Source organism: Oncorhynchus clarkii, chromosome 13, assembly GCF_045791955.1.
Source record: "Oncorhynchus clarkii lewisi isolate Uvic-CL-2024 chromosome 13, UVic_Ocla_1.0, whole genome shotgun sequence".
Lineage (NCBI taxonomy): Eukaryota > Metazoa > Chordata > Actinopteri > Salmoniformes > Salmonidae > Oncorhynchus > Oncorhynchus clarkii.
The window spans coordinates 31028208-31100296 of record NC_092159.1 but is presented as its reverse complement, the minus strand read 5'-3'; the positions used below and the strand labels follow the sequence as shown (position 1 = coordinate 31100296).

The following is a 72089-nucleotide window of genomic DNA, read 5'->3' as shown; positions in this document are numbered from 1 at the left end:
AATGAATAAGGTAATCACCATGTCATTTCCACATTTGCAGTGCTTATCTTTTCCATTCATTTGGGGTTGAGCTGGATCTACAAACCAATGGTGCTTGACATCAACAGGGGCTTTTGGTGTACTCTCTTAGAAAAAAAGGTGCTATCTAGAACCTAAAAGGGTTCTTTGGCTGTACCCATAGTAGAACCCTTTCAATAACCATTTTTGGTTCCAGGTAGAACCCTTTTGGGTTCTATGTCCCCTACATACAGCTGAAGAACCATTATGAAACCGTTTTTTAACATGCTGACCACACCGCTCTTATCACGTGACCGAGCGCTGCAAAATAAATGTACACAAACATGTTATTCAATCACTGCACCCACATTGCTTGCACGCATCAACGAGCGTCTGCGTGTCCAGGCGCTAAAATATCACTTGGTTTGCCTCTCCCATCTGCTCATTGGTTTTTAGGAGCATATACCTATGTGGGTGATTGAAAGATGAACTGAGGTCCACACTCCAGTCCAGTTGATGGTGGTAATGCACCTTAAAGTTGGTTGCCAACTGCTATATAAAGTCCAAAGAAGAAGAAGAAGCCTGTAGGAGCAGCGAATACTAGAAACAAACATTTTTCGTTTTATCTGTGGATTAATTGTCGAAGCAGAGGACCTTGTGCATTTCAGGTAAAATAACAACCCAATGTTTATATCCCAGGACAAATTAGCTAGCAACAGCGAGCTAGCTAGCTAGCTAAATTGCCATAAATGTTTAATGCTTTTCAACTTGTCCCCAAAGGAATATAGTTGGTTCAGAGTTTGTTTTGATATTTCAACCTGCATGTCCTGATTGCGTCTGGTGTTGGGGAACAAAATCAACATGCGCGCAATGGCGCACATGCTCGTGCGGTCTGGTCAGCATGTAAGAGTGTATTCTACTGACAACCATAGCGAGCATGTCAGTAAGCTCTCACAGCATACCCATTAGGCTTCACTGCTCTTGTTGGAATGGCTTGAGATTTTGACTGAGGGATGCAAGATTGCTCATTTGAAACCATCCCTTCCTATGCCTACAAGACAGTACAATGACAATGTATGATTCCATCATATTGGTCAGACAGCATAACAAGATATCTTGGCATGGTATCATTTTGCAATATGACGATAGTAATAAAACCAATTTGGAGGCTTTTCCTCCCTGTATGACTTGATAATGAACTTACAGTGCATTCTGATATTCTATGTGTATAATTTTCATAGATGCTAGACTGCAAAACTTTATGCCTCAAAAAGGTTGAGGAAAATTGAAAGTGTCACATTCTGTATGACATTTATATGACTTGTGACTTTGCAATGCTAAAGGCTTGTAGGGGACAGGCGATGTCAAGCATGCACACACACACACACACACACACACACTTTCTGTCATGTCATTGGTCTATTGGGACCTTGCGTGAGAGCAAGAAGGTTTGAATCTTAAATACATTTAACCTCCAGTCTGGAATGGCTGTTAATTTCACTGGGTTAATTTGGTTAATGATGCATGAACAGGCAATACCCACCCACCCACACATGCAAGCACGTACGATTGCAAAGTGGCTGCCCACTGGGCACGGACGTCAGTTCAATGTCCATTTATGATTTACATTTGGTTGAGTTGTCAACTAATGTGAATTCAACAAAAAATGTCACCATGACATTGGATTTAGGTTAAAAGTTGGGTGGAAAAAAACACAAAATTCCCTTGTTGATAATGTTTTGCAAATACAATCATTTTCCCACATAGATTCAACGTCATCACTTTTTTTTTCAAACGACGTGGAAACAACGCTGATTCAACCAGTTTTTACCCAGTGGGTGGCTGCCAAAGAGCCATAGTCACTGGCTTCCCCCTGGCAGTGGTGGAATTTCAACACTGATCTCCTTCCGCGCAATAAGCTGCTGTCACCTCCGTGAACGGTCACAAGTCTCAGCTCCTCCAACGCCAGCCATGCTATACACACACACACACCCCTACACACAAACGTGTGCTCGCACACACACACACACGCACACTAATACACACACACCCCGACACACATACACACACAAACACACACAGATACCCCCGTTCTACACACACCGCCCACGTACGCACGCGCACACACACACACACACACACATACACGGCAACCCCAGAAATGTCAAGTGGAAAGAAAGGCGCCTTGTCACAAAGGCCAAGCCAACTACATTAAAGGTCAGTCCCAGAATCCACCTCTATAAAGAAACATAGGGTTGTGTCCCAAATGGCACCCTATTCCCTATGTTGTACACTTCTTTTGACCAGGGCCCATGTAGCCAGAAGTAGTGCACTATTTAGGAAATGGGACACATGCAGACTTCCTGGAAATTGTCATCATTAACTGACAAACTGAGAAGAAGGTCTTCATGTACCATTTTACTATGTACTTTTTTTTATTAATACCTGCTGTAAGTGAACTACTGTAACCACTTATTCCTGTGCCGTAAAGTAAAGTGTTACCCATGAAAAGATATTGTAGTTATAAACATTCTTCTTGTCCTTTGGGTTTCAAAGGCAATGGAGGGAGGGGCTTAAGTTGAGAAGTGCCGTCTTTCTTTTCCTTCTTTTGATACAGTTTTTTACAAGTGAACCATTAATCGAATGAGAAAAGCAGCCACAATTCTAACCGACAGATAATGACATCAGGTTGTACACAATGCAATTCTATCTGAGCATTGCATTCTGTAATGGGGCCCTTCGCAAAAGACTCCTGATTAAAGTTGGATGGGATTCTGGGTATCCTAGATGCCATGTACCGTTGTGCCCTTAATAAAGGTGATAGACAAAGGATTCCCGGTCTGTAAAAATAATAAAATAATGTTTAGACAAGAGCGATACTTTCCGTGTGTGAGCACGCATGTGCTTTCTCTCTATCAGCACAATGGGAATGGAAAGCAAGAGCATGCTCGCACATGGAAAAGTGTCACTTGAGTCCAACATAATGGAATATAACGTTGAGGAGTTGACACATTTTGGTGTGTACAACATCTAAAGACCTGCATCACTATACTGAGAGCTTTGCAGTTAGAAAATAAAGTGACCTATTTGGGTGTTTTTGGAGCCTTTGTACATGTTTTATCATCGCCTGATACTGCAGAATGAGCCTGAGGAAGTCTATCCTCAGTGTGGCTCAGTTGGTAGAGCTAAGCTGTTGCAACGCCAGGGTTGTGGGTTTGATTCCCATGGGTGACCAGTACAAAAATGTATGCATTCTGGATAAGAGTGTGTCTGCTAAATGCCTTAAAAAATATGGCTGGTGCGGTAAGTGAAATCACTTAAATCATGTGCTGTTTACATAAAAAAATATAAGGTTGGTTCAAAAAGCGAATTTGTCCTTTAACTGCCAGGACACCCATTATATCTGATAATGGTTTCAAACTCCTCAGAGTATTTAAGAGTGTGTTCTTGAATGGGTTGGCTTTAAAGCAAAAAAACTTCACATTTCGGTGATCTCAAAGCCCTCTCACAAAAACGTGTTCAACCAACATCCCAACCTATAACTTTGAACGGAACTTGACATTTACGCTGTTGCAGAATCGAGTCACTCAACTGTTTATTTTTCCTTCAAATGTGACAAATAAGCTGGCCTACTTTCCAGCTGAGAAGATACCCTGCCAAGCATTTACGACATCCTCAAAATATTTCTATGCTCTCCCAAGACATGGAGGAAGAAATGCTTGCAGTAGAAACAGCAGCAGTAGCAGTGCTACCTCAATGACTCACGTCAGTTGTCCCTGGACATTGATCTTGGGTCTCCCCAATAATGGTTAAGGTTAGGATTTGGGGAGGAGAAGCTAATCCTAGATCTGTACCTAGAGGAAACTTCACCCTGGAGCACCTCGTTGACTCACGTTCCAGAACAGGAAGAATGGTCCCAGACGGCACTGTGCGATGATGTCCTTGGTCCCTGGTGCGGCTCCTAAAAGCAAAAGGCAGACAGGTATACATTAGCCCCTTAAATCAGACTGAGTGAGCACAGCGGTCAATCTGGTTGAGTTCAGCCATCAGTAATGTTGACCAGGCTTGCATAGCTACATATTCCAAAATATTTAAAAAAGTGTAGAATTCAGGCTTGGGATCTTAATGTTTATGCCAGTGTCTTCATTTATAAGCACACGCACGCACAAACACACACAAACACACCCCTCATAGTACACAGTAGGCCTCTTTTACAGCTTCACTCATAACTGGGGCAAGAAGCCACAGGGAGAAAATAACGTTTGGGAAAAAATATAATTATGAAGCCGTCTGTGAAGGAGACAGGAATTAAAAATTCACAAAATATCATGGGAAATCTCTGAAAGCATGTGCTACTTGAGTAATGGTGTGAAAAGTAGAACTTGCTACAAATAACCCTCACACGAGCAAGGCAAATGTAATCATTTGGGACTTGAATCAGCCGAGTGCCTAAAGATTCATTACTTAAGAAACAGGTTGCTGTGCTGGCACTCCAAAACACTGTGACATGCAGACTGGTAGTAGCTAGAAAACAAACTGAATAAATAAAAATAAGGAAATTACAATTAAGTCTTGGCAGTGATGGCTTGACTACTGTAAACTCACAGGCAGCAAACTCACAGGCAGCCAATGCAGAGACCTAAAAACCGGTGTAATGTTTACTCTCCATCTGGTCGTGGTCAGTACCCGTGCTGCTGCATTCTGTATGTTTTACAATGCAGAGACCTAAGAACCGGTGTAATGTTTACTCTCTGTCTGGTCGTGGTCAGTACCCGTGCTGCAGCATTCTGCAAGTTTTGTAGTTGACCAATGGCTTTCTTGGGTCTACCCAAGAACGCCATTAGCAAAACATACAGAATGCTGCAGCACGGGTACTGACCACGACCAGACGGAGAGTAAACATTACACCGGTTCTTAGGTCTCTGCATTGTAAAACATACAGAATGCTGCAGCACGGGTACTGACCACGACCAGACGGAGAGTAAACATTACACCGTTTCTTAGGTCCTTTGCTGTTGTTCTGGGAATGATTTGCACTTTTCTCACCAAAATACGTTGATCTCTAGGAGACCGAATACGTCTCCTTCCTGAGCGGTATGACGGCTGCGTGGTCCCATGGTGTTTATACTTGCGTTCTATTGTTTGTACAGACGAACGTTCTACCTTCAGGCGTTTGGAAATTGCCCCCAAGGATGAACCAGACTTATTGAGGTCTACAATTTTTTTTCTGAGGTCTTGGCTGATTTCTTTTGATTTTCCCATGATGTCAAGCAAAGAGGCACTGAGTTTGAAGGTAGGCCTTGAAATACATCCACAGGTACACCTCCAATTGACTCAAATGATGTGAATTAGCCAATCAGAAGCTTCTAAAGCCATGACATCATTTTCTGGAAGTTTACAAGCTGTTTAAAGACTCAGTCAACTTAGTGTATGTAAACTTCTGTCCCACTGGAATTGTGATACAGTGAAATATGTCTGTAAAACATTGTTGGAAAAATAACTTGTGTCATGCACAAAGTAGATGTCCTAACCAACTTGCCAAAACTATAGTTTGTTAACAAGAAATTTGTGGAGTGGTTGAAAAACGAGTTTTAGTGACTCCAACCTAAGTGTATGTAATCTTCCGACTTCAACTGTAGGCTTCCAATTTAATAAATGAAACAGTAGTTACTTTAATAATGTTTACATATCCTGCATTACTAATCTCATATGTATATACTGTATTCTATACTATTCTACTGTATCTTAGTCTATGCCGCTCTGACATCGCTCGTCCATATATTTATATATTCTTAATTACATTCCTTGATTTAGATTTGTGTGTATTGGGTATATGTTGTGAAATTGTTAGATGTTAGATAGATAGATAGATATTACTGTACTGTCGGAGCTAGAAACACAAGCATTTCGCTACACCCGCAATAACATCTGCTAAACACTTGTATGTGATCCCCAAAAATTGGATTGGATTTGATAACCTTAACCATAGCTGTAACCTTAACCATAACCTTAGCCAGAACTTTAAGTATAACCATAACCATGTAACTTGCTCCATTTTTGACATACTGTGCATGCATTTTCAACATAAGCATAACCATATGGCTTCCTGCATTTTCACCATACTGTAGCCTACATGCATTGATTATAGCTTTTGAAATCCAGCCGACTGGAAACTATGACCACTAGATGAATCAAGTGTACAGAATGTTTTAATCGAGGTCATGAACCTTCAATTCACACGCTAACACACACGCAGAGAGATACTTTTGCCTGCAGATAAGCGTAGTAACTCTAGTCTTCGTCTTGTTTCACCCATGGCCAAACTTACTGTAGCCAGAAAAGAGAGAGAGACCAGGTGAGACAGAGAACAGAGAGAGAGAGAACAGAGAAAAAGGAGAGAAGAGAGAGGGAAAAGGTCACACCAACTAAGCAAAACAGAGGTGGGGGAGAGTTCTCCAAATCGTATCGTGGGGAGGCCAAGCATGAGGGCCCTGACAGAGGCAACGCTCAACCCACTGACTCATCAAAAACAGGAGGGATGAGATCAAATAAACAACCAAAAAAAGAAAAAACACATTTCTATTTTTACTGTGGTTCCGGGCAACTGCTGTCCCTTGACTCTCAGCTCTCACATATATTTGACTTCGCAACGGGGGTGATTTCTATTTACACATTTCACGTGCGCCAAAGTGACGCAACTAGGCCACACTGGCAGATGGGAGAGGCTGGTTTGTGTAAATCATGAAAGAGGACAAGACCCCCCCCCCCACACACACACTCCCTTAACAACTACTAGTGGCCCAGTGAAGCGCAGATTGTTGACCAGACAGATGCCTTGTTGACCTGTTGTAAAAGGCATTCATCCACCAGGCGTGAGTGTAACTACTCAAAATTGGAGCACTGATGAGGCCAAGTTTGGGTCGTGTTCATTAGGACATGCAACAGAAAATGTTTTAAAAGGTTTTACAATAAAAAAGTAAAACAAGTAGTTCTTATTGGACAAGTACAGATAGTACCTCCCCATTTCACTCCATTTAGGTGCGTTTCCCTCCGTTTCATGCCTACTGAACACAACTATGGTCTAGTGGTAGTGCTGAGGCAAACCTGCCCATCCAACTGGGACAAACATCCAACTGGGGCAAACATCCAACATATGTCTGAATGCCTGTGACTGTAACAACTGAATACTGGTCTGAGTTAGAGTAAGCATGGATGAAACTTGTGGAATTTCATTCATAGACAGATGAACCTCTACAACACTATAGAAATAGCGACTTCAGTCGATTGATGTTGTTCTTTTTCAAACAGTTTTGTAGTGGCATTTTATTTTCATATACTGTATCTGTAGAATGTAAGACTGAAGTTGCTGAGGACCAGTTGCCTGTATTACAGAGACCTCTACTGGAAGCATGTTTGTATGGTTTCGTGACAGCTCTTTTGAATTGATGGCATGACAGATATTTTTTGTCATGATGATAATAACATAATTGATTTGACATTTGACGCCAAGATATGTTGTGCTGTGACACTGAATATTTATAGTAAATAGTGAAGGGAAAATAAATACTATGCGATATCCTTACATTTGTATATTTTCACCAGTAGATGTGTTTTTCTCTTATTTTCACTTCTTTTCTCTTATATTGTGCACTTTAGTTATGATGATTAGCACCCAACCACAGAATAATAGATGGTACAATATCATCTCAAAATAATCTCCATATAGTACATTTGCGGAACTGTGACACTGAGGGAAAAAACAAGGAAAAGATTGTAGACTATACATGAACTGTAAATCATCAAGCATATACAGTGGGGCAAAAAAGTATTTAGTCAGCCACCAATTGTGCAAGTTCTCCCACTTAAAAAAATGAGAGAGGCCTGTAATTTTCAGCATAGGTACACTTCAACTATGACAGACAAAATGAGGAAAAAAAATCCAGAAAATCACATTGTAGGATTTTCAATGAATTTATTTGCAAATTATGGTGGAAAATAAGTATTTGGTCACCTACAAACAAGCAAGATTTCTGGCTCTCACAGACCTGTAACTTCTTCTTTAAGAGGCTCCTCTGTCCACCACTCGTTACCTGTATTAATGGCACCGGTTTGAACTTGTTATCAGTATAAAAGACACCTATCCACAACCTCAAACAGTCACACTCCAAACTCCACTATGGCCAAGACCAAAGAGCTGTCAAAGGACACCAGAAACAAAATTGTAGACCTGCACCAGGCTGGGAAGACTGAATCTGCGATAGGTAAGCAGCTTGGTTTGAAGAAAAGTAGCTGAGCCACAAAATCAACACAGTTTAAATAGTATTTCATCAACTAGATGGGACTCTCAATGGCAACCTTGAATACAAATGAGGTTATATGAGGTCTTGAGCTGCCCATCAGTAAAAAATAGTTACAGGCCCAATAGCCACAGGAAGGAGGGTTTGGCACTTGGATCTATTTTTACTACGGCAATTAACATCAAAGAATGTGATATCTCTCCATTCTTTGGCCACAGTCTGACACGTAGCTTCGGTAGAATGTTGGATGGCTCCTTTCAAACGCTGCTGCTATCCCTTGGATTGCCTCCATCTGTTGCAAGAGCATACCTCCACGATACAGATAGAAGGGAGATTGTGGAGTGAGAGAGGAAGGGAGAGCGAGCTATAAAGAGAGAGAGATAACCACGCACCATTCAAAAAATTTAGAACCAGGAACAAAATTAGCCCTTGGTTCACTCCAGACCTGACTGCCCTTGACCAGCACAAAAACATCCGGTGGCGTACTGCATTAGCATCGAATAGCCCCCGCGATATTCAACTCTTCAAGGAAGTTAGGAACCAATATCCACAGGCAGTTAGGAAAGCAAAGGCAAGCTTTTTCATACAGAAATGTGCATCCTGTAGCACAAACTCAAAAAAGTTCTGGGACACTGTAAAGTCCATGGAAAATAAGAGCACCTCCTCCCAGCTGCCCACTGCACTGAGGCTAGGTAACAATGTCAGCACTGATAAATCAGTGATAATTGGGAATTTCAATAAGTATTTTTCTACGACTGGCCATGCTTTCTACCTGGCTACCACTACCCCGGTCAACAGCCCTGCACCCCCCACAGCAACTTGCCCAAGCCTCCCCATTTCTTCACCCAAATCCAGATAGATGATGTTCTGAAAGAGCTGCAAAATCTGGACCCCTACAAATCAGCCGGGCTAGACAATCTGGACCCTCTCTTTCTAAAATTATCCACCACAATTGTTGAAACCCCTATTACTAGCCTGTTCAACCTCTCTTTCGTATCGCCTGAGATCCCCAAAGATTAGAAAACTGCCATGGTCATCCCCCTCTTCAAAGGGGGAGACACTCTAGACCGAAACTGTTACAGACCTATATCTATCCTACCCTGCCTTTCTAAAGTCTTCGAAATCCAAGTTAACAAACAGATCACCGACCATTTCGATTCCCACCGTACCTTCTCCGCTATGCAATCTGGTTTCCCGAGCTGGTCATGGGTGCACCTCAGCCACGTCAAGGTCCAAAACGATATCATAAACACAATCGATAAGACACAATACTGTGCAGCTGTATTTATAGACCTGGCCAAGGCTTTCGAATCTGTCAATCACCACATTCTTATCGCTAGACTCAACAGCCTTGGTTTCTCAAAATGACTGCCTCGCCTGGTTTACCAACTACTTCTCAGACAGAGCTCAGTGTGTCAAATCGGAGGGCCTGTTGTCCGGACCTCTGACAGTTTCTATGGGGGTGCCACAGGGTTCAATTCTCGGGCCGACTCTTTTCTCTGTATACATCAATGATGTCGCTCTTGCTGCTGGTGATTCTCTGATCCACCTCTACGCAGACACTATTCTGTATACATCTGGCACTTCTTTGGACACTGTGTTAACTAACATCCAGATGAGCTTCAATGACATACAACTCTCCTTCCGTGGCCTCCAACTGCTCTTAAATGCAAGTAAAACGAAATGCATGCTCTTCATCCGATCACTGCCCGCACCTGCCCGCCCGTCTAGTATAACTACTCTGGGTGGTTCTGACAACTAGGTGTGGACAACCTATGTGTCTGGTTAGACTGTAAACTCTCCTTCCAGACTCACATTAAGCATCTCCAATACAAAATTAAATCTAGACTCGGCTTCCAATTTCGCAACAAAGCATCCTTCACGCTGCCAAACATACCCTCGTAAAACTGACTATCCTACCGGTCCTTGACTTCGGTGATGTCATTTACAAAATAGCCTCCAACACTCTACTCAGCAAATTGGATGCAGTCTATCACAGTGCCATCCGTTTTGTCACCAAAGCCCCATATACTACCCACCACTGCAACCTGTATGCTCTCGCTGGCTGGCCCTCGCTTCATATTCGTAGACAAACCCACTGGTTCCAGGTCATCTATACGTCTTTGCTAGGTAAAGCCCCGCCTTATTTCAGCCCACTGGTCACCATAGTAGCACGCGCTCCAGCAGGTATGTTTCACTGGTCACCCCCAAAGTCAATTCCTCCTATGGCCGCCTCTCCTTCCAGTTCTCTGCTGCCAATGACTGGAACGAATTGCAAACATCACTGAAGCTGGAGACTCATTTCTCCCTCTCTAACTTTAAGCACTAGCTGTCAGAGCATCTCACAGATCACTGCACGTGTACATAACCCATCTGTAAATAGCCCATACAACTACCTCATCCCCATACTGTTATTGATTGATTTTTTTGCTCCTTTGCACCCCAGTATCTCTACTTGCACATTCATCTTCTGCTCATTTGCACACACTGTATATAGACTTTTCTATTGTGTTATTGACTGTATGTTTGTTTATTCCATGTGTAACTCTGTGTTGTTGTTTATGTCACACTGCTTTACTTTATCTTGTCCAGGTCACAATTGTAAATGAGAACTTGTTCTCAACTGGCCTACCTGCCAGTCACAGGCATCAGAGAAATGGAAGGAAAGGCGGCCAAATGAGGTGTTGGCTTTAGGGATGATCAGTGAGATACACCTGCTGGAGCGCGTGCTACGGGTGGTTGTTGCCATCGTGACCAGTGAACTGAGATAAGGCGGAGCTTTACCTAGCATGGACTTGTAGATGACCTGGAGCCAGTGGGTCTGGCGACGAATATGTAGTGAGGGCCAGCCGACTAGAGCATACAGGTCGCAGTGGTGGGTGGTATAAGGTGATTTAGTAACAAAACGGATGACACTGTGATAAACTGCATCCAGTTTGCTGAGTAGAGTATTGGAAGCTATTTTGTAGATGACATCGCCGAAGTCGAGGATCGGTAGGATAGTCAGTTTTACTAGGGTAAGTTAGGCGGCGTGAGTGAAGGAGGCTTTGTTTGCGAAATAGAATGCCGACTCTAGATTTGATTTTAGATTGGAGATGTTTGATATTAGTTTGGAAGGAGAGTTTACAGACACCTAGGTACTTATAGATGTCCACATATTCTAGGTCGGAACCATCCAGGGTGGTGATGCTAGTCGGGCGTGCGGGTGCAGGCAGCGAACGGTTGAAAAGCATGCATTTGGTTTTACTAGCGTTTAAGAGCTGTTGGAGGCCACGGAAGGAGTGTTGTACGGCATTGAAGCTCGTTTGGAGGCTAGATAGCATAGTGTCCAAGGAAGGGCCAGAAGTATACAGAATGGTGTCGTCTGCGTAGAGGTGGATCAGGGAATCGCCCGCAGCAAGAGCAACATCATTGATATATACAGAGAAAAGAGTCGGCCCGAGAATTGAACCCTGTGGCACCCCCATAGAGACTGCCAGAGGACCGGACAACAGGCCCTCCGATTTGAAACACTGAACTCTGTCTGCAAAGTAGTTGGTGAACCAGGCAAGGCAGTCATTAGAAAAACCAAGGTTACTGAGTCTGCCGATAAGAATATGGTGATTGACAGAGTCGAAAGCCTTGGCCAGGTCGATGAAGACGGCTGCACAGTTCTGTCTTTTATCAAGGGCGGTTATGATATCGTTTAGTACCTTGAGCGTGGCTGAGGTGCACCCGTGACCGGCTCGGAAACCAGATTGCACAGCGGAGAAGGTACGGTGGGATTCGAGATGGTCAGTGATCTGTTTGTTGACTTGGCTTTCGAAGACCTTAGATAGGCAGGGCAGGATGGATATAGGTCTGTAACAGTTTGGGTCTGCGGCAGCTTTTCAATCCTTGGGGATCTCAGATGATATGAAAGAGAGGTTGAACAGGCTGGTAATAAGGGTTGCGACAATGGTGGCGGATAGTTTCAGAAATTGAGGGTCCAGATTGTCAAGCCCAGCTGATTTGTACGGGTCCAGGTTTTGCAGCTCTTTCAGAACATCTGCCATCTGTATTTGGGTAAAGGAGATGCTGGGGAGGCTTGGGCGAGTAGCTGCGGGGGGGGGGGGGGGCTGTTGGCCGAGGTTGGAGTAGCCAGGAGGAAGGCATGGCCAGCCGTTGAGAAATGCTTGTTGAAGTTTTCGATTATCATAGATTTATCGGTTGTGACCGTGTTACCTAGCCTCAGTGCAGTCGGCAGCTGGGAGGAGGTGCTCTTGTTCTCCATAGACTTTACAGTGTCCCAGAACTTTTTGGAGTTAGAGCTACAGGATGCAAATTTCTGCTTGAAAAAGCTGACTTCCCTGAACAGTTGCATATCGTGGGGACTATTCGATGCTATTGCAGTCCGCCAGAGGATGTTTTTGTGCTGATCGAGGGCAGTCAGGTCTGGAGTGAACCAAGGGCTATATCTGTCTTAGTTCTGCATTTTTTGAACTGAGCATGCTTGTCTAAGATGGTGAGGAAGTTACTTTTAAAGAATGACCAGGCATCCTCAACTGGCGGGATGAGGTCAATATCCTTCCAGGATACCCGGGCCAGGTCGATTAGAAAGGCCTGCTCACAGAAGTGTTTTAGGGAGTGTTTGACAGTGATGAGGGGTGGTCGTTTGACTGCGGACACGTAGCGGTACAGGCAATGAGGCAGTGATCGCTGAGATCCTGATTGAAGACAGCGGAGGTGTATTTGGAGGGCCAGTTGGTCAGGATAACGTCTATGAGGGTGCCCTTGTTTACAGATTTAGGGTTGTACCTGGTGGGTTCCTTGATGATTTGTGTGAGATTGAGAGCGTCTAGCTTAGATTGTAGGACTGCCGGGGTGTTAAGCATATCCCATTTTAGGTCACCTAACAGAACAAACTCTGAAACTAGATGGGGGGCGATCAATTCACAAATGGTGTCCAGGGCACAGCTGGGAGCTGAGGTGGGTCGGTAGCAGGCGGCCACAGTGAGAGACTTATTTTTGGAGAGACTAATTTAAAAAATTAGAAGTTCGAACTGTTTGGGTATGGACCTGGAAAGTATGACATTACTTTGCAGGCTATCTCTGCAGTAGACTGAAACTCCTCCCCCTTTGGCAGTTCTATCTTGATGGAAAATGTTATAGTTGGGTATGGAAATCTCAGAATTTTTGGTGGCCTTCCTAAGCCAGGATTCAGACACGACAAGGACATCAGGGTTGGCAGAGTGTGCTAAAGCAGTGAGTAAAACAAACTTAGGGAGGAGGCTTCTGATGTTGACATGCATGAAACCAAGGCTTTTTCGATCACAGAAGTCAACAAATGAGGGTGCCTGGGGACATGCAGGGCCTGGGTTTACCTCCACATCACCCGCGGAACAGAGGAGGAGTGGGATGAGGATGCGGCTAAAGGCTATCGCCTAGAGCGTTGGGGACAAAGAATAAAAGGAGCAGATTTCTGGGCGTGGTAGAATATATTCAGGGCATAATGCGCAGACAGGGGTATGGTGGGGTGCGGGTACAGCGGAGGTAAGCCCAGGGACTGGGTGATGATAAGAGAGGTTGTATCTCTGGACATGCTGGTTGTAATGGGTGAGGTTACCACATGTGTGGGAGGTGGGACAAAGGAGGTATCAGAGGTATGAAGAGTTGAACTAGGGGCTCCATTGTAAACTAAAACAATGATAACTAACCTGAACAACAGTATACAAGGCATATTGATATTTGAGAGAGACATACAGCGAGGCATAAAGTAATTGAAGGTGTTGATTGGGAGAGCTAGCTAAAACAACAGGTGAGACAACAACAGCTAATCAGCTAACACAACAACAACAGGTAAAATGGCGATGACTAGGCAGAGAGGGTCGGATTAACTACACACAGAGCCTGAGTTCGCAGCTGGGGCCGACAGATTAGTTGGTTAGCTTCTGGAGGTTCTTGAATGTGTTCTAAAATTGAAAATAATAGTGATTCCGTATCACATTGGGTGAGGCAGGTTACCGGAAGGTATAATCGAATTAAAAATCGAAAAGAGATTGAAAATAAATGTAAATATATATACAAAAAATACGAAAAATACAAAAGTACACGAGAGGACAAACAAACACATCTTCACTGCTACGCCGTCTTGGTGTCCCTTGTGTCAGAGAGGTGCCTGGCTGTGCCCACAGTTGGATGATTTGTGGAGTTTCCAACATTCCTTCCCTTGGCACTTGGGCAGTAATGTGCCATTAAGCAATCAAGGTGACTATTAGGTGACTCGTGGAGTATTGGATCAGTGGATTGGCAAGAGACGAGGCTTAAACTTTTCCCACCTTTCCCTAACATGGGTTGAGTCATTAATTCGCAAAAGGTGGGACAGTAATTCCCAAACCCATGAGAAAATCCATCGTGCAATGCTTAAAAAAGGATTGTTATCATTTCAATTAGGGCCATTATAAAACATGTTTAATACGTTAAAGTAAACTATATATACAAAGTAACTCAAAGGTTACTTACATGAAACACAAAATTCCTTTTCAATTCAACATTCAGCAATGTTTCAGGCCACACTTTCCCCCTACGCTGATGATCTGAAATAATACAGGGACAGTCTGGTTTATTTAAGGTGATGAGGAGAAAAGGAAGAGAAGGAGAAGGAGAGAAAGAGAAAAAAAGACAGCACACCTGACTTTCTCCACAATAAACAGTTGGGATCCATCCCAAATGGCACCCTATTTCCCAGAGGTGGGGCCAAGTCATTGTTTTACAAGTCACAATTAAGTCTCAAGTCTTAGCACTCAAGTCCCAAGTCAAGTCCAAAGTCAAGACAGGCAAGTCTGAGTCAAGTCTCAAGTCAAGACCGTCAAATTATCAAGTCAAGTCACAAGTCCTAAACTTTGAGTTTCGAGTCCTAAACAAGTCATAATGTGCTCTTCACCAAATGTTATACCATTTCATATTTTTAACAAGAGTAAGACAGTATATTACATTTACGCAAATCATGAATGCTTTTAAAAATATCTATATATTTATTACTTTCCAAATAAACGTTATATTTCCGTGGAAAAACATGGGTAGCCATGAGAAAGACACCCCCCCCCCCCCCCCCCCCCCCGATAGGGATCGACTATCGAGGATCACTACGGGACGCAATCGGGCGATGCAGGCTTGTACACAATCGCCCAACCTTAACACACACACACACACACACACACACACACACACACACACACACACACACACACACACACACACACTCTGTGTGGTTGCAGTAGGCTAACTAATGTCAATGGTTTTAGGAACAGCAGTAACATCAGGCAGGATTTAGGCTACCAACTGCGTAGCCAGTTGTAGGTCAATCTTGGGTGCAATGTTCACGTTCCCGCACTGAATGACTGTGTGGAGGGTCATTGATTTAACGTTATGTTAGCCTACACTAGTAAAGTAATTAAATATATAGCTGTCGGCTATATTAGCCACGTCGTTCTTTGTGCAGCTTCAAATGTCTAAAAAAGTTGGACATTTTTGCATCTCCGTCTGTAATTTTCTTCCTGCATGTTTTGCAAGTTGCAATCGTTTTTTTTTGTTGATACAGCGTAGTCTTTATATCCGAAAATACATTTTGGGTATCATCTTTCCAAGGGCTCCATCTGAATTCACCTGCCGACGTTACTCTGCATTGCCACGCATAACTTTCTCTCAGCTGGCACAATTTGATTGGCTGCTGTCTGATTCCAACTGTGATCCGTTAAATGAAGAGTTGATACACTGCACACTTTTTTAAATAGCATAATTTATTATATTTGGAATTGGGTAGAGTATCAAGTCAGTTCGAGTTAAAAGGCTCAAGTCCAAGTCAAGTCACGAGCCATTGGTGTTAAAGTCAAAGTAGAGTTGCAAGTCATCATATTTGTGACTTGAGTCCAAGTCATGTGACTCGAGTCCACACCTCTGCTATTTCCTGTGTAGTGCATAGGGCTCTGGACCATAGGGCTCTGGTCAAAGGTGCACTAGATAGGAAGAATATAGGGTAAGACTTCAGATGCAACCTTGAAAATGAGCTGGCGTGGAAGGCATCCAAGAATATCAAAAGGTCTGCCCACATCGACAAAACCAGGTCCCTTGTTTTCCATGGGAGCGGTGAACCGCGTAAGTGACATAAAAATGAGGGCAAAACACAGACGGTTAAATAGTATACCTCCATCTTTTGCAACACCTTCTAAAGGGGGTTGGTATATTGTGACACCCTCTAAAGGAGGTGGTAATATCGCAGCCATGTAGATAGGGGCAGGAATTTATATTTGGTATGCATCTGTTAAGAAACCCAGTGCGCTTATCACTTTGGGTCAACTAGGCCTTTCTTAGTGAGACAATACATATCACAGACTGAGCGATGTGGGAGTTTATGTGGGTCGTGAATGCACAGTTGCTTGAGTCCTCTCTCCACGTTCTCTTTAAATGCTTACAGCCTTCTTCTGTGAAGGTATGGCTTTTTCAAAGCCCCCATGTGAGAATAATGGATAAATTGCAACGAGTTAAGGTTAGCTTAGACTATTTATCCATAAATTGCTGTGTTCATTCTATCCAATCATTGATTATGATTTTGACTCTGCTTCCATAACGAACTGGTGTTTCATCCATAATGTTTCATCCATAACACTGCAAAAGGTCACTTTACACACAGCTGTTTTGCATACACGTGCATCGGAGAGGCACACTCAGCTGCAAGCCAAGACTGGCAATGCCAATACTGTGATGCTTCCAACACCACGGGTGGGTTCAGGTCTACCCGCAGGTGCCAACATCAGCACCACGTACCATCATGGCAGGGCCTAACAAAGCCTTCCTTGTTGGGGCGTGCAAAGTCACTGCCGCCGTCAGATGGAGCAGAAAGGAGAAGGTGAGTTATTGCCAAACATACCCTGTGCCCCAGTGCCAATGTTGTTGAGTCATTTTATATGTGGCAGCAAAGTGGGCCTAATAAGCAACTGAGGAGATGACAGTCAGGCTGGCCATGAAGTGAATATAATAGGCCTACCTACTATCCAAACATACAGTACCGGTCAAAGGTTTGGACACACCTACTAATTCAAGGGTTTTTCTTTATTTGTACTATTTTCTGCATTGTGGAGTAAGAGTGAAAACATCAAAACTATTAAATAACACATATGGAATCATGTAGTACACAAAAAAGTGGACACCCATTGTCTTGATGACAGCTTTGCACACTCTTGGTCTTCTCTCAACCAGCTTCACCTGGAATGCTTTTCCAACTCTCTTGAAGGAGTTCCCCCACATATGCGGAGCACTTGTTGGCCACTTTTCCTTCACTCTGCGGTCCAACTCATCCCAAACCATCTCAATTGGGTTTAGTTTTGGTGATAGTGGAGGCCAGGTCATCTGATGCAGCACTCCATCACTCTCCTTCTTGGTAAAATAGCCCTCACACAGCCTGGAGGTGCATTTTAGGTCATTATCCAAATGATAGTCCCACTAAGCGCAAACCAGATGGGATGGTATATCGCTGCAGAATGCTGTGGTAGCCATGCTGGTTAAGTGTGCCTTGAATTCTAAATAAATCACTGACAGTGTCACCAGCAAAGCACCCCCACACCATCACACCTCCTCCTCCATGTTTCACGGTGGGAACCACAAATCATTCGTTCACCTACTCTGTGTCTCACAAAGACACGGCGGTTGGAACCAAAAATCTCAAATTTGGACTCGTCAGACCAAAGGACAGATTTCCATCAATCTAATGTCCATTGCTCGTATTACTTGGCCCAATCAGGTCTCTTCTTCTTATTGGTGTCCTTTAGTAGTGGCTTCTTTGCAGTAATTCGACCATGAAGGCCTGATTCACACAGTCTCCTCTGAACAGTTGATGTTGAGATGTGTCTGTTACTTGAATTCTGTGAGGCATTTATTTGGGCTGCAATCTGAGGTGCAGTTATTCTAATGAACTTAACCTGTGCAGCAGAGGTAACTCTGGGTCGTCCTTTCCTGAGGTGGTCCTCTTGAGAGCCAGTTTCATCATAGCGCTTGGTGTTTTTTTCGACTGCACTTGAAGAAACTTTCAAAGTTCTTGACATTTTCCAGATTGACTGCCCTTCATGTCTTAAAGTAGTGATGGACTGTCATTTCTCTTTGCTTATTTGAGCTGTTTTTCCCATAATATGGACTTGGTCTTTTACCAAATAAGGCTATCTTCTGTATACCACCCCTACCTTGTCACAACACAACTGATTGGCTCAAACACATTAAGAAGGAAATAAATCCCACAAATTAACAAGGCGCACCTTGAAATGCATTACAGGTGACTACCTCATGAAGCTGGTTGAGAGAATGCCAAGAGTGTGCAAAGCTGTCATCAATGCAAAGGATGGCTTCTTTGAAGAATCTCAAATATAAAATATATTTTCATTTGTGTTTTTCATAGTTTTGATGTCTTCACTATTATTCTACAAAGTAGAAAATAGTTTTTTTTTAAACTTGAATGAGTAGGTGTGTCCAAACCTTTGACTGGTACTGTACAAAGGGGTATTTCAGAATTCAGAGAGTGTATTATAAGGATGTTATATCTACTTATGAGTTCTTATGACAGTTCACAGCCAGTGTTATAACACACTACAAGGGTAGGCCTATCATAAGGCACTATAAATGCATGTGCCTCATAGAAAGTTACCAAAAGTTGTTGTGAAAATAGCCTCCCTTCTTAGCGTATCTAAGATAGTATTAGCAGAAAAAGTTCCAGCAAGCCAACTGTTACTCAGACAGACCTTATCAAAGCACTTTTCATATCAGGGATACTTACGCCCCAGATGTAGCCACTGAGAGATGTTAATGGTTACTGTGCAAACAACAACCACTCTAAAGACTAGCCCTCTGTGAGAACATCTTAACCTTAAGGTTTTACATTGTATAATTCAAGTTACAACTCTACAGTGTTCAAAAGTAGTCAACTGTATTAGTGTTCATTTTCAACTCTTTGCGGTTACTGAAACTCCCCGAAAGCGAACACTTATAGGATTAAATATAACACAAAAAAGTGTCTATATTGTTCCACACTACACAGAGGTAGCTAACACCGTGTGGTGTAGGACAATATAGACACTTCTGATTTAACACTTGCTGTTTTGCTGTGAGATAACCACCACAATGTTGGGCTGTCGATCAATTTTGGAATGTTGATTAAAAACTATATTTGTTTTTAAGAAATCTTGAATTGTTGGGAAAGGGCCCGTGGTCAAGTCAGCATGGATGAAAAAGCAATTCATCTAGGACTCTACTCTAAAATTATCTTCAAGCTTTAAGATAACTACAGAAAAAAACAGTTAGAAAAAGCCCCTAATGTTCCCTTCAAAAACTTGGCAGACAAAATGTCTGCCTCAGTCCAATTCTCTACCTCTCCCTAAGATAGCAATGAGAAATAATAATCTTTGGGTCATTTTATGTCTTATCCAAGGGCGGCATGTCATAATCAGTGCCTTGACACACTTCATGTAATGGCTGAGTTGGCCCTAGTGCCTAGAAGAAACTTGGTAACACTTTCTAGTGTTATAACACAATTTGAAAGTTTGCCACTTTCTAGTGGCATAACACAATTTGAAAGTTTTGGTGCCTCATAGAAAGTGTCACCAAACGTTTCTACTTGGTGATTTGTGTTGTTGTTTTTTAAAATTACATTTGTGTCCCTCTGTTTATACAGCAAAAATGGGTATTATCACAATCAAAATCTTTTTGTTGTTGTTGATATTTGAACTATATTTTCTTTAAAGTGCATGCTCAACTTTTTAAATGCACCAACACCCTTTTATTCCAAAGTTGAGCAGTATAATTTTGATGATACACTTCCAACTCATGGTTTATTATAACCCTGCTAGGAGACAGTAAGGTTGCAGGTTGGTCTATTCCTTGTTTTTACAATGAAACACATTCATGCCTTCTTCTTCGGGAGAGGTAAAGGTCGAGTGCTATATGAGGTCCTCCTCTCTAAAAAGACTGAAGACGACTGTGTATGTGCAGCCAGACTCAGTTCCTACAGTTCCTGTAAGAGTGCCAGTATTTACCAAGCAGGTGTTCAACTCGGTTTGATATTAATCCTCATTTATTTTATGCTGCTGGTGCAGAGGAATTTCTAGGTAAAGGAACATGACCTTTTGCCAGTATCTATTTTCAGTGAATGAGTCAAACATCAATGGGTGGTGAATTGTTGTCAACAGTTTTGATAAGGTGTTGCTGTTTCTTCTTATTACAGTCCAGGTATTTCTGGTTTATGATGTAGGAGACATATTTCTGGTTTATGAGTATTATGATATTATATTTATAATGTAGTATCATATATTTTTAAAATCAACTCTGAATATGCCGTTTTTTATGTTAGGCTAATAAGTTCACTCTTTATCCTAGTATAAAAAGTAAATTTGATGAAAGACATATTGCAAATTAACAAAGCTTCATTGCAGGTCGAAACACTTTCTATTTAATGTTGAGAAGAATATTGGGAACATCAAATCATGAAATGTACCTAAGGACTTCATAACATACATATACATATAACTTAGAAACACATTCATAAGCAGTAAACATAACATGCATATGTAAACAACCACTTTAACTTTAACTGAAAATATAAAATAATGAGTGGTTATAGTTAATAATGATTTGAATGACAAAAACAACAACTAATTTGAAAAAATACTGCACTCTTTGTTTCAACCTTATGAATGGGCCTTGGCCCTTAACTGTTGGCCATGCCCTCGTTATGCTGACGCCAGGGGTTGGGTTACTTTGGGCTACGTGTGGAGTGAGTTGGGGGGGTTGGGGGGTGTACCGTGCGTCGTCGCCATGCGACTCGACCAGAACGTCACACTGCAAACAAGAGTCAGACAATTTGTTATGTCGCGTTCAAACAGTATTTTATCTACTACGAAACCCAAAAGGAGAGCAAGTCACCGCGTGATTCAATGATTTACCTGGGAGCCCCCTCTCTCCGGTTTCGTTTGTATTGTTTCAGGAGCCTTCTAAACTTGCACGGTAGAAGCGCGTGAAAAGACCTCGGTTTAAAGTGGCATTCGCTCTTGTATAAGCATGGAGAGAGAGAGCGTAAAGGAAAGGGCCGCCGGGACCGATTTGGACATGGACCAGCAGTATTGTGAGCTTTGTGGAAAGATGGAAAACCTGCTTAAATGTGGACGGTGTCGGAACTCTTTCTACTGTAGTAAAGAACACCAGAAAGCGGACTGGAAGAAGCACAAGCAGTTTTGTAGAGAGGCCGAGAAACCACAGTGTCAGCCACAGCCCGAATCAACACAACAGCCCGCACGGACTGCGAAAGGAGGGCAAGACAAGCAGCTAAAAAAGAAAAGCACAGAACAACAGAGTAAAAAAGCTTCTCAGAGCACCACAAACACTGGGCTTTCAAATCCGCCTGCAGGTGGCGAAAGAATGAAAGATTTGATCACTTCAGCAACTCGCTCGGGTATTGTGTCTGACAGCAAGCAGACTGGGGAAGGAATTAAACTCAGCTCTAAGACCAACGGACAAACGATGTCCCCCCCGCAAAAACTGGCTATGGACTATATTGTTCCATGTATGAATAAGCATGGCATTTGTGTTGTTGACAATTTCCTTGGAGAAGAGACTGGACTGAGCATTTTGGAGGATGTGAGAGCCCTCCACAAGACTGGTAAATTTACTGATGGGCAGTTGGTTAGTCAAAGAAGCGACTCCACTAAAGATATACGAGGAGACAAAATAACCTGGACTGAAGGAAGAGAACCTGGTTGTGAGAAGGTAGCCTTTCTCATGAGTCGCATGGACGACATGGTCCGACACTGTAATGGTAAACTGGGAAACTACAGAATAAATGGAAGGACGAAAGTAAGTAAACACTGAAAGTGAGTTACACATTATTATTAGATTTTAACTTATTGAAATAGTTATTTATCTTCTCCATGTAGGCATATTTAAAAGTTATGAAAGTCTTAAGCATTTATTTTTGCAGCAACATAATAATCATAATATTGAAAACAATAATACAATATTTTTAAATGTGTAATAATAATAATATGAATATGGTATCATATTAATTCTACTATAAGAATATATAATACATATAATATTATAATAACAGATAGGCCTATTCTTAAAATAATATGGAATAAGCATAGGCCTTAAACAGTGCATTCGGAAAGTATTCAAAGCACTTGACTTTTTCCACATTTTGTTACTTTACAGACGTTCTAAAATGGATTAAATGGTTTTTTCCCTCATCAATCTACAATCTGCAAATGTATCAAAAAAATGGAAGTATAACATTTACATGAGTATTAAGACCATTTACTCAGTACTTTGTTGACGCACCTTTGGCAGCGATTACAGCCTCGAGTCTTCTTGGGTATGACGCAACAAGCTTGACACACCAGTAGTTGGGGAGTTTCTCCCATTCTTCTCTGCAGATCCTCTCAAGCTCTGTCAGGTTGGATGGGGAGCTTCGCTGCAAAGCTATTTTCAGGTCTCTCCAGACATGTTAGATCGGGTTCAAGTCCAGGTTCTGGCTGGGTCACTCAAGGACATTCAGAGACTTGGCTGTGTGCTTAGGGTTGTTGTCCTGTTGGAAAGTGAACCTTTACCCCAGTCTGATGTCCTAAGTGCTCTGGAACAGGTTTTTATCAAGGATCTCTCTGTACTTTGCTCTGGTCATCATTCCCTTGATCCTGCATTTTGGAAAACTCCAACAAGGCCTGATTGGTGGAGTGCTGCAGAGATGGTTGTCCTTCCGAAAGGTTCTCCCATCTCCACAGAAGAACTCTGGAGGTCTGTCAGAGTGACCATCGGGTTCTTGGTCTCCTCCCCGATCAAGGCCCTTCTCCCTCGATTGCTCAGTTTGGCTGGGCGGCCAGCTCTAGGAAGATTGTTGGTGGTTCCAAACTTCAATTTAAGAATGATGGAGGCCACTGTTCTTGGGGACCTTCAATGCTGCAGACATTTTTGTTCCGACATGAACTGGTCAACTGTGGGACCTTATATAGACAGGTCTGTGCCTTTCCAAATCATGTCCAATCAATTGAATTTAAAACAGGGGGACTACAAGTTGTTGAAACATCTCAAGGATGATCAATGTTAACAGGATGCACAGGATGAGTTCAATTTCAAGTCTCATAGCAAAGGGTCTGAATACGTATGTAATTAAAGTATTTCTGTTTTTTATTTGTAATAAATTAGCATACATTTCTTAAAATTTGTTTTCACTTTGTGATTATGCGGTATTGTGGTGTAGATTGAGGAAGAAAAACATTAATTTAATACATTTTAGAATAAGGCTGTAACGTAATAAAATGTGGAAAAAGGCAAGGGGTCTGAAAAATTTCTGAATGCAATGTATGAACGAAAATTTGGAAAGTAGCCCTGATATGGACAGGAAACCGTGTCCCTGAGTCTGTCAGTCCAACACCTCACACCTTACACCAAGAGTTCTGAACGTACTAAGGAGCCTACACACACTACCCCCATCCTGCAGAGAGCTCACAAGCCCCCCCCTTTCTCCAGCTGAGTCCCTGCGTCTGTCAGTCAAATAACAGTCATTTAATGGGGGGAAATAGTAATTGAATAGTGCACATTGCATGCCAGTGGTGGAAAAAGTAATCAATTGTCATACTTGACTAAAAGAAAGGTACCTTAATAGAAAATGACAAAAGTAAAAGTGAAAGTCACCCAGTAAATTACAAAGTTTTAAATATACTTAAGTATCAAAAGTAAATGTAATTGCTAAAATATACTTAATTATCAAAAGTAAAAGTGTAAATTATTTAAAATTCCTTATATTGAGCAATCCAGACAGCACAATTGTCAAATGTTTTATTTATTTTATTTAGGGATAGCAAGGGGCACACTCCCAACACTCAGACATTCTTTACAAACAAAGCATCTGTGTTTCGTGAGTCCGCCAGATCAGAGGCAGTAGGGATGACCAGGGATGTTCTCTTGATAAGTGCATACATTGGACCATTTTCCTGTCAAAATGTAACTTTTGGGTGTCAGGGAAAATGTATGGAGTAAAAAGTACATTATTTTCTTTAGGAATGTACTGAAGTAAAAGTTGTCAAAAATATTTACTGACCAAAAGATATAAATGCAACATGCAACAATTTCAAAGATTTTACTGAGTTACAGTTCATATAAGGAAGTCAGTCAATTTAAATAAATTCATTAGGCCCTAATCTATGGATTTCACATGACTGGGCAGGGGTACAGCCATGGGTGGGCCTGGGAGGGCATATGATTATTTTGGCAAAGGAGAAATGCTCACTAACAGGGATGTGAACTAAATTTGTGCACAACATTTGAGAGAAATACACTTTTTGCACGTATGGAACATCTCTGGAATGTTTTATTTCAGCTCATGAAACATGGGATCAACACTTTACATGTTGCGTTCACTTTATTATTTACACTGGAAAAAATATATAAAGTACTTTAAAGTATTTTTTACTTAAGTACTTTACACCACTGCTTGAAACAAAACAAAATCAGTGTTACTCACAACAAAATTACTTGGTGATTATTACATTGTTTAATTCATTTAATATTACATACATTTATTAAGACTTAAACTATTACTACGATATGCTACTTTCCATATGCTAGGATATTTGAGTCTTATGACAAAAAAACAGAGAGAATTACTAAAGAGTCCAGATTCTCTTTCCCTCCATCACTACCTCCTTTTTCTTTGTAAGGACAATGGAGCTCTGTCGTCCTAACGTATGTTTTTCAGTTTATTCATGAGGAAAGTGGTGGCGGGATTTGATTTCATGCAGTTATTGGCCATATGTGCTTGGGGGACTACAGCACTACCAATGTGCCACACTCCCACACAACAACCTCTCCCTCTTAACACTAGAACCGCTGGGCCTCGAGGAACCCCGTTCAAGCGAATGAGGAGTGATTCTGACTGCAACACTCTAACAGTGTAATTCATACATTTCATATATGATATGGCAAAAATTATAATTTGATTGTGTTTATGAAGGCCTTGGGTAACATTAGAATACAATTGTTATTTTATTTCAAATAACACTACAGCATTTCCATTAGTTTATGTTACTGTATGTAAAAACAGAAAACACCCAAATTCAAGTGGTGAATCAATTTTATTTGTGGAGTGCCATTGTTACAACAATGAAACAGAAAGCATATGTGTTCGAACTCGGTAACAGCTTCTGTTTATAATGACAAAATCAAATAAATGCCCCAACCACCAAGACACACAGTCAGCAAGATGCGTGGTCAAATGATTAAAACATCAGTAGCCTAAACATCATTATAAGCGACAAGTAACCTTGATAAATTGTAAAAAATCATCAGAAAAGCAATAATGGCATTATAATGAATATAAGTGTCTATGACAGCAGTCAAAAATAGTTAATTATTGTCAGCTCATGCTCACATTGTGTGCGTCGTCACGCAATTGCATAATTTGGATTTTATTTAGCTGTTATCGGTTGTCCAACAGTTGACAAAAATCTTCATACTTTTCACTTGCTTGACACACAGTGCATTTGAAAAGTATTCAGACCCCTTGATTTTTTCCACATTTGTTACGTTATAGCCTTATTGTAAAATGTATTAAATGTTTTAAAAAATTACCTATTTACACATAATACCCCATAATGAAAAGAAAAAACAGGTTTTTAGAAATGTTTGCAAATGTATTAAAAATTAAAAACAGATACCTTATTTACTTAAGTATTCAGACCCTTTGCTGTGAGCTCCGAGACAGCATTGTGTCGAGGCGCAGATCTGGGGAAAGGTACCAAACAATGTCTGCATCATTAAAGGTCCCCAAGAACACAGTGACCTCCATCATTCTTAAATGGAAGAAGTTTTGAATCCACCAAGATTCTTCCTAGAGCTGGCCGCCCAGCCAAACTGAGCAATCGGAGGAGAACGTCCTTGGTTAGGGAGGTGGCCAAGAACCCAATGTTCACTCTGACAGAGCTCAGAGTTCCTCTGTGGAGATGAACCTTCCAGAAGGACAACCATCTCTGCAGCACTCCACCAATCAGGCCTTTATGGCAGAGTGGCTAGACGGAAGCCACTTCTCAGTAAAAGGAATTTGCCAAAAGGCACCTAAAGGACTCTCAGATTATGAGAAACAAGATTTTATGGTCAGATGAAACCAAGATTGAACTCTTTGCCCTGAATGCCAAGCGTCACGTCTGGAGGAAAACTGGCACCATTTCTACGGTGAAGCATGGTGGTGACAACATCATGCTGTGGGTATGTTTTTCAGCGGCAGGGACTGGGAGGCTAGTCAGGATAGAGGGAAAGATGAACGGAGCAAAGTACAGAGAGATACTTGATGCAAACTTGCTCCAGAGCGCTCAGAACCTCAGACTGGGGCGAAGGTTCAACTTCCAACAGGACAATAACCGCCAAGACAATGCACGAGACAATGCACGAGACAATGCACGAGTGGCTTCAGTACAAGTCTCTGAATGTCCTTGAGTGCCCCAGCCAGACCCTAAAAATAGCTGTGCAGCGACGCTCCCCATCCAACCTGACAGAGCTGCAGAGAAGAATGTGATAAACTCCGCAAATACAGGTGTGCCAAGCTTGTAGCGTCATACCCAAGAAGACTTGAGGCTGTAATCGCTGCCAAAGGTGCTTAAACTGAGTACTGAGTAAAGGGTCTGAATACTTATGTAAATGTGATATTTCAGGTTTTTTATTTTTTACATTTGCAAAAGTGTATAAAAACACTGCCATTGACAGTGGAGTGAAGAAATTGTCCATGGTGACATTTCTCCCCTTGCCAACCCTGATATAGGGTACATACCATTTTGTAGATTATAATTAGGACAGATCAATACAATAGAATGGCCCGTCCTGTTCTTTATTCACAGTTGGTGATTACATAATTAGACATTGTTCGCTTTCCCTCGCTCATCAACCCATTTACCCCCATTATACTTTACTTCGTTTATTTAATCTGTTGTTATATGTGTGAAATCAGTTTCGGTAAAGTTCAGGTTTAGTTTCGAGCCAATTATTGGGGTGATGGGTATGGCAGGTAGCCTAGTGGTTAGAGCGTTGTGCCAGTAACCGAAAGGTGTGACAAGGTAAACATCTGTCGTTCTGCCCCTGAGCAAGGCTGTTCCCCGGGCGCCGAAGATGTGGATGTTGATTAAGGTAATCCGCTGCACCACTCGGATTCAGAGGAGTTGGGTTAAATGCGGAAGACACATTTCAGTTGAAGGCATTCAGTTGTACAACTGACTAGGTATCCCCCCCCCCCCCCCCCCCTTCCAACTGTCGGGAGAAGCAGGGGCAACGGGGGATAACCATTCTAACACTTATTTAGGAAAAGTTAAGAACGTAGGGGGCAGTCAAAAGTGTTAAGCCTAAAACAGAAAGGATTCAGCGTTGGCTGGCCACTAACTATTCTTTACCCTTTGTCCGCCCTGAACAAGATTATACATGAATTTGGGAATGACGGCCAATCGCTCACGTCCAACTAACGGCGAGGGTGCGGCACACACCTGTGAGCAATGGTCGACCACAGACGGTGTTGGACTGATCGTTGGTTCCGATGCGTCCCCTACTTTATGATTGAGTTCCTGCCTGACTTTATTGCTTCATTACATGCCAGACCTTACTACGCTTGGATATGTATTTAACATATAAGCTAACCACATCATATGATATAGCCATCTGATGCCCGACTGCACAGTTAATGATGTGGCACACAACCATTGGTACACATCTAGTCGGGCAGGAACGCAACCTATACTTGTGTGTGAGATCAGTCTTCACCCCTCCACCAGACAGAACTGTTCTAGGGTTATAATACAGTACTGTGTTATTCCTCCAGTCTATCCACACACACCAGTTGAACCACAAGGCTAGTTTGCACTCATTAAGTCTAATCTCTTGGCAAACTTTGAAGTCTTAACCATTCTATATACAGAGTTGGTGTGTACTGTTAACCGGTTGACAGGTGATGCAATCTTTACAAAACAATGGAAAATAATTAAATGCAAAGCAATTTGAATACCTTCGATTGAGTTGCATTGCTGCCCCTTGTGCCTCTCTCACCAGCTGTAAATGGTACTCTACTGCCAAACTCTACTTCATTCCACAATCTGTCCCCCTCGGGAGGACTAATGCATCTGTTGTGGCCCTTATAGGTTCTCGCCAGGGGTTCATTGCAGTCCCCAGGCCCACAGCCAAACTGCTGTGTATCTTCTCTCTCTATTGTTCTGAACCCTCTGATATAAAAACTAGAGTCCATTTCTTTAAACAGGGACTTCCTGGCAGGCTGCACCCAATGCTACTGATAGGCTGTATTTGAGTCATCCATCGCCAGGACGACCTTCACATTTCCTGCATGCGAGGAACGCCCCTTTACCGTCAGCTTTGCGCCCATGCCTCAAAAAGGTTGTGTTTTGTTTTAGAGGACAATTGCCTTAAAGATACACTATGGAAGTTTAGTTTTGTCATTGTTTAAGTCAAATTTTGTCTTGGATGTTGTCTGCATGTTTCATATGCATATTATACGTTAATAAATTCATTTCCTGTTTTATGAAATCACACATCCATTTAATTGTATTAGGGAAACAATGTGTGCTTTTTCTCATGGTTGTGATGTGCCACTGTCCAATGAGGTCATTTCTGGACAATGGGTTATTTCTGTCCATTTAGGGTACTTCCTTTGGCTCAAGAGCACCTCCGGGTAGATGCTAAATATAGCCTCTTTAAGTTGCTTGACCGATAGAGAAAAAAATACACTGATGTGTCAGTTACTGATGGGTTTTGTTTGGGTATGTGTCTCTGAACCCTTCGAGCTGCTGTAGTTCTCTCCACACTGTTGGCTAGCAAGGTGACTTGTTTCGTCACAGCTGTGAAGAAGGACGACCCCTGATAGATCCGTGACTGTTTGGACTGTAGATTGGAGGGCTTCCCTTATCAGGCCCTACACACAGACAGACGCACGCATGAAGCTCAACTTTGTGGAAAACAGTGCAGCTCTGCTTGCTTGTCACGCAAGCCCCAGATTCAAGGTCTGTGAACTTTATATCCGAGTGTCTAACCAAACCAAAAACGTCTAAACTACTCTGAGAATGTTGCTTTTGGAACCCTAACATGCTCTGTGTCTTGATGTGATGTATCTTCTATCAATAATGATTGGTTCTGTTGTTGACGTGGGGAATGCAAAAACACAATTTCACTATAACCAAAGCCTGGCTTTTGTGGTTACTATAATTGGTATCTGGTGTCAAGATCTCAAAGTAATATGAAATTACGGCAATACTACACTGGAAATAACACTATGGTATGATCTTAAAGGAAAACAATTCTCTACCTAGAGTACAGATGGGGCTTTCAAGAGAAATTTGATAGGAAGTAATCCGCCCTGCAAGCTTGTTTATTTTCTATAATAATTGGACGTTTGCCTCAGTCATTAATTTGTGAGAAGCAGAGTAGTGTCCAGGCCTGAAGGTTTCATTTGAACATTTTCCGGGTGTTAGGCCTAAACAGTAGGAAAATAAACAGACTGACCATGATATTGTGCGGCGAGTATTCAGACTCCCCTGCCGTATCAGCTAACAATAAAAAATAAAAAAATACATTATTGTTTCCTTATTGATTGTTTTCCAGCGGTCCTGGGACCTGCTGTATCAGCTAACAATTTTTTTTTTTTACATTATTGTTTCCTTATTGATTGTTTTCTGGAGGTCCTGGGACTTTGCACAAATGCACTCTGTCAAGGTCTTAAAGGATAAGAAAATGTCCCCTTTCTGTGATTGCAAGGCTTTGACTTATTTGCCCCCAAATATTGCACGTCTATGTGTTGTCTCTTGTCACTATTTTGACATATACATTATCACCCAAAGTGTTTGGAGCCTAACACGCTAAAGTTTTAATTTAACGCTTTCCCGGATATTTATATGTACATGTTGAAAGTGTTTATTTGAACACTGTGGGTGTTAAAATTGCTTAGGAGATTTTCCTGTGTACTTTTCTGTTTGACAGTTCAAAGGACATGTCAACTGCAATTGATAGACTTTTTCCGTTGGGAACAAATGGAAGATACTAGGCGATATTTGGAAAATGCACAACACCAGATACACTTTTGTACACATTCAAGGAAATTGGCAACAGTTCAATGCAGCTGGTCCCTGTGTCATCTGTGGCCGTGCACTACAACAGGATGTTTCCAGAAGCGCCGAAGCAGTACTTCCTGCAGACACTGATACAGGCAGCAGGGCCATGCTGGTTTCTCTGACCATTAGCACAATAGCATGTTAGCACCTACTAGACAATGAGAAAATGCTCAAGTTACTAGGCAAATAATTGTACACTATCCCTTTCCCCTTAACATGGCCCATTGCCTAAATTTTGGATCCACCTGTGCTTCCTAAAGAATCTTACTTATGGGGACCTACAAAATGCAGTGGTCCACACGTGGTAATGGGAAACTTATGGCATAATTCCTCCTGGTTGTCTATACTGGTTAACTCAGGTCACATAAAAAATTCCAAACGCCTTTGGTGAGTTACAGGCTGCGTTAGGGTTGTTTGAACCAGTCCTGGCAGTTTTCTCGCCATTTTTCTCCTGTCTAGGAAGCGCTATTGATTAATTTAGGGGCTTGTTTGGACAGGCAGCGATGCAACGGGTTGACCCTCACAGGCTAAGGAGATAAAGGCTAATGGGTGCTAAAACAGCAATTTAGGGAATGTAAACAAAACAGGCTGAGAACAGGCTGAGAACAGGGTCAGTGTCCAATAAGAAACACACATTTTCATTTTTCGTGGCAATTTTTTTTTCCGTTGCGTGCCCTAATGAGCACGATTTTGGTGTCTCTGGGTCTGTCAGCCTATACTTCCTCCCTGGTGGTGGGTCGGTGCTGGAGCTCTAGGAAATTCCCAATGCCTCTCTTTACATTCTAAGGTGGAAATGCACAGACTAAGGAGAGACGGTTTTGCCCCGTTGTTTTAATTCAGAAGACCAAGGCTCCTCCAGTCGCCCAGAACTCACAGTGGCACTGTAGACTCCCTGTGGAAAGTCCCCCTCAGTACAGTCTGAAACTGACAGGAAATAAGAGTTTTATGTTACTCTGTTTGAGAGGTTATTTAAGAAATGTTCACATCATAGCAACGTCCTTTTTTTTGGATCCTTGAGTGCTTGAACTCCTTATCTGTGCTGCAGCTCGTATGTGAAAACCAAATGAATCCTGGTCCAAATGGGTTCTCATGTGCTTCTGAAATAAGCTTTACCAATGGTTGGAGTGGGGCTACCGACTTTCGTCTCCAGCTGCACAGAAAGCTTTGATATGATGGCACAACTTGTTGTAGCAAATTCTTACAGTAGTGCAATGCTCTTCTGTCGTGATCTTAGGGGACCCACAGCTTTTGCACATTCACGCCCCTGATAAGTTTTAATGTGGTGTGTTTAGCTCTGGGATAGAACTTAAATGTCCACACCCTTGGTGGTCCCCAGGACCTAAATTGTAGAACACTGCCGTAAAGAAGAGCATATTTATTGACTATGATTGAATTGGATATTGCATGCAATTTCAAACATGGATGAGTTGCTTCCTGTTATAAGTGAAGTTGCATTGAAAGAGTGAAAACAGTTGCTTTTTAAAACAGCTGCTTTAAGTAAATCTAGCTTAAGGCATAAAACAGTGCACAACCGACGTGAAAGTCAGTCTCACTTTAAAAGGTCACTTTGAAGGCAGTTCAGAACCTCCATCTCAAACAACACTTAAGTGTCTGTGTCATACAGTAACTCATTAAACGTAAACTGCACACTGCGGGGGTTGTGCATGACCCGTCTCAATCCTCAATTGGCTCGCTAACCTCCCTCCCTTTGACCATAACAAATGTGTTTACTCCAACACCGGTTGAGCCTGGCCTGGATGCTCTTCTAGTGGGGCAGGTCCCCACTCCCCAATAGAGGAACAGCAGCCAGCTAGAAGACAGACAGGCAGCTTCACGCACCGCACGTAGCGCGATCATTAAAATAAATCCTGTTTGGATGGGCTCCAGCTGCCGACACAGCCACTGCCGAGTTTAGATCAGTTCAGCCACTCTTCACCCTGGAGTAACTTGGGCAGTATACCGTTTATACCGTATACTGCAGTGGAGGCTGCTGAAGGGAGGATGGCTCATAATAATGGCTGGAACGCAACAAATGGAATGGCATCAAACACATGGAAAGAATGTGCTTGATGTATTTGATACCGTTCCTGTCACGTCTGCTCCAGCTCCCCCTCTCCGGTGCTCGAGGTCACCAGTTCACTCACCATTACGTACACCTGCCACCATCATTACGCGCACCTGCGCTTAATTATGGGACTCACATGGACTCTATCACGTCATTTACCTCATTTACCAAGTCAGCATTGATGTTATGTTTCTCCTGTCCAGACGCTGGTCTTGTTTTGTTTCATGTCTATTTATTATTAAATCCACACCCTGTACTTTCAATTCGCGCCCGGCGTCTGTTCTTACAGAACCGTTACAGAATCCTGACTCACCAATTGGAAGCAGAGTTTTTTTGTTATTTATTTATTTTTTGTTGGTGACATTGGGTCCGGGTGCCGCTACCGACCAAATCGGGGATGCCTCAGCTGGCTTGAGAGTTTCGCAAGCCTCGGCCGGCTCGTCGGGCTCCCACACCTCGGCCGGCCCACCAGGCTCGCTCAGGTAGGACGCTAGGTGTCACCCCTAGAGGACGGGGTACTGCCACGTCTGCTCCAGCTACTCCTCTCCAGTGCTCGAGGTCACCAGTTCACTCATTACGCACACTTGCCACAATCGTTACGCTCTCCTGCGCTTAATTATGGGACTCACCTGGACTCCATCACGTAATTTACCTCCCATATATTTGTCACTTCCTCAGTTTCATTCCTGAGTCAGCATTGATGTTAATGTTTCTCCTGTCCAGATGCTGTTCTTGTTTTGTTTCATGTCAATTTATTATTAAATCCACACCCTGTACTTGCATCTCGTCACCCAGCGTCTGTCGTTACAGAACCGCTATAATTCCACTAATTCCGCTCCAGCCATTAACACAAGCCAGTCCTCCCCAATTAAAGTGCCACCAACCTCCTGTGGTATACCCGGGGTATTGGACAAAGCCACAGGATGGTTTTTCAATACTGTCAACAATTTCTATTAAGTTTTCAATAAATGTGAATATTTGTACCTCCCTGCAGTCAACTTGTGTTATACGTTAGGAGATAAAGCAGATTGAGTTCTTCATTTTACCTGTCAGATGAGCCGGTCGTGTGTCGTGTGTTTATTTTTAAATAGCACAGCAGGAGCCGGTGAGTCCATAGCGTTCTATGTATATCGGCGAGTCTCAGTTGTGCAGCGCACGTGAGGTGATGAAGTTACGCTTGTATGTAATTCACCAGATATCTCATAATGCCTTTCTGCCAGAAGTCAAACTCTGGATGAGTTATTTGCACAGCTACATTTCTTCCCCTGTGCTTCCTATTAGCATGTTTTTCCCTCCTCCATTTTTCTCCCATTTGCTCAGTGTTCACATGCTGCTCTTCCTTCAGAAAAGCATGCATCACAACTTTGTTCATTTGCACTATTTCTCTTATTTCTCTTATTACACAATTTCTCAATTTCTCTTGACTTTCGATTTCCCTTTGCAATTAGTTTGTTTGTTTTTCACTCATTAGCAGTTAGCAGTGTCTTTGATTTTTTTTTGTGCTAATGTTGTTAGCATTCTGGTAATAGAAGGCCAATTAGCTTTTCTTGCGTTTTTAGCTCCCGCTTGTGTGCTATGCTGGTAATATCCCGGAATGAGAGAAGGATGGTATCACGATATGAAAATCTGGATACTACCCAACCCTACTCTGGAAGTGGCGCGTGTGAGAGATCGAGCAGGATGAGAGAGCAGCAGACCATTCTCATGCACACACTGACACACTCACTGAGGTGAATTCACACAGACACACACTCATTTTCAAACCATGCAATTACACAGAAAGACTGAAATATGCACAGACACCCTCACCTTCAGACACACAAACACAGGAATACTCAGACATTTACACTCAGATACAGATACACTCACTCAGATACAGACACACTCACTCCAAGTGTGCAAGACTGGAGTGTTGAAGTGTATTGTGCGCAATGCCTACAAGTGCAATATAGCCTATTCCATTTATGTGGCCTTATACAGTTCAGAGCTGTAACCCATTTATGCATTGTGCCTACAGTAAGCGAGTACCTTGCTCCAATACATTTCTAGTCCATAACGCATACATTGGCTTTGTCACGTCTGCTTGCAGCAGTGCGGAAGACAATGTAACTGATCACCAACTTTGTTAACATAAAGCGTTCATTAAACATCTGGAAAATAAAGTAGCAAGCAGAAATTTCAGATCACAGTTACCAAATGACTCTCAACCCCCATAACAGTCTTGTTATGCATATTAAGTGCTTACACTATAAGATGTTTCTTGTATTTTGTAGACTGCTGTTGTGTCATAATAGGGTATGTGTAGGGTTGCAACATTCTTGGAACTTTGAATCAGTTCTCTGGTTTTCCCAAAATCTCAGTTGGAGGATTCCCAGATTCAGGAGCGAATAAGCAGAAAATCTGTAATCCTCCAAAAAGGATTTCTAGAAAACCAGGGAAGTTATTGAAAGTTTCCGGAATTTTGCAACCCCAGGTTTAGTATGGGCACTGTCTGTATGAAGGCGGTATGGCTGCCAACCCCCTCACCTGCCCTTCTCTCCATTCACATGCCCTCTCTCGATGGAAATCGCTCTTGCACAGCACTAATGGTTGGAATAATGAATTGTGGGGGCTGTCATCTGTCATGCGTAGCCTGTCACTGACTGCCGGCTGCAGCGTGGAGATCACTCTACGGAATCCGAGGGCGAGCGCAGCGAGATCTAAGCATTTATCCCCCAAAATCATCAACAGATTTTTCACCTAATCGGCTCAGGATTGGAACCAGCGACTTTTCAGTTACTGGCCCAATGCTCTTAACCGCTAGGCTACCTGCCGCCCTATCCTGATGAGCTAAGCAGATTTTTTTCCCTCAAATCTTCGCGTGCCCTTGTTCCCAACGTTCCGACCTCGACATTCCAAAACTTTCTAGGATGGATTGTTCTGTTGTGCAAAAAATAAAAATAATTGGTTATCACCAACTCTGGCCTTCACTTCACGGCATGGTTTCCACACACACACACACACACACACACACACACACACACACACACACACACCTATGGTCACCACTGCCTATACCAGTTAGACTCAAGGTCTGACCCAGAGCGCCGGTGACCGATTTTGTGACCTCCGACCCCCTTTCCTCCCTTTGATTTCCTTTCTTTTGCGTGCGGGCCTCTCTTAAATAAAAAGACGAGGGGGTTTCCACCATCTGGAAATGACCCTGGCAGAGCGGCGTGAACGTGAGACGTGCAGAACATCCTGGTGGTTAACAGCCTCCCGTCCCCGTCCCCCTCTCCCCTCATCTCATCTCACCCCTCCGTCCTCCCTCCTCCACAGATGGAAAAGAGATCAGAAGGCCTTCCAGGTCACAAATAAACACAAAAACGGCAGTGTAAGCAGTCTCATGTCATAGTATCATACAGTCCTGTGGGGTGGTGGATTACACTCTGGCCCTTGTTGACAGTCTAAGGACCTATCGGAATTCTGTTATTAGTTTAGCATAGTTATGATTATTGTAGAACATAATTGAAAAGGACTTGCTATAGGAACTTGACAGGGATATTGTTTGGAAGGCAGGTCGAATTCAGAGTGTTGTCAGTTTGCATACTTTGGAATTGAATGGTAACAGATTTGTAGCATCAATGTCTTCTGTTTCTGTGATTAGATATGAAATATATACGGTAACACTTTATTTGGATAGTCCAAAATAAGTGGTTTGTATATGATTTGTAGATGTTCAGTAGTTGACAGTTCAATAACTGTCAACAACATTTCAAGTAACTATCCACTAACCCTAGCCCTAATCTTAACCTTTGCTTATCAACAGATAGTTGTCCCCCATGATTAAATGGGTCCCCTTCCGTCAGTATGTTTGTTCGCCACAAACGATTTCTCAGGCACCGCTGGACTGATTTTGATGAAAATTTGCGTGAATGGTGTGTCTTGCCATAGAGATCCGGCATTTACAAAATTACACTGATTGTCCAGATGGTGGCGCTTTAACAAGCCAGTTAAAATTTGCCTCAGGAACCCAGGGATTTTCCACCCTTTAGAATGTTGTGAAAAACACTTAAAATGCAACTCACACAAAAAATGTGGCATCTATGGACAAAAGTCTCTCAACACAATATTTTCCAGACTAGTACCTAAAACAACATGAAATTTGGCCCACACGCTCAGGGAAATGAGTCTAGCTAACCCATGCGATATCTCAGACACCACTGGCCCGATTTTGATTCAACTTGGGTGAATGATGCATCTTGCCACAGAGATCTGTCATTTATAAAATTACACTAATTGAACCAAGGGGGGTGCGGCATCATTCATGGGGGACAACATGTTTACTGTTGCCTTGTTTGACCATCTGTACTTTCAAGTTTCAAGTTGTATTGTCACATGCACAAGTACAGTGAAATGCCTTTTTTTGCAAGCTCTTTCCTAACAATGAATGAATCAATATCAGAGCACAGTGCCATCTCTTTTGATATGTAGATCATCTATATGGGACTATCCAAATAAAGTCTGACAAAATATACTACTTTGTGACTACTCAATTGTAGCCTATGTCCTTGGAAGTACTATACATCTCCAATGACTGAGCAAAATACACGTGTGTGTGTGTGTGTGTGTGTGTGTGTGTGTGTGTGTCCACTTTGGCCTGGTCCCGTGGCAATACCCGAGAACCAAAAGGATGTATCCATTTATAAAAATAAATAAATAAAGAGGATGTATCTGTGTATAAAAATAATCCAGCTGGCTTTTTTTCTTCTTCCCACCCACGGTTTATTACGTAACAACTTGTGCGTGTGACCCAGAGACCGACATAATAAATCATTGTTTTCTAACACTTGAAGTAAAGGCCAGACCGATGACACAGCAAAAACAACTTGGCTACTCCAATTAGCCTCTTTCCTTTCAAATCAGCCCAGCAAGCGTGTCAATCTCCTCTCTGCCTCGTCTTTCACATATCAGCAATTATGAATAACAAGCTCCCCTTTTTGTTTGTGATTCTCTTTTTTGTTAGCATGCATTGAACGGCAATCATTTTGTATATACTTTTTGTACACATGAATTTCAACAGCAGTATTATCAATTATGAATCAACAAGACTTCTTAAATGACATGACAATTTCATAATAGGAAATATGCTGTTCTGTTATATGCTTTACCAGAGTGTAGCCTAATCATGGAGGCAAGTGACATAGACTAGCCTGTTAAAAGGGGTCACTTTAAACAATTGGCTATGCGTTAATCATTTGTTGTGAAACGTATTGTAATGATTGTCACAAAATGTATTTAAAAATGAATTTGGAAGCAACAGCCAAGCAACTGAATTGCATCTGCAATGATATCCTCAACCGGTGTAATTTATTGCTGACTTGCATGGACATCTCAGAAATAGGTGTTGAAAGTATGTCTACTGTTGGGAAGCATTTTTATCTTGTGACAACTTTTACAACACTGTCAAAATGGCTACCCAAAATATTTCCTCCTAACATGTCCTTCTCATGTTCTTTTTCAGGCCATGGTGGCCTGTTACCCAGGCGACGGGACTGGGTATGTACGTCATGTGGATAACCCTAACGGCGATGGGAGATGTGTAACGTGTATTTACTATCTCAATAAAGACTGGGAGGCTAAGGTATGTCAATACAATGAACTGAAAGCAAACTTTATGTCCAATATTTAGTTTATTTTTTAAATGTTTTCTGCTACTAACCCCAAATTTGCCTTTTTTCTGGTTGTAAACTGATTCTCAGTTTGTGGAGACTTCACCGGGTAAAGAAGTATTTTTCATTACAAGATGAAGATGGCGTGGGAAAGATTACATATTTTGGTCAAATTCTAACCAGTAAAAAAAAATATTGTTCCTTATTTTTCTGGTTCCTTAAAAAAAAACAGTAGACCTATACAAGGCCTATTCATCAAAGATGCCATAATGACGTCGTTGCAACCAGTTTTCTCTGCTGGGAACAACACTGTGGCTTTGTATATTGACTTTGTTAATTCCATGCCATCATTGTAAATAAGAATTTGTTCTTAACTGACTTGCCTAGTTAAATAAATTCCATGCCAGTTTCTGGATGTAATTCCAAAGTTCACCAACCAGCCCACTAAATGAGTTTATGCGGAGGGGAGAAGTGTTGATCGATAAAGTGAGGGGAAAGGGGGGTGTCTAAAACAGGTACTGACACGCTATGGATGAATCCCACACAAACTGTACAATGACTCCATTGCCTGGCTTCTGAAACTCCTTGCTCCAGAAACCAGTGGGTTGGGCCAGAGCCAGAAGTCATTTTGAAAATGTATCATTGGCTTTGATACTCTGATTGGTTAGAGATGATCCAATCACTGATGACTTTGTTTTGTAAAGCACCCCTCATTTTGACGTCACCACAGACGACTTTAACAATGGCAGTCTGACTGAAGTGTGTAGCAAATGATAGAGCAGCGGAAGAACTCAGTTTGAGTCGTCAGGTAACTGACTCCATAACATATGTATGGTGTCCATATAAGGACAGCCTCTGATGGACAACAACACCTTGTGAATCTGTTCTAATATGGCAACCATACATGCTACAGTGTGACAAGTGATGGCAGAAGCACGGCTGACTATGGAGTCCTGTTGGGACGGAAAACATGTAATGGACACAGTCTGCATAATTTACAGCTAATGTGGGCACTCACTGCTATTACATTTTCATGTAATTGCACAAATAATGCTCACAATCCCACGCACACACAGGCATTCATGCACCAAAGGGAGTGGCAGTAACTGCTAGAACCAACCCCAGGGCTACCACTAGAACATTGTGATTGCAGGTGGAAACTATGCTGGAATGGGGATGACAGGCAGGCAGCTCCTCTCACACTCCCACTCTGACATTGTGGGCCTTAATTCTAATCCGATAGCGCCCTCCCTTCTCTTTTCCCCTGATCTTTGCCTTTGCTGACCCTCCTCTCAGATCTGAAAGAATGAACGTGAATAAGGGGATAGGGAGTTATCAGTTTGGAATCCGCTAGTGGGGTTGTATAGTAGGGCTGCAGCCAAGGTCCTAGTAAGACTCACTGCCCTATAGGCCTGGTGTAAGATTAGCAGCTAATTATGAAATTAGGACCACTTAGAGATTTTACCTGGGTCATGTTCAGTAAGGAGAAAATGGAGTGAGACAAGGAACTACCTAAACTTTTCCAATAAGGACACAGATTTGAATTTACTGTTGTTTAATTTGCCTATGGTGTGCCCTACTGAGCACGACAGTAAACTTGCAAATGCCTCACCATCGGACACCCAAAACATTTTGTTGTAGCCCTGAACCAGCACACCTGATTCACCTAATCAAGGGCTTGATGATTAGTTGACGACTTAAATCAGGTGTGCTAGCTCTGGAATATCACATAAATGGAATGGCTGGAGGTCTCCGTGGAATGGTTTGAGGAATGCTGGAGAAGTTGATAGCAGCTGAGGTTCTATCAATAGATGCATCATCAGTGTTTCCAACATCCAGTCATCCAGTACCCCCGGACAAGCACACCTGATTCAACTTGTCAACTAATCATCAAGCCCTCAATGAGTTGAATTAGGTGAGTTTGTCCAGGGCTACAACAAAAATGTGTGCTGTTGGGGACCAGGGGTTGGGAATTATTTAAAAAATAATACCTGAGAACCTGGAAATTATTGTCAGACAGCTCCCGTCAAGGGCTGTTCTGAGACCCTAGGCGAAGCCAAGGGTCGGGATACAGCCCTTGGAGGGAGTTGTCACACGATAATTTCTGGATATGTGGGCATTATTGCTTTTAGAAAATGTTTGCCAACATATTTATAAAAATATTAATTACAAGTAAATTTGGTTTTGCATTCTGAAATTGCTCCCCTAGCTGGCTGGTCTTTAGTTATTTTCTCATGTTTTTACCCAGTCCTTAATTCAAATAATTATATTCATTCAACATAGATATGCTAAACAAATCATTGGCATGTAGTAGCTAGTTAGAGATTCAATGATGATGAGAGAATAAATAATGAATAAATAATCAATAAATAATGATTTAATAAATATCCAATAGGCCTACAGAGGCAACAACTATAATGGTTGGCGAGTCCAAGCTAACCAAGCTAGTTGGTGATGTTAATAGTGACGTTTTCCGTTGATGGCACACGAATGGAAGAACTGGTCGTGAGTTATTTTCTCATGTTTTGGTCCAGTCGTTAATTATATTCATTCGACGTTGTTATGCTAAACAAGTCATTGACATGTAGATAGCATTCGATGATGAGAGACAAGAACTTCAATAAATAAGGATTTAATAAATATTAATACATATTTAATACATATCCTACACTGCGCTGGTTAATGACGGAATCGAATTCTGAGTTTACGGTTTCCATGGTAAATTATTAGGTTCACGTTCGTTCTTGGGCTAGATAGCCTACTGGCACAGGAGAGATCGCATTTGTCAAATGATACATTGTTGCACATGACACAGACAACTGTTGCAAACCAAATAGTATTTTTTTCACAAGGGAGATTAAGTTTATGAATTTCCTGCCTGGGCTGCGGGACAGTGGAATTAACACGTCATGGTATATTGCGGGAGTTGTTGTCCCACAGATCAACCAATCAGCATCCAAACAACCTGTTTTATAATGATCTACATTAGGAACTTGACTAAGAGGTAGACAATTCCAGTGGGTCTTAATAGCTGCTAATACACTGAAGAAAAATATAAACGCAACATGCAACAATTTCAAAGATTTTACTGAGTTACAGTTCATATAAGGAAATCTGTCAATTGAAATAAATAAATTAGGCCCTAATCTATGGATTTCACATGACTGGGAATATAGATAGGCATCTGTTGGTCACAGATACCTTAAAAGAAAGGAAGGGAGTGGATCACATTTTCCCTCATGCAGGGCAACACATCTCCTTCGCATAGAGTTGATCAGGCTGTTGATTGTGGCATGTGGAATGTTGTCCCACTCTTCTTCAATGGCTGTGCGAAGTTGCTGGATATTGGCTGGAACACACTGTCGTACACATCGATCTAGAGCATCCCAAACATGCTCAATGGGTGACATGGCTGGTGAGTATGCAAGCCATGTAAAACTGGGACATTTTCAGCTTCCAGGAATTGTGTGCAGGTCCTTGTGACATGGTGCCGTGCTTTATTGTGCTGAAACATGAGGTGATGCCGGTGGATGAATGGCACGACAATGGGACTCAGGATCTTGTCACGGTATCTCTGTGCATTCAAATTGCAATCAATAAAATGCAATTGTTTTCGTTGTCCCGATCTTATGCCTGCAAACCGCTCGCCCACACGACACCATACACACTGTCTGCCATCTGCCCGGTATTCATCCATGAAGTCGGTTACGACTTCCGAACTGCAAGACCTTGGTGAGGAGGACTTTCTGACAGAAATCCTTTGGTTGTGCAAATCCACAGTTTCATCGGCTGGTCTCAGACGATCCCGCAAGTGATGAAGCCGGATGTGGGGTCCTGGGCTGGCGTGGTTACACGTGGTCTGCGGTTCTGAGGTCGGTTGGATGTGCTGCCAAATTCTCTAAAACAACAACACAACACATTTTAGAGTGGACTTTTATTGTCCCCAGCACAAGGTGCACCTGATCATGCTGTTTAATCAGATTCTTAATATGCCACACCTGTCAGGTTGGTGGATTATCTTGGCAAATTAGAAATGCTCACTACTAACAGCAATGTAAGCAAATGTGTGCCAAAATGTGAGAGAAATAAGCTTTTTGTGCATATGGAAAATGTCGGGGATATTTTGTTTCTGCTCATGAAACATGGGACCAACACTTTACATGTTGCAATTATATTTTTGTTCAGTTTATTTCAGAGCACATAGTAAGATGTTAGATTACACCATGACTTGGTCTGTGCCATCTACAGCAGTGTTAATCCTGGTCCTTGGGACCCAAAGGGGTGCACATTTTAGTTTTTGCCCTAGCACTACACAAATCCACTAATCAAAGGTTAGAGGATGAGTTGATTAGTGGAATTACATGTGTAGTGCTAGGCCAAAGCAAAAATGTCCAGCCCTTTGGGTCTCCACAAACAGGTTTTTAAGAAATACTCATCTACAATATAGGATTATTAACAGATCAAGTTTCTAAAAGGAGGCCTGGGTAAGCCCAGATGTGCCTTCAGTTATGGATAAAGATACTTTATAAAACAAACTGCAGGACGAATTAGAAAGTATGTGTGTTTAGTGCCATTTACACCATGCAGATACTCAGGGTGTTTTCACACTTGGTCCCTTTCAGTCAATTTTTGTGAACTCAGTGCGGTTCCCTTGATTTTTTTGGTGCAGTGTGAACACTCTAAAGGAACTCAGACCCCTCAAATGAGCCCCCATATGGAAATACATAAAAATGTTATATCAATAATTGTCTTTCTTTATATCAATAATTTAATTTCTTATATTAGTAATTTAATTTTTATATCCCACAAAATATTTATTGATATAAAATTGCTTTTTATAAATCAAAAAATGAAATATATATTTTTATTATTCATATGAAATGTTTTATTATTTGTATAATTTGTTAATTATTTTTGATATCAATAAATAATTTTTTGATATCAATAATTCTATGATAATGACCTTCATGTGGGCAGGATCACATTTGCATGCTGCTACATACGTTCTCTGCTCCCAACAGGAAGACACAGCAACATGGTTGCACGTGTATTTCTCCAAGTTAGGAGTGTTGCAGCAAAGATGCGCAGGAAGCCGTGACCCTAACCCTGTTGCTACAGTAATATTCACATTATGTAGGCCTAAGCACAACTCTTCTGGCGCTGTTGAGGAGCAGCAGTGGATAGTATTTTCAGGGAGGAAAAAAGTTTGTCTGCTGGGGGAATCGAACTCACAAACACCAGTTTCTCCATTGAATCCTATTGGGAGTTATTGATATTAAAAAAAAGGAATTTCAATGAATACATGTTAAAATAGCTTTCCATAGCCCACGTGATCTCGAGAGGTTGCTTGAATTACGGGGGTCCGGTTCCCTTTTTTAGGGCAATGTGAGCTCCTCAGGTTCGCTTGTCATTATTCCCGCACCACACTAGGCTAATGCAACACAGTTTACCCTGACATAAGCCCTCACATTGGTGCCACAAGAGAGAGATGGTGCAGGTTGGCAAAAAAAAGTGCTGTTTTTTATATTGATTAGCTATTGTCAAGGATGCACAGAAAACCAAAATATGTGTGGTTGTTTTAGTTAAGATTATTTGTTTGCAATATGTGATCTATAGGCTAAGAGAGCTTCATAAGCTGTTTATTCAATATCATATTTGGTGAGAATCACAACATAGGGTCCAAAATCAATTCTAGCTCTTAAGGGAGCAGTAGCCTACATTGGGTGTACAATTTTGAATGAAAGCATGATTTAATCTGCAGTTATTCTTTTGCTATTTATTTTGTTACTTATAATATTTACAGTGCCTTCAGAGAGTATTCACACCCCTTGACTTTTTCCACATTTTGTTGTTACAGCCTGAATTAAAAATGTTTTACATTTAGATTTTTCAATGTGGAATTATGTTTTGTCAAAATCTTTGCAAATGTATAAAAAATGAAAAGTTAACATGTGAGTCTATAAGTATTCAACCCCAGTGTTTAACATTTTTGAATGAATACCTAATCTCTATACCCCACACATACAATTATCTGTAACGTCCCTTCAGTCGATTAGTGAATTTCAAACACAGATTCAACCATAAAGGCCAGGAAGGTTTTCCAATGCCTTGCAAATGAAGGGCACCTATAGGTAGATGGGTAAAAATATCCCTTTGAGCATGGTGAAGTTATTAATTACACTTTGGATGGTGTATCAATACACTCAGTCACTATAAAATATACAGACTTCCTAACTCAGTTGCAGGAGAGGAAGGAAACCACTCAGGTATTTCACCATGAGGCCAATGGTGACTAAAACAGTTACAGAGTTTAATGTCTATGATAGGAGAAAACTGAGGATAGATCAACAACATTGTAGTTACTCCACAATACTAACCTAATTGACAGAGTGAAAAGAAGACAAGCTGTACAGAATACATTTTTTTAAGCATCCTGTTTGCAACAAACTTTTTGTCCTGAATCAAAAATCCAATACAACACGTTACTGAGTACCACTCTCCATATTTTCGAGCATAGTGGTGGCTGCATCATGTTATGGGTATGCTTGTAATCGTTAAAGTTTGAGGAGTTTTTCAGAATAAAAAACAAACGGAATGGAGCAAAGCGCAGGCTTCAGTCTGCTTTCCCCCAGACACTGGAAGATGTATTCACCTTTCAGCAGGACAATAACGTAAAACACAAGGCCAAATCGACACTGGAGTTGCTTCCGAAAACAGGGAATGTTCCTGAGTGGCCGAGTTACAGTTTTGACTTAAATCTGCTTGAAAATCTATGGCAATACCTACAAATAGTTTTCTAGCAATGATCAACAACCAATTTGACAGAGCTTTAAGAATTTTGAAAAGAATAATGGGCAAATGTTGCACAATCTAGGTGTGGAAACCTCTTAGAGACTTCACCAGAAAGACACTCAGCTCTAATATTTTGTGTAGGTCCTTTGACACAAAATAACAATTAAATCCCACAATTTAATCCCACTTTGTAACACAACAAAATGTGGAAAATGTCAAGGAGTGTGAATACTTTCTGAAGGCACATGTTAATAGTATCTTCTGATAAAATTGATTGTCTAATCTTTTAAATAAATGCAATCTATTAGTTTCCAATATGTATGTAGGCTGTCCGATAACTGATGGAATGGCTTGTCTTGCGCTTTGTAAAAACCCTGAGTGCATTGAGTGAATGTTAGAAAAAGTTATTGGTTCCTTTCGAAACATATCAATTTCAATGCAAAGAGGACTCGGATCACAGAATAGGTGACGTGAACTTGCAAAGTAGTTGAGTTCTCATTTTAAAGGCAGGGGCAGTGTGAATTCAAAGATAACTGAGTTATTTAGCTTATCCAAGAGTTCACTTTAAAGAGGACTATGTGAAAACACCCTCAAAGAGTAGAAACCATGTTGTAGACCGATTGTTACCTCGTACAAATAAAAAATAAGTTACGGTACTTTCACTTTTTCAGTTAACTTTATAAGCTGCCAGTGGGTAACAAAATTGGAGGCATAGTTGGGATTACTATGAAGGAAAACAGCCAAGAGGACACAAGTTAAGGTACCAAGAGAGTACAGACCACTGATTTACAAATACCTAAACAATTAATAGAGAGAGTATTTGGTTAGCCAATCTATTATCACATAGAGTAAACTAAAAGTGATAAAGGTACTGATTTTCAATCATGTAAGCATGAGGTATCATTTGCCCTTTTTTAATTGTATTTATTTATTTCACCTTTATTTAACCAGGTAGGCCAGTTGAGAACAAGTTCTCATTTACAACTGCAACCTGGCCAAGATAAAGCATAGCAGTGTGACAAAAGCAACAACACAGACTTACACATAAACAAAGGTAAGCAATAAATAGGCCATAGAGACGAAAATAATTACAATTTAGCATTAACACTGAAGGGATAGATGTGCAGATGATGCTGTGCAAGTAGAGATACTGGGGTGCAAAACAGCAAGAGGGTAAGTAATAATATGGGGATGAGGTAGTCAGGTGTGCTATTTACAGATTAGCTGTGTACAGGTACAGTGATCGGTAAGCTGCTCTGACAGCTTATGCTTAAAGTTAGAGAGGGAGATAAAACATCCCCTTTTACGAGGGAATGTTTGGCGGCATGATTGAAGGCTTTGTTATAGGAATAGGAAGCCGATTCTAGATTTAATTTGGATTGGAGATGCTTAATGTGAGTCTGGAAGGAGAGTTTGCAGTCTAACCGGACACATAGGCATTTGTAGTTGTCCATATATTCTAGGTCAGAACCGTCGAGAGTAGTGATGCTAGTCGGGCGGGGAGGGTGCAGGTAGCAATCGATTGAAGAGCATGCACTTAGTTTTACTTGCTCAGAAACCAGATTGCATAATGGAGAAGGTACAGTGGGATTCGAAATGGATGGTGATCTGTTTATTAACTTTGCTTTCAAAGATTTTAGAAAGGCAGGGCAGATGGATATAGGTTTATAACAGTTTGGGTCTAAGGTGAAGAGGGGGATGACCGCGGCAGCTTTCCAATCTTTGGGGATCTCAGACGAATAGGCTAGTAATAGGGGTTGCAGCTTTTTCGGCGGATAATTTTAGAAACAGATTGTCTAGCCCAGCTGATTTGTAGGGATCCAGATTTTGCAGCTCTTTCAGAACATCAGCTGTTTGGATAATAATAATTTTGCACGCCCAATTTTTCAGTTTTTGATTTGTTAAAAAAGTTTGAAATATCCAATAAATGTCGTTCCACTTCATGATTGTGTCCCACTTGTTGTTGATTCTTCACAAAAAAATATAGTTTTATATCTTTATGTTTGAAGCCTGAAATGTGGCAAAAGGTCGCAAAGTTCAAGGGGGCCGAATACTTTCGCAAGGCACCGTATCTAAAAGGGTGTCCATGGTTACGGATTTTGGGTTGTACCTGGTGTGTTCCATTGATCATTTGTGTGAGATTAAGGGAATCTAGCCTAGATTGTAGGACGGCCGGGGCGTTAAGCATATCCCAGTTTAGGTCGCCTAACAGTACGAACTCTGAAGATAGATGGGGGGCAATCAATTCACATATGGTGTCCAGGGCACAGCTGGGGGTTGAAGAGGGTCTATAACAAGCGTCAACGATGAGAGACTTGTTTCTGGAAAGGTGGATTTTTAAAAGCAGAAGCTCAATTTTGTTTGGGCACAGACCTGGATAGTATGACAGAACTCTGCGGGCTATCTCTGCAGTAGATTGCAACTCCGCCCTCTTTGGCAGTTCTATCTTGTTGGAAAATGTTATAGTTAGGGATGTATATTCAGGATTTTTGGTGGCCTTCCTAAACCAGGATTCAGACACAGCTAGGATATCCGGGTTGGCGGAGTGTGCTAAAGAAGTGAATAAAACAAACTTAGGGAGGAGGCTTCTAATGTTAACTTGCATGTAACCAATGCTTTTACGGTTACAGAAGTCAACAAATGAGAGCTCCTGGGGAATGGGAGTGATGCTGGGGGCTGCAGGGCCTGGGTTAACCTCTGCATCACCAGAGGAACAGAGGAGGAGTAGTATAAGAGTACGGCTAAAGGCTAAAAGAACTGGTCGTCTAGTGCCTTCGGAACAGAGAGTAAAGGTGGCAAGTTTCTGGGCACGGAAGGATGGATTCAAGGCAAAATGTACAGACAAGGGTATGGTAGGATGTGAGTACAGTGGAGGTAAGCCTAGGCATTGAGTGACGATGAGAGAGGTTATGTCTCTAGAAGCACTATTTAAGCCAAGTGCTGTCACCGCATGTGTGGGGGGTGGAACAACAGGGCTAGCTAAGGCTTATTGAGCAGGGCTGCAGGCTCTACAGTGAAATAAGACAACAATTGCTAACCAAAACAGCAATGGACAAGGCATATTGACATTAGGGAGCGGCATGTGTAGCCAAGTAATCATAGGGTCCAGTGAGTAGCTAGGCGAGCTGTAGGCACAGAGATTCAGACAGCTAGCAGACCGGTGCTAGCAGATGGGCCTCAGGGGGACGTTGCAACAGGGAAGCGTGTTAAAACCCCCTTGCATGGTTACGTCGGCAGATCAGTCGTGATGGATTGGCGGGGCTCCGTGTCGGCAGCAAAGGGTCCAGGCCAATTGGCCAAAGAGGTAATTGAATCCCAGGAATTCTTGAAAGATCTATTCGGGTAGCCGGGAGACGGGCCTAGATTCGAGGCTAGCTCCAGGCTAACTGGTGCTTGCTTCGTGACAGAGACGTTAGCCAGGAGTAGCCACTCGGATAGCAGCTAGCTAACTGCGATGATCCAGAGTAAAGGTTCAGAGCTTGCGGTGGGAATCCGGAGATATGGTGGAGAAAAGCAGTCCGATATGCTCTGGGTTGATATCGCGTTGTGCAGGCTGGCAGGAGTTGACCGGGCTGAAGCTGGCAGATGTCCCTTGTTAACGGTGATGGCTAACTAGCAGTGGCTAACTGACTACTAGCTAGTAGCTGGCTAGCTTGAAGGGGGTTACGGTTCTAAAGTATAAAAAATAGCAGATCCATACGGCATTGGGTGAGGCGGGTTGCAGGAGAGTATGTTCAGTCCGTAGATGGAAAAATTAGATTAAAAATACATACGAAGAAAGAAACTACAGTGCCTTGCGAAAGTATTCGGCCCCCTTGAACTTTGCGACCTTTTGCCACATTTCAGGCTTCAAACATAAAGATATAAAACTGTATTTTTTTGTGAAGAATCAACAACAAGTGGGACACAATCATGAAGTGGAACGACATTTATTGGATATTTCTAACTTTTTTAACAAATCAAAAACTGAAAAATTGGGCGTGCAAAATTATTCAGCCCCCTTAAGTTAATACTTTGTAGCGCCACCTTTTGCTGCGATTACAGCTGTAAGTCGCTTGGGGTATGTCTCTATCAGTTTTGCACATCGAAAGACTGACATTTTTTCCCATTCCTCCTTGCAAAACAGCTCGAGCTCAGTGAGGTTGGATGGAGAGCATTTGTGAACAGCAGTTTTCAGTTCTTTCCACAGATTCTCGATTGGATTCAGGTCTGGACTTTGACTTGGCCATTCTAACACCTGGATATGTTTATTTTTGAACCATTCCATTGTAGATTTTGCTTTATGTTTTGGATCATTGTCTTGTTGGAAGACAAATCTCTGTCCCAGTCTCAGGTCTTTTGCAGACTCCATCAGGTTTTCTTCCAGAATGGTCCTGTATTTGGCTCCATCCATCTTCCCATCAATTTTAACCATCTTCACTGTCCCTGCTGAAGAAAAGCAGGCCCAAACCATGATGCTGCCACCACCATGTTTGACAGTGGGGATGGTGTGTTCAGCTGTGTTGCTTTTACGCCAAACATAACGTTTTGCATTGTTGCCAAAAAGTTCAATTTTGGTTTCATCTGACCAGAGCACCTTCTTCCACATGTTTGGTGTGTCTCCCAGGTGGCTTGTGGCAAACTTTAAACGACACATTTTATGGATATCTTTAAGAAATGGCTTTCTTCTTGCCACTCTTCCATAAAGGCCAGATTTGTGCAATATACGACTGATTGTTGTCCTATGGACAGAGTCTCCCACCTCAGCTGTAGATCTCTACAGTTCATCCAGAGTGATCATGGGCCTCTTGGCTGCATCTCTGATCAGTCTTCTCCTTGTATGAGCTGAAAGTTTAGAGGGACGGCCAGGTCTTGGTAGATTTGCAGTGGTCTGATACTCCTTCCATTTCAATATTATCGCTTGCACAGTGCTCCTTGGGATGTTTAAAGCTTGGGAAATCTTTTTGTATCCAAATCCGGCTTTAAACTTCTTCACAACAGTATCTCGGACCTGCCTGGTGTGTTCCTTGTTCTTCATGATGCTCTCTGCGCTTTTAACGGACCTCTGATACTATCACAGTGCAGGTGCATTTATACGACTTGATTACACACAGGTGGATTGTATTTATCATCATTAGTCATTTAGGTCAACATTGGATCATTCAGAGATCCTCACTGAACTTCTGGAGAGAGTTTGCTGCACTGAAAGTAAAGGGGCTGAATAATTTTGCACGCCCAATTTTTCAGTTTTTGATTTGTTAAAAAAGTTTGAAATATCCAATAAATGTCGTTCCACTTCATGATTGTGTCCCACTTGTTGTTGATTCTTCACAAAAAAAATACAGTTTTATATCTTTATGTTTGAAGCCTGAAATGTGGCAAAAGGTCGCAAAGTTCAAGGGGGCCGAATACTTTCGCAAGGCACTTTATATATACAAGGGACGGGACAAGAAAAATCAAAACATCCCACTGCTACGCAATCTTGGATTCAATGCTGTCATGCTTTGGGACTGCAAGTGTATCCACTTGGCACTATGGAGTGATATTAGAGCCAACAGAAATTGATTCTGAATTTAATCATGTTGAATCATTTCAAAATGATTGAGATCAGATTAAATTTCTGTTGCCACGAAAATCACTCCATAGAGCAATACGTTCCCTTTAAGTTATTTTATACTTATGATGTAGGGTTAAGAACTCTAGTTAGTACTCTCTCATACCCACCAGTTCTTCATCATTCCCCAGCCTCATTTAGGAGGTGAACGGATAACTTGATCCCCCGGAGAAGCTGGGGGGAAACATGCATGTTTGAAGGTCAACATAACCCCTCTTCTTTACACACTGCACACACACATCGGCCCCCTAGTAGTCACATGCAAACACACACACACCCCACCCATGGACACACCCCTCACACATACCTGTCACACACCGGCCCCCAAGCAGTTCACGCAAACCTGCAGTTATGAGTCATGTTTTTGCAACAGGGTAGCCCCCCACATGAAAAAGCCATTCTCCTTTTAACATTTTCGCACCCTTAACATTCCTATCCTGCGTGTTTCAAGGGGTGTGTGTGTGTGTGTGTAGGGATGCATGTGCTGCTGTGTGTACCTATGTGTGTTTGCATGCATTTATTTGTATGTGTGTGTCAGGGTCATGTGTTGGGATGTGTGTGTTACGAGGAGGTGTGATATATGGCCGATATACCGCAGCCAAGGGCTGTTCTTATGTACAACGCAACGCAAAGTGCCTGGACACAGCCCTTAGCCGTGGTATATTGGCCATATATCACAAAGCCAAGAGGTTCATTATAGCTATTATAAACTGGTTACCAATGTAATTAGAGCAGTCAAAATACATGTTTTGTCATGCCTGGTATACGGTCTGATATACCACGGCTGTCAGCCAATCAGTATTAAGGGCTCGAACCACCCAGTTTATAATGTGCATTTTGGCGTGTGTGTTATTGTGTTTGTTATATTGGTGTAACTAATTTTCCTCTTAACTCACACTAACCCAACTCCCAGGAAACACTTCACATGGTAACAGCTTTGTATGTGGCATTTGGGAAGAGGTGGACGTGATTGCTCCTCTTGTTTGTTTTCCTTGTCATGTGTGTACACCAAACCACACTTATCTGCATGAAGTAAATAGCAACAAACACACATACTTCCTCATTTAGCTTCAACTGAAGGTGAATCTGGTACAAATGGTTTGAACCAAAATACAACCCTGTTTGGCTCCCAAACCTCACATCACTTTTTTTTATGCAGTCAGGGTCACGTCATACACTACATGGGCAGAAGTATGTGGACACCCCTTCAAATTAGTGGATCCAGCTATTTAAGCCACAATGTTGCTAACAGGTGTATAAAATTGAGCACACAGCCATGCAATTTCCATAGACCAACATTGGCAGTAGAATGGCCCGTACTGAAGAGCTCAGTGACTTTCAACGTGGCACTGTCATAGGATGCCACCTTTCCAACAAGTTAGTTTGTAAAATTTCTGCCTTGCTAGAGCTACCCCGGTCAACTGTAAGTGCTGTTATTCTGAAGTGGAAAAGTCTAGGAGCAACATAAGCTCAGCCACGAAGTGGTAGGCCACACAAGCTCACAGAATGGAACAGCCGAGTGCTGAAGCGTGTTGCGCGTAAAAATCGCCTGCCCTCGGTTGCAACGCTCACTACTGAGTTCCAAACTGCCTCTGGAAGCAATGTCAGCACAATACCTGTTTGTCGGGAGCTTCATGGAATGGGTTTCCATGGCTGAGCAGCCGCACACAAGCCTAAGATCACCAATGCCAAGTGTCAGCTGGAGTGGTGTAGAGCTCGCCATCATTGAACTCTAGAGCAGTGGAAACGCGTTCTCTGGAGTGATGAATCACACTTCACCATCTAGCAGTCCAAGGACAAATCTGGATTTGGCAGATGCCCTAATGCATAGTGCCAATTGTAAAGTTTTGTGGTGGAGGAATAATGGTCTGGGGCTGTTTTTCATTGTTTGGGCTAGGCCCCTTAGTTCCAGTGAAGGGAAATCTTATTACTACAGCATGCAATGACATTCCAGACGATTCAGTTTGGGGAATGCCCTTCCTGTTTCAGCATGACAATGCCCCTGTGTGAGGTCCATACAGAAATGGCTTGTCGAGATCAGCGTGGAAGAACTTGACTGGCCTGCACAGAGCCCTGACCTCAACCCTTCCGAACACCTTTGGGATGAATTGGAACGCCGAGCCAGGCCTAATCGCCCGACATCAGTGCCTGACCTCACTAATGCTCTTATGGCTGAATGGATCCAAGTCCCTGCAGCAATGTTCCAGCATCTGGTGGAAAGCCTTCCGTGAAAGCTGTTATAGCATCAAAGGGGGGACCAATTCCATATTAATGCCCATGATTTTGGAATGAGATGTTCGATGAGCAGGTGTTCACATACTTTTGGCCATGTAGTCTATTTCAAATAATATTTATTACAAAAGTTATTGTTCGATGATAATTACTAATGAAACTTGGTGCTTGGTTTCCCTGCGAAAGCTTGTCATATTAACAATGTACCTTGCTGCAGCAAGTATTTTGAAAAAAGTTATGTTTCGATGCCCAGAACAGTAGATGTTTTTAAAGCTTCTTATTCGATGTGATTTTTCTTTCTATTCACACATTTTACTGTTTTATGCGGGGATTGGTTCTATGTTATTTGACAAATCGAAATGGGAGAATACATTTTTATTACATTTTGACTTAATTTCTGAATGAATGAATTCATTATTTGGATAATGTATTGATGTCACATATGACTTGTATTGTCACATAGAAACACGGAGGAATCCTGAGGATTTTCCCAGAGGCCAAGGCGCAGTTCGTCGACATCGAACCCAAGTTCGACCGCCTGCTCTTCTTCTGGTCGGACCGGCGGAACCCCCATGAGGTGCAGCCGGCATACTACACCAGGTAGGGTGATCTCTTAGCTTGACCTCTGACCTTTTGACCCCAGAGAAAATGTCAATACTCCTGATCTTGGATCCAGGGTTTTCTGCTTGTCTTCCATCACAATCCCAAACCTCCTGTTTTGTGTTGCTTATTGTAATGTAATTTAAGTAAAGCATCCGCAACAGGCCATTTTGAGAACTTGGCTGAAGCCTGAATTGTGACATAGTTTACATTAGGTTAATGCATGCCATGATCTATGAACAGACATTATTGTACAGTGTTACCACATTAAGCAACACCACCAACAATATCCAGCTTTAATATATTGGAAAATGCTCAATACTGTTAGAAAAGTTGGACCATGACAAATGGTAGTGTTGGTGTTAGTAGGTATACCTATTATGTAAATAATTGTATGTTAGTTGACCTCTCTGTTTCCGTTGTCTCACTCGCTGTCCAGGTATGCCATAACAGTGTGGTATTTTGATGCCGATGAACGAGCTCGGGCCAAGGAGAAATATCTAACAAGTAAGATGGAGTCCTGGGCACGTATTCATAAAACATCTCAAAGTAAGAGTGCTGATCTAGGATCAGTTTTGCCTTTTGGATCATAATAAATAAGATAAAATGATCGTAGATCAGCACTTGATCCTAGATCAGCAATGTGAGACTAAGAGACTTTATGAATACAGGGTCAAAGTGATCATCATAAGAACACATTCATAAGAACATATTTTTTGTTTGTTTTTTTGTGTTGTTTGTAACTGATTTTTTAAACTTATTCTGTACATAATGTTGCTGCTACCGTCTCTTATGACCGAAAATAACTTCTGGACATTAGAACAGTGATTACTCACCACGAACTGGCAGAAGCTTTTTCCTTTAACAAGTCCGACGAGCCCACGTGAAGGACAAACTGCTTTCCTGGGAACAGGCCCAAATCCCTGTCATTTGTGTGAAGAGAAGATGGAGAAAAAGAGGAAGGAGGTTGGGCTGCCTTCTGAGAATTCATAGGCGATCGAATAAACCTCCACTGCTTTCCGTTCTACTAGCTAACGTGCAGTCATTCAAAAATAAAATTGACGACCTACAAGGAAGAATAAACTACCAACAGGACATTAAAAACTGTAATATCTTATGCTTCACGTAGTCCTGGCTGAATGACGACATTATCAACATACAGCTAGCTGGCTGGTAGTACGCTGTATCGGGAGGATATAACAGCGATGTCTGGTAAGACAAGGGATGGCGGCTTATGCCTATTTGTAAATAACAGCTGGTGCACGATATCTAAGGAAGTCTTAAGGTCCTGCTCGCCTGAGGTAGAGTATGTTGTGATAAGCTGTAGACCATACTAACTACCTAGAGAGTTTTCATCTGTATTTTTCATAGCTGTCTACATACCACCACAGTCCGGTGCTGGCACTAAGACCGCACTCAATGCACTGTATTCCGCCATAAGCAAACAGGAAAACGCTCATCCAGAGGCGGCGATCCTAGTGGCCGGGGACTTTAATGCAGTGAATCTTAAATCCGTTATAGCAAATTTCTGTCAGCATGTTAAATGTGCAAGCAGAGGGAAAAAAACTCTAGAGCACCTTTACTCCACACACAGAGACGCTCTCCCTCTCCCTCCATTTGGCAAATCTGACCATAATTCTATCCTCCTGATTCCTGCTTACAAGCAAAAATTAAAGCAGGAAGCAACAGTGACTCGGTCAATAAAAAGTGGTTAGAGGAAGCAGATGCTAAGCTACAGGACTGTTTTGCGAGAACAGACTGGCATATGTTCTTCCGATGGACTACACTCCATCAGTCATTGGCTTCATTAATAAGTGCATTGATGACATCGTCCCCACAGTGACCGTACATACCCCAACCACCCCAACATACCCCAACCCGAAGCCATGGATTACAGGCAACATCTGCACTGAGCTAAAGGCTAGAACTGCCGCTTTCAATGAGCGGGACTCTAACCCGGAAGCTTATAAGAAATTCCGCTATGCCCTCTGACGAACCATCAAACAGGCAAAGCGTCAATACAGAACTAAGATCGAATGGTACTACACCAGCTCTGATGCTCGTCTAATGTGGCAGGGCTTGCAAACCATTACAGACTATAAAGGGAAGCACTGCCGAGAGCTGCCCAGTGACACGAGCCTACCAGATGAGCTAAACTATTTCTATGCTCGCTTCAAGGCAAATAACACTGAAACATGCATGAGAGAATCAGCTGTTCCGGATGACCGTGTGATCACTCTCTCCGCAGCCGATGTGAGTAAAACCTTTAAACAGGCCAGATGGATTACCAGGACGTGTACTGCAAGCATGCACTCACCAACTGGCAAGTGTCTTCACTGACTTTTTCAACCTCTCCCTGTCCGAGTCTGTAATACCAACCTGTTTTAAGCAGACCACCATAGTCTCTGTTCCCAAGGACACTAAGGTAACCTGCCTGAATGACTACCGACCCGTAACACTCACATCTGGAGCCATGAAGAGCTTTGAAAGGCTGGCCATGGCTCACATCAACACCATTGTCCCAGAAACCCTAGACCCACTCCAATTTGCATACCACCCTAACAGATCCATAGATGATGCAATCTTTATTGCACTCCACACTGTCCTTTCCCACCTGAACAAAAGGAACACCTATGTGAGAATGATATTCATTGACTACAGCTCAACGTTCAACACCATAGTGCCCTCAAAGCTCATCAATAAGTTAAGGACCCTGGACTAAACACCTCCTTCTGCAACTGGATCCTGGACTTCCTGACGGGCTGCCCCCAGGTGGTAAGGGTAGGTAACAACACATCCACCACACTGATCCTCAACACAGGGGCCCCTCGGGTGCGTGCTCAGCCCCCCCCCCCCCCCCCCCTGTGCTCCCTGTTCACTCATGACTGCACAGCCAGGCACGACGCCAACACCATCATTAAGTGATTAATGATTAATGATAACACAATAGTGGTAGGCCTGATCACCGACAACGACGAGACAGCCTATAGGGAGGAGGTCAGAGACCTGGCCGTGTGGTGCCAGGACAACAACCTCTCCCTCAACGTGATCAAGACAAAGGAGATGATTGTGGACTACAGGAAAAGGAGGACTGAGCATGCCCCCGTTCTCATCGACGGAGCTGTAGTGGAGCAGATTGAGCTTCAAGTTCCTTAGTGTCCACATCACTAACAAACTAACATGGTCCAAGCACACCAAGACAGTCGTGAAGAGGGCACGACAAAACCTATTCCCCCTCAGGAGACTGAAAATATTTGGCATGGGTCCTCAGATCCTCAAAAGGTTCTGCAGCTGCATCATCTGGTTGCATCACTGCCTGGTCTGGCAACTGCTCGGCCTCTGACCGCAAGGCACTACAGAGGGTAGTGCGTACTGCCCAGTACATCACTGGGGCCAAGCTTCCTACCATCAAGGACCTCTATACCAGGTGGTGTCAGAGGAAGGCCCTAAATTGTCAAAGACTCCAGCCACCCTAGTCATAGACTGTTCTCTTTGCTACCTCACGGCGGCAAGGGGTACCGGTGCACCAAGTCTAGGTCCTAGAGGCTTCTAAACAGCTTCTACCCCCAACCCATAAGACTCCTGAACATCTAATCAAATGGCTACCCTGACTATTTGCATTGCCCAACCCCCCACCCCCTCTTTTACGCCACTGATGCTCTGTTATTATCTATGCATAGTCACTTTAATAACTCTACCTACAGTGGCTTGCGAAAGTATTCACCCCCTTTGGCATCCCCCCCCCCCAAAAAAAAGTCAAGACATGAAACTGAAACAATGACGCCTGGGGAAGGAACCAAAGGGAGTGGCAGGTAATCAAGGAGGTGATGGAGTCCAGGTGAGTGTCATAATACACGTAACGATGGTGACAGGTGTGCGCCATAACGAGAAGACCGGTAACCTAGAGGCCGGAGAGGGAGCACACGTGACTGCACCCCCTCCCCGACGCGCGGCTCCATCCACATGACATTGACCAAGATGACGATGCCGGGTATCAGGAGCGGAGCGTTCACCTCTGCTAAGGCGCGGGAACCTGTCGATCCAGCTTAGGTGCGGGAGCATGGTGACCTAGAGCGCTGGAGAGAGAGCATACATGACAACTTTGTAGAGCCACCCTTTGCAACAATTACATCTGCAAGTCTTTGGGGGTATGTCTCTATAAGTTTGGCACAACTAGCCACTGGGATTTTTGCCCATTCTTCAAGGCAAAACGTATTCAGCTCCTTCAAGTTGGATTGGTTACACTGGTGTACCCCAATCTTTAAATCATACCACAGATTCTCAATTGGATTGAGGTCTGGGCTTTGACTTGGCCATTCCAAGACATGTAAATGTTTCCCCTTAAACCACTCAAATGTTGCTGGAAGGTGAACCTACGTCCCTGTCTCAAATCTCTGGAAGACTGAAACAGGTTTCCCTCAATAATTTCCCTGTATTTTGCACCATCCTTCAATTCTGACCAGTTTCCCAGGCCCTGCCGATGAAGAACATCCCACAGCACGATGCTGCTACCACCATGCTTCACTGTGGGGATGGTGTTCTCGGGGTGATGAGAGGTGTTGGGTTTGCGCTAGACATAGCGTTTTCCTTGATGCCCAAAATGCTCAATTTTAGTCTCATCTGACCAGACTACCTCCTTCCATATGTTTGGAGAGTCTCCCACATGCGTTTTGGCTAACACCAAACTTGTGTGCCTATTTTTTTCTTCAAGCAATTACTTTTTCTAGCCACTCTTCCATAAAGCGCAGCTCTGGAGTGTACTGCTTAAAAGTGTACTGCTTAAAGTGGTCCTATGGACAGATGCTCCAATCTCCACTGTGGAGCTTTGCAGTTCCTTCAGGGTTATCTTTGGTCTCTTTGTTGCCTCTGATTAATGCCCTCCTTGCCTGGTCCGTGATTTTTGGTGGGCGGCCCTCTCTTGGCAGGATTGTTATGGTGCCATATTCTTTCAGTTTTTTTTATAATGGATTTAATGGTGCTCGGTGGGATGTTCAAAGATTCAGATCTTTTTTTTTATAACCCAACAATGATCTGTACTTCTCCACAACTTTGTCCCTGACCGGTTTGGAGAGCTCCTTGGTCTTCAGGGTGCCGTTTGCTTGTGGTGTTGCAAGCCTCTGGGGCCTTTTAGAACAGGTGTACAGTCGTGGCCAAAGGTTTTGAGAATGACACAAATATTAATTTTCACAAAGTCTGCTGCCTCAGTGTCTTTAGATATTTTTGTCAGATGTTACTATGGAATACTGAAGTATAATTACAAGCATTTCATAAGTGTCCAAGGCTTTTATTGTGGCAAGGTGCTCTCTCCAGCGCAAAGAGTCAATATTTGCAGTGTTGACCCTTCTTTTTCAAGAATCTGTCTGCAATCCGTCCTGGCATGATGTCAATTAACTTCTGGACCGCATCCTGACTAATGGCAGCCCATTCTTGCATAATCAATGCTTGTAGTTTGTCAGAATTTGTGGGTTTATGTTTGTTCACCCGCCTGGGGAGTCTGGGGAGTTTCCTGGCCATGGACCCAAAATATTGATGTTTTGTTCCCTGAGCCACTTAGTTATCACTTTTGCCTTATGGCAAGGTGCTCCATCATGCTGGAAAAGGCATTGTTCATCACCAAACTGTTCCTGGATGGTTGGGAGAAGTTGCTCTCGGAGGATGTGTTGGTACCATTCTTTATTCATGGCTGTGTTGTTTGGCAAAATTGTGAGTGAGCCCACTCCCTTGGCTGAGAAGCAACCCCACACATGAATGGTTTCAGGATGCTTTACTGTTGGCATGACACGACTGATGGAGGCACTCACCTTGTCTTCTCCAGACAAGCTTTTTTCCGGATGCCCCAAACAATCGGAAAGGAAATTCATCAGAGAAAATGACTTTACCCCAGTCCTCAGCAGTCCAATCCCTGTACCTTTTGCAGAATATCAGTGTGTCCCTGATGTTTTTCCTGGAGAGAAGTGGCTTCTTTGCTGCCCTTCTTGACAGCAGGTCATCCTCCAAAAGTATTCGCCTCACTGTGCGTGCAGATGCACTCACACCTGCCTGCTGCCATTTCCGAGCAAGCTCTGTACTGGTGGTGCCTCCGATCCTGCAGCTGAATCAACTTTAGGAGACGGTCCTGGCGCTTGCTGGACTTTCTTGGGCGCCCTGAAGCCTTCTTCGCAACATTTGAACCGCTCTCCTTGAAGTTCTTGATGATCTGATAAATGGTTAGGTGCAATCTTACTGGCAGCAATATCTGTGAAGCCCTTTTTGTGCAACGCAATGATGACAGCACGTATTTCCTTCCAGGCAACCATGGTTGACAGAGGAAGAACAATGATTCCAAGAACCATCCTCCTTTTGAAGCTTCCAGTCTGTTATTCGAACTCAATCAGCATTACAGAGTGATCTCCAGCCTTGTCCTCATCATCACTCACACCTGTGTTAATGAGAGACTCACTGACATGATGTCAGCTGGTCCTTTTGTGGCAGGGCAGAAATGCAGTGGAAATGTTTTTTGGCGATTCAGTTCATTTGCATGGCAAAGAGGGACTTTGCAATGAATTGCAATTCATCTGATCACTCTTCATAACATTCTGGAGTATATGCAAATTGCAATCATACAAACTGAGGCAGCAGACTTAGTGAAAAATGTATATTTGTGTCATTCTCAAAACTTTTGGCCACGACTGTATATATACTGAGATCATTCGACAGATCATGTTACACTTAGATTGTACACAGGTGGACTTTATTTAACTATGTGATGTCTGAAGGTAATTGGTTGCACCAGATCTTATTTAGGGGCTTCATAGCAAAGGGGGTGAATCAATATGCATGCACCACTTTCCTGTTTTCTTTTAAACAATGTTTTTTTTTTCATTTCACTTCACCAATTTTGACTATTTTATGCATTTCCAATACATGAAATGCAAATGAAAATATATTTAAATTACAGGTTGTAATGCAACAAAATAGGAAAAACACCACGGGGGATGAATACTTTTGCAAGGCACTGTACCTGTACATATTACCCTGCATATTGACTCTGTACCCCCTGTATGTAGTCTCGCTATTGTTATTTTACTGCTGCTCTTTAATTACTTGTTCCTTCTATTTCGTATTCTTATTCATATTTTTTCAACTGCATTGTTGGTTTGGGGCTTGTAAGTAAGCATTTCACTGTAAGGTGAACCTGTTGTATTGGGAGCATGTGACTAATACAATTTGATTTGATTTGAAGAAAGAATAATTTATATGAAGTCATAAGAAATAAGAATTTGTTCTTAACTGGTTGAATAAAAATGAATAAAATGTGAATTCTTTCTTAACGGGTTGAATAAAATTGAATAAAATATAACTCTCCCGCTCACCCTCCTTCTCTATTCCGTCCTATAGGTGCAGGAGAAAAGGGAGTAAACGTAGAATTGAACAAGCCGTCGGATCTGAGCTAATATGAGAGAAGCGTCCTGCCATCACCCGCTGCTGCTGTGGACAGATGGGGAAAGAGGGATGGATGGTGGGAGAGAGGGAAGGAAAAGGGATGGTGGGATGTAGAGGAGAGAGATATGAAAGAACCCAACTTGGAATAGTCTGCTTTCTTTAAACTTTTAATATCCAAAGTTGACACACAACACACACAGAGACCCTGAATGTGATGTCATTGCACTGCAAGGAATCATCATTATTTGCCAAGTTTCTGTTTTTGCTTGTTGCATTGATTTTTGGGCTTTATTATGTGAAGAATGCCGGTGTAAAAATGAGCTATGGAGAAAAATAATATGTATTAAGTGAACCGAATGCAAAAAAAAATATTGTTGTGAATTTTGGGGTGATGAAAGAAGTGTACCCATATGTACTTATCTGTCAGACGGGTTGTCGTGGTCTCCATCGGATGGATCTCTCAGTGTTATAAAAAAAAGGTACAAAAGACTGTGCGTGATGTCCCTCGACAGGAGGTTGTGACACTGTCCGGCTATTGCCTGATGCGCACTATAGGGCCGACTCAAACCGCACTGCGCTAATTTGGATACTTTCTTTTCACATTATCCTTTGCATCACAATTCTAGGATGGTGAGCAACCACGCCAGACCAGTACAGTACAACTAGTCACGGCCCGGTTTGGCTTAGTTGAGTAAAAAGGCTATTAATAGCTCGAGCTGCACTGACTCGAATAAGATAGAAGTTTTCAAATTTTTTGCAAACTGCGGTAGTGATTTTCACATTGCAGGTATATTTTGACTGCGGTTCTGTTCTGTGTCCTGGCACTCATTGCTTGGTAACTGGGTCTTGTTCATTGGGCACCAAACAGAAGAAAATGGACTGAAACTGACATGCTCGTTTTCCGTTGCAAAACAGTTTTAAAAGTTTTCCTTGCGTGCCCTAATGAACACGTCCCTGTGTGCGCTACAGGAGCATCCTGACCTGCTGATCTGATCTGTCAGTTGTTGCAGATGTTAATATCACCTTTGTCTTAAAAAACAAAAACTGACACCTACCTATTAGCCTTGCAGTTCTGAAGTAGATTTTTATGTAAAAAGGTGGGTTTTGTATGTGCAATTTTAGTCTACTGCTGTATGGTCTCATCATTACAGCGTGTGTGTGTGTGTGTGTGTGTGTGTGTGTGTGTGTGTGTGTGTGTGTGTGTGTGTGTGTGTGTGTGTGTGTGTGTGTGTGTGTGTGTGTGTGTGTGTGTGTATCTGCACGTATGCATGTGTGCGATACCTTCACTAACCACTGAGCAGAGGTTGAAAGTGAGTGAGAGCGACTGCAAGAATACCGGCATGACTATTCTCTCTGGCTATACACCATCGCCATCATGTGGTCACATCTGACCAATGAGTTTATCAACAGGAGAATTGGCAGACCCAACTGAATGCGGCAGGTATCCTAGCGGTTAAGAGCGTTGGGCTAGTATCCGAACTCGCTGGTTTGAATTTTTGTTCAAACTGTATTTATTTGCCATTGATCTATTCATTTATCAATAAATCAGTTGACATGTAAATAAGACAACATTTAGAGAGCAGTGCATGTATGTATTGTTTGCATACTGAATATAAATTCCAGTATGTAACTACTGACCTTTCAATTGGTTACATTGTAAAGGGCAAGCTCAATCAAGCACAGCTGAAATATACATATTTTTTTCACCCATGTCTGAATTATATCCCTTCATTGCTGAGTCTCCTCAGGAGCTTCTCTTCCCAGGTGTTGTCTCACATCACATCCACAGGAAAGCCAATGACCTTTTTCTAGTCCCTACTCTTTTGGTGTTTACAAATGTATGAAGGAATAAAATATGTGCAAGGAATATGGAGGAAACTCCCTAAATAAATGTTGATGATGGCTCTGCCAACACTGTTTACGTAACAGCAAATGACAGTCGCTGTACAGAGCTGTTAGAGAGAGGTTGAGTGAATAGCAGACTCTGGCTTGTTCTGCTCTAACCAGGAGTATGGTCCCTACTATCAGGAGCAGGACAGGGGCCCACCTATTGCATTCAGAAAAAACACCAAGATTATTCATGATTTGGTCGTTTTTGGCTTTCGAGTTTACATCAAGAGCAACCAAGAAGACAAAGATCAGATGAGCGGTACCGGCCAGGATGAGAAATGTTCCAGCCAATGACCGTCACCTTGTCTATGGACAAATTCCACTTGAGGTATTCAGTGCACTTGGCCCAAGGATGCTGGTGATGGAGGTGATGGCCAAAGCTACAACCCAAATGTAATGGGGAAACAGAATAATTGCCAGTATGGACATCATCCACCCTGCCACTCCCAGGGTGTTGATCACAAACTCCATCCAACTCTGCTTCAGTGGGGCTTTAGGAGGTATTGGAGGGGTAGACAGTTCTGTACAGCATGGTCCCCCTGGTCAGGAGTGTGCAGACCACAATGGTCATGATAAATCCTATGACTCTCTGTCCATGCCCATCAACATGCTCTCTTCTACACCTGCCCTTTCTGGAGGAAGGGTGATACAGTAAAAAGCCCTCTGTCTGCTTTACTGTGGTGTCAAAAATTAGGCTGTCATGGAAACACAAACAATTCATAAAGATGTGGTTGTACATTTTCATTGTATTTACTATTGAGATTTTATTAAAATGAGAAAGTAATTTGGCATTGTGATATCAACCATTATAAGTGGGCAGGCACAGCTACATCCTTTTTGGTTCTTTATTCCGAACACTGCTTGACGTGGCCTCCACGCAGGGAGCCATAACTTCCATCTGCTCTAGCACACATACAAACCAATGGTGCATATAAACACTAGATGACTGACAGGTGGCGCTATTTTGAAGTGACTGTCACCATTTTTGTACACCTCCAACACTTTGTCAAGCATATTACATAACAGACACCTCAATGCATACTTTTAAATTGTATTATATGAACAAACAAAAAAAAATGTTTTTTCCTTAAAGTATAATTTTTTGAGACTACGAATGTTACTGTTCACTCTACAACAAATAAATGCTTAAATATATGTAATTTTGCCCTTAAATTGAAATAATGTAGCATTCCATTCATTCCTATGGAGGACTGCTCCTGAGAAGTACCCATATGGGGGACAGTGGCTTTAAAGTCTCTCAATGGCCAATACATATCAAATCAAATTTTATAATCAACAATCTAGTGTTTTAATACATAATTGATACAACCCCCTACAGCAGGATTCCCCAGCTGGTGGCACGCAGGCCAAATTTGGCCCCTGGGTGGTTTTATTCCTCCCCCAACACTTTTCTTATTTTCATTTTCATTGTTGGACATAAAAGACAACCAGGAAATCAGCTCCAAGTGATTTTAATTTTGGAAATCTGTTCCACACGATTCCCATGCATAACAGACACATGATCGTATACAAATCTAAGCATGGTTTGAAATGATCTGTTTGTGATTCTTGAGGTCAAATGTTTAACAGGTCAGGTTCTGCATCCTCTCAACAACCACATAGTCATGCCTTGTGTATTTTAGTGCGTTCCAGTTTACCACATTCCCTGGAGATAACACCTCCCCCTTCATGTAGCTTTGGATCTCACATGGGGAGAGCACTCTGTCCCACATGTGGACATCAGTCTCATGTCCGTAAAAGGAGTCATACACATCAAACCCACCAACGTATGCATCTTGGTCCTGACCTAAAATAATACTGGGAGTACCAGAGATGGAGCTGCCGGCTTGGAGCGCTTTCCTTGCACTTGGCTTCCCATTCACCCACAGTTGAGTCAATCCTGTGCTGGCATCCCACGTCCCACAAACAGAGTTCCACTCGTTCATTTTGTCTGGTAATCCCCAGAAATAGATACCTTGGTCCCCAATGTACACCCTGTAATTTCCCCCATCTCCCCTGAAGATTACAAAACCATCAGCATGAGAAGGCGTGGCCAATGAGAAAATGGTCAGCTCCTTTGTCTGGTAGTCGGTGAAAAATCGAACGCAGACAGTCACAGCAAAGAAGATTTTGTTCATGTCAGGGGTTATCTTGACATAGGCGGTGTTTGACTTCACTGGGAAAATGATTTGCTTCCCTGACATGTCTGTTACAATTAGAATAAGATTCGTTATTAGAGTTGCAAAGGGAGGAAACTTTCAAAATGTAGTGTTTGAAAATTTGTAGAACTTAGGAAAATGACAGGGAATTTTGCAATCCTATTAGTATAGTAAATACAGTAAGTACTACTGAAACACATGTAATTATTCAACAATTCATGATAGTATTTTGGGCCATCTCCAAGATTTCAGTCTTACCTTGTGGCACAGCATAGCAGCACGTAAAGACCATCAGGAGCCATGTCTGCAGCTCCATTTTGTAGTTTCACTTGGAGTAAGCACTAATGTTATGAACACATCCTCAAAGGATATTCCTATTTATAGTGTAGAAAACGGACTGAAAATGGGAGGAACTACCTGTATGCTCTTATGAATGCCAGCCAGACATAACACATTCCCCACTTCCTTGTTTTTGATATTGGTCTAGATTAGAAAATAGAGTCATCTGAGAATCTAAATTCATATGATTGATCAACATTGCCAGTTTATCAAGATGTTTTATGTTCTGCCATCAGACTTTCTAGGTTAAACCAATTTCTAGGTCAACAGGTGTATTAGTCGGCATTGTCACACAGTTATTAGGTAATGGTATTATTGAGAAAACATCATATAAAAGTTAGAAAAATAAAGTTGAAATAAAACTTACTAAAAAGTAAGTTTGAATGACACTGAGGGGCAGTGTTTTTACAGCTAATGCTGGTGTGCCTGAGACTGATGCCGTGCAGGTGTTTGTCCACATGCGTATACACATACTCTCATTCAAATACACACATATACACACACACACGTAAATAGTGCCAGACATGCACTCAAACATATACAGTTGGCCTTGCTGTTATGAATGTAGTTGTCCTTGATGTCCTTTGTTTTTTTGCATTGTTGTTTCCTGTTTTCCTTTGTCTTTTTCTTTTTTCTCTTTAGTCAATTTTCTTGGTTGTTGGTGCATTGGTGGGGGGGTTCTTAGGGCTTTTTGTAAAATATTTGTTGTTTTTTTTTTTTGGGGGGGGGGGGGGGACTGTGGAAGGGGTCTCAGATGGTTGAGGGGCAGCTATTGGGGAACTGTGGGGGATCTTGGAGGGTTCGGGTCCCCGTGTTTGGCCTTGTGGGAGATCTGTCGACATGCCCTTGAGCAGGGCATTGACCCTGGATACTTCTGTATGTCGCCCTGAATGGGAGTCTGTTGGATGACTGGTGTGGTGTAGTTGCTGAGCACTGCAAGTAGATTGTATGTTTTGGATTGTCCCGCTCTGACCATAGAGAGCCTTTTTATTCTCTATTTTGGTTAGGGTGTGACTAGGGTGGGTAATCTAGGTTGTTTTATTTCTATGTTGGCCTGGTATGGTTCCCAATCAGAGGCAGCTGTTTATCGTTGTCTCTGATAGGGGATCATATTTAGGCAGCCATTTTCCCACTGTGTTTTGTGGGATCTTGTTTATGTGTAGTTGCCTGTGAGCACTCCATAGCTTCAAGTGTCGTTTGCGCTTTATAGTTTTTTTTTGTGCGGTTCACTTCTAATAAAATGTCGAACCGATTTCACGCTGCTCTTTGGTCCGAATGTTATTACGACAACCGTGACATGGATTCAATAAAAAAAAGTACCTTACTGTGATTGCTTTCAATAAAATAATGGTCAAAAATTAACAAAAATAGCTTCTTAGCAAAGAGCAATTTCTCAAGCAGGAATTTTGCTAGGACTTTCTGGAAGTGGTCTGACTGGGGAGGGGAAAACTGAAAAATTTTATTAGCAGAGAAATGTGTAACTCTTTCTTATTGGTCTATTAACTAATTTACTACCTGGTGATGTCACCAGGCAGGCCAAAACTCCACCCCACCAAAACAGGCTGAAATTTCAGGCTGTCTTTTTAAACAGCTCTTACACTAAAAGGGCATTATCATAATTTTCACAATTTCACAGTATTATTCCAACCTCATAGTGTGTTTAAAACACAGGGAAATCAGGATTTTGACTGCACTGGGCTTTTAACAATTGTATCCAGGCCAGACGGTGGACAGCTTCTGCCGCAGATTTGTACTTTATGTCCACTCTATGGTTTTGTCTCACACAGATGTAGTGCCACTTTAACAGACTTAAAGCAACGTTTAAGTTTAATTGGACACTATAAACTTCCAATTAAATGTTCATATTTATAAGCTCATATTCTGTTAACACATATCCAAATACTGTTGTTGACTTGTACCTTGTAAATAAAAGAGAGAGAAAAAAAGTTAAAGACCACACCTAAAACTTGTATCTGAAACAGACGGCTTCAAAAATGCTTGCTATTTTTTGTGAGCTTTAGAATGTTAGAATTGCATGAAACACTGCAAAAACTTCCCTCCAACCAATTGCAAATTGTGTAGAATTGCAGGAAATAAGCTTTAAAACCGCTAAATTGTCTCTCCGCCCCTGTTACGGTTTTCTTCCTGGGAAGGAGAGGAGGACCAAAATGCAGCGTGGTTATGGTTGAACATCTTTAATAAAGATGATAACGTGAACAATATACATATACAAAACAAGAAAACGTGGAAAACACGAAACAGTCCTAACTGGCGCAAAACACAGAGACAGGAAACAATCACCCACGACATACCCAAAGAATATGGCTGCCTAAATATGGTTCACAATCAGAGACAACGATAAACACCTGCCTCTGATTGAGAACCAGTCTAGGCAACCATAGACTTACCTAGAATACTACACTGAACACAACCCCATCAATCTACAAAAACCCCTAGACAAGACAAACACATAATCACCCATGTCACACCCTGGCCTAACCACAATAAAGAAAACACAAAATACTAAGGCCAGGGCGTGACAGTACCCCCCCCCCCCCCCCCAAAGGTGCGGACTTCCGTCCACACACCTAAACCCATAGGGGCGGGTCTGGGTGGGCGTCTGTCCACAGTGGTAGCTCTGGCGCGGGACGTGGACCCCACTCAAACACAGTCTTAGTCCGCTTACTTAGCGTCCCTTGAGTGGCGACCCTCGCCGCCGACCTTGGCCTAGTAACCTTAACAAAGGGTCCACCTGGACTGAGGGGTGCCTCATTACTGAGGAAGCTCAGGCCTGAGGGGTAGCTCAGGACTGAGAGGAAGGCTGACTGGCTGACTGGCAGATCCTGCCGGATCCTGGCTGAATGGCGGATCCTGGCTGACTGGCGGGAGACTCTGGCTGCTTCATGCTGACTGGCGGGAGACTATGGCTGCTCCATGCTGACAGACGGGAGACTCTGGCTGCTCCATGCTGACAGACGGGAGACTCTGGCTGCTCCATGCTGACAGACGGGAGACTCTGGCTGCTCCATGCTGACAGACGGGAGACTCTGGCTGCTCCATGCTGACAGACGGGAGACTCTGTCTGCTCCATGCTGACAGACGGGAGACTCTGGCTGCTCCATGCTGACAGACGGGAGACTCTGGCTGCTCCATGCTGACAGACGGGAGACTCTGGCTGCTCCATGCTGACAGACGGGAGACTCTGGCTGCTCCATGCTGACAGACGGGAGACTCTGGCTGCTCCATGCTGACAGACGGGAGACTCTGGCGGCTCATGACAGACGGGAGACTCTGGCGGCTCATGACAGACGGGAGACTCTGGCGGCTCATGACAGACGGGAGACTCTGGCGGCTCATGACAGACGGGAGACTCTGGCGGCTCATGACAGACGGGAGACTCTGGCGGCTCATGACAGACGGGAGACTCTGGCGGCTCATGACAGACGGGAGACTCTGGCGGCTCATGACAGACGGGAGACTCTGGCGGCTCATGACAGACGGGAGACTCTAGCAGCTCTGGAGAGGAGGAAAGCTCTGGCAGCGCTGGACAGGCGAGGCGCACTGCAGGCCTAGTGCGTGGTGCTGGCACTGGGGGTAATGGGCCAAGGACACGCACAGGAAGCCTGTTGCGGGGAGCTGCCACGGGAGGGCTGATGCGTGGAGGTGGTACTGGATAGACCGGACCATGCAGGCGCACTGGAGCTCTTGAGCACCGAGCCTGCCCAACCTTACCTGGTTGAATGCTCCTGGTCGCCCTGCCAGTGCGGCGAGGTGGAATAGCCCGCACTGGGCTGTGCAGGCGAACCAGAGACACCATGCGTAAGGCTGGTGCCATGTACGCCGGCCCAAGGAGACGCACTGGAGACCAGATGCATAGAGCCGGCTTCATGGCACCTGGCTCGATGCCCACTCTAGCCTGGCCGATACGAGGAGCTGGTATGTGCCACACAGGGCTATGCACCCGCACTGGGGACACCGTGCGCTCCACAGCATAACACGGTGCCTGCCCGGTCTCTCCCCGGTAAGCACAGGAAGTTGGCGCAGGTCTCCTACCTGGCTTCGCCATACTCCCTGTGTGCCCCCCACCAATACATTTTTGGGGCTGACTCTCGGGCTTCCTTGCCAGCCGTGTTCCCTCGTATCGCCGGCTCCTCTCTCCGGCTGCCTCTGCTCTCCTAGCTGCCTCCACCTGTTCCCATGGGAGGCGATCCTTTCCCGCCAGGATCTCCTCCCAAGTGTAGCAACCCTTGCCGTCCAACACATCATCCCCTGTCCATTCCTCCTTGCGCTGCTCCTGCTGCCGCTGCCTGTGACCACACCGCTTGGTCCTGTTGTGGTGGGTGATTCTGTTACGGTTTTCTTCCTGGGAAGGAGAGGAGGACCAAAATGCAGCGTGGTTATGGTTGAACATCTTTAATAAAGATGATAACGTGAACAATATACAAAACAAGAAACCGTGGAAAAACTGAAACAGTCCTAACTGGTGCAAAACACAGAGACAGGAAATAATCACCCACAAAATACCCAAAGAATATGGCTGCCTAAATATGGTTCCCAATCAGAGACAACGATAAACACTTGCCTCTGATTGAGAACCACTCTAGGCAACCATAGACTTACCTAGAATACTCCACTGAACACAACCCCATCAATCTACAAAAACCCCTAGACAAGACAAACACATAATCACCCATGTCACACCCTGGCCTAACCACAATAATAAAGAAAACACAAAATAGGCCAGGGCGTGACAGCCCCATGGCATAATAAGTAGAATTGCATGAAATTAATTTTAAAACTGCAAAATGTTCCCTCTGCCCCATGGCAAAATGAGGAGAATTGTATGAAATGTGTTTTAAAACTGCAAAAATTATATATATATATTTGTATAAAACTTAATATCTCGCTTAGGGCCCCCAAAAGGCTATGGCCGGCCATGGGGCCCTGGTTTGAGTTGTTGTACACCTTGGGTTGTATGCAGAGAGGGAGGAAGCTAAGCTGCTAGCAAGCACACACAGGTTCATCACACCAATATAACAACAATTTTTCAAGATTAACTAGTGTTGAGGTTGATTAATCACAGATCACAATCCTGCAATAAAGAGGGGAAGGGAATCTGTCTCTAATTTGTCTGTGTTTCTGTGTTATATTCTCAAATGAACATGACCTTTTTGTTCAGTCATAAGCTCTCCAATTAGTTTAATTTGATTGTCACAATTTTTTTCAGGATATCAGCCATGTGAACCCATTTTGCAGATGATAATGGCATGCAACGCCAATGCAGCCATAGGCCCACAGCAGTGGTTTCCAACTCCAGTCCTTGAATACCCACAACAGCACAGATCGTTGTTGTAGCACCAGACAAACATACTTGATTCAACTAATTGAGGGCCTGATGATTAGTTGAGAAGTTGAATCAGGTATGTTTGTCAATGGGTTAAGATGAAACTGTATTGTTGGGGTACTCGACGACCGGAGTTGGGAACCACCGGCCTACAGTGTGATGGCATTAGAGACAATTTATGCTTGAGGCGCGGTGTAGATGATGTGATGCAATTTCGAAGCCTCGGGAGGCACCAAGAGCCCAAATTGAGCTCCGTACCGCTTCGCCGTACGCCTCTCAACCCCTTTTGTAACAATGCAGAGGGCTCCGCAATGACATGATTCATTGATAATAGGTGGGGGCGGGAGGTCCTGTATAAACAAAAACTTCCCTGACAACTTCCTTCACAACAGGGCTGCGCTGCTTTGCGAAAAGCAAGAACTATGAATGTCCTGACTTCTGCAGAGGACGTATCAACCGTAAATGCTGAACGGCCAATGCAGACCACGGATTGACCATGGAGCGCCTTTAAGCCTTATGGGCATTTGCAATGCACCCCTTTACATTGTGAATCTGAAGCAGAGAATATCTTAACTCCCACACTGCTTACATATTGTTATTTAAAAACGATTCCAGTTGTCACGCCCTGACCTTAGTTATCTTTGTTTTCTTTATTATTTTGGTTAGGTCAAGGTGTGACAAGGGGTGTTTTTTGTACCTGTCTAGGGTTTTTGTATGTTTATGGGGTTTTTACTAGTCTAGGTGTTTTGTATGTCTATGGTTGCCTAGATTGGTTCTCAATTAGAGGCAGCTGTTTATCGTTGTCTCTGATTGGGAACCATATTTAGGCAGCCATATTCCTTGGGTAATTCGTGGGTGATTGTCTATGTATTAGTTGCCTGTGTCTGCACTTATTCTACATAGCGGCATGTTTGTTTTTGTAAGTTTGTTGAAGTGTTCTTCGTTTCATTAAACTAGAAGATGTAATCACATCACGCTGCGCCCTGGTCTCATCCATACAACGAACGTGACACCAGTAGACAATGTATATGAGGCTAATCATTATACTAGATTTTGTACATGCCTTGTGCTGATATTACATTTTTTGGTGCAAATCCAACCCTTGTAATATAGGTCTGAAAGCAAGAGATGCTAGGGTCCTTAGCTTAAAATATACACACAACTACTCCCGCCAAGTTCAATGCCAGATACTTTTCTCCAAGAAGGTCTGAGTGGCACACACTGAAGCTGGAGACTCATATCTCCCTCACTAACTTTAAGCACCAAGTGTCAGAGCAGCTCACAGATCACTGCACCTGTACATAGCCCATCTGTAAATAGCCCATCCAACTACCTCATCCCCATACTGTTATTTATTGAATTATTTAGCTCCTTTGCACCCCAGTGTCTCTACTTGCGCATTCATTTTCTGCACATCTATCACTCCAGTGTTTAATTGCTATATTGTAAATACTTTGCCACTATGGCCTATTTATTGCCTACCTCCCTTATCTTACCTCATTTGCACAGAGTGTATATAGACTTTCTCTGTTGTATTATTGACTGTATGTTTGTTTATTCCATGTGTAACTCTGT

The 72089-nt window shown here is 42.7% G+C and overlaps 2 protein-coding genes across 3 annotated transcripts; one reads left to right on the top strand and one right to left on the bottom strand.

The window, feature by feature from the left end:
• Window positions 1–21060: 21060 nt before the first annotated feature.
• Window positions 21061–63413, top strand: LOC139364518 (egl nine homolog 1-like). Of its 2 annotated transcripts, none has more exons than XM_071101306.1 (5): window positions 21061–22139; window positions 37996–38115; window positions 53224–53360; window positions 53800–53867; window positions 60738–63413. In XM_071101306.1, exons 1-5 carry the CDS (start codon window positions 21348–21350, stop codon window positions 60791–60793), a joined length of 1173 nt encoding a protein of 390 aa, XP_070957407.1. In that variant the 5' UTR covers window positions 21061–21347; the 3' UTR covers window positions 60794–63413. The 2 variants fall into 2 exon arrangements, with proteins under 2 accessions (XP_070957407.1, XP_070957408.1); XM_071101307.1 differs by lacking the exon at window positions 21061–22139 and adding an exon at window positions 29247–29323.
• An 842-nt stretch (window positions 63414–64255) lies between these two features.
• LOC139364519 (C-reactive protein-like) lies at window positions 64256–65147 on the bottom strand. The gene is made up of 2 exons (XM_071101308.1): window positions 65090–65147; window positions 64256–64878 (listed from the first exon to the last, which is right to left on the bottom strand). The coding sequence occupies exons 1-2, from the start codon at window positions 65145–65147 to the stop codon at window positions 64256–64258; spliced, it is 681 nt and encodes a 226-aa protein (XP_070957409.1).
• Between the last annotated feature and the right edge of the window lie 6942 nt (window positions 65148–72089).

Excerpts from the sequence above, each read along its gene's own strand:
- LOC139364518 (XM_071101306.1), top strand. The coding sequence starts at position 21,348 with ATGGAGAGAGAGAGCGTAAAGGAAAGGGCCGCCGGGACCGATTTGGAC. Across the intron at positions 22,140-37,995 it reads GAATAAATGGAAGGACGAAA|GCCATGGTGGCCTGTTACCC; the intron begins GTAAGTAAACAC and ends GTTCTTTTTCAG. Across the intron at positions 38,116-53,223 it reads ATAAAGACTGGGAGGCTAAG|AAACACGGAGGAATCCTGAG; the intron begins GTATGTCAATAC and ends ATTGTCACATAG.
- LOC139364519 (XM_071101308.1), bottom strand. The coding sequence starts at position 65,147 with ATGGAGCTGCAGACATGGCTCCTGATGGTCTTTACGTGCTGCTATGCT. Across the intron at positions 64,879-65,089 it reads CTGCTATGCTGTGCCACAAG|ACATGTCAGGGAAGCAAATC; the intron begins GTAAGACTGAAA and ends TAATTGTAACAG.